The sequence below is a fragment of the Chenopodium quinoa genome, unplaced genomic scaffold (assembly GCF_001683475.1).
Source record: "Chenopodium quinoa cultivar QQ74 unplaced genomic scaffold, ASM168347v1, whole genome shotgun sequence".
Classification (NCBI taxonomy): domain Eukaryota; kingdom Viridiplantae; phylum Streptophyta; class Magnoliopsida; order Caryophyllales; family Amaranthaceae; genus Chenopodium; species Chenopodium quinoa.
In genome coordinates, this window is record NW_018744895.1 from 362,222 (window position 1) to 434,310 (window position 72,089).

At 38.2% G+C, this 72,089-nt stretch overlaps 1 protein-coding gene, 1 long non-coding RNA gene and 1 pseudogene across 3 annotated transcripts; 2 read left to right on the plus strand and 1 right to left on the minus strand.

The window, feature by feature from the left end:
• Nucleotides 1-1,676, plus strand: part of LOC110705977 — a 2,384-nt pseudogene extending 708 nt beyond the window's left edge.
• An 18,004-nt stretch (nucleotides 1,677-19,680) lies between these two features.
• Nucleotides 19,681-22,152, minus strand: LOC110705995. Its single transcript, XR_002508172.1, has 2 exons — nucleotides 21,447-22,152; nucleotides 19,681-21,173 (listed from the first exon to the last, which is right to left on the minus strand). It is a non-coding gene; the product is annotated as an uncharacterized LOC110705995 (long non-coding RNA).
• A 2,810-nt stretch (nucleotides 22,153-24,962) lies between these two features.
• Nucleotides 24,963-39,083, plus strand: LOC110705996 (DNA repair protein UVH3). Of its 2 annotated transcripts, XM_021883914.1 has the most exons (15): nucleotides 24,963-25,169; nucleotides 25,247-25,497; nucleotides 25,719-25,876; nucleotides 25,971-26,127; nucleotides 29,104-29,181; nucleotides 29,271-29,324; nucleotides 31,355-31,539; nucleotides 31,633-33,307; nucleotides 35,027-35,221; nucleotides 35,444-35,529; nucleotides 35,689-35,986; nucleotides 36,085-36,221; nucleotides 36,437-36,521; nucleotides 37,055-37,573; nucleotides 38,256-39,083. In XM_021883914.1, the coding sequence occupies exons 1-15, from the start codon at nucleotides 25,082-25,084 to the stop codon at nucleotides 38,904-38,906; spliced, it is 4,617 nt and encodes a 1,538-aa protein (XP_021739606.1). In that variant the 5' UTR covers nucleotides 24,963-25,081; the 3' UTR covers nucleotides 38,907-39,083. The 2 variants fall into 2 exon arrangements, with proteins under 2 accessions (XP_021739606.1, XP_021739607.1); XM_021883915.1 differs by lacking the exons at nucleotides 24,963-25,169; nucleotides 25,247-25,497 and having other exon boundaries at nucleotides 25,739-25,876; nucleotides 25,963-26,127.
• The last annotated feature ends 33,006 nt before the right edge of the window (nucleotides 39,084-72,089 follow it).

The window sequence follows — 72,089 nt, forward strand, 5'->3', positions numbered from 1 at the left end:
TCTGATGCTGTAAAGCATGTTAAAATAGGAAATACTAAACGTGTTGTCATAAAAATTGGTCCCGGTGAATACAGGGAGAAAGTAAAAGTTGAAAGATTTAAGTCATTTGTAACATTTTACGGGACAGATCCCAAGAATAGACCAACAATAACTTTTGCTGGCACGGCTGCTGAGTATGGGACTGTAGACAGTGCAACATTGATTGTGGAGTCTGATTACTTTGTTGCTAAAAACATTATTGTTTCGGTATGCAATTCTTATTCTTCATTCCTTTTATTTATTTATTTGTTTATTATATTTTATAATACTTTATTTGTTTGTTTATTTATTTAATATGTTTTATTGTTGTCTCTAACTAATAATCTAAAAATTAAAATTATATATAGAGATTTAATTTAATTTTGATTAAATTAAACATCCGTACATTACTCATAAAATAATACACTATATGGAATATATGGGAAGTAATTTATAATTATTTGACATATAAGTAAAATGCTATGTTATTCGAGGAAAACCAACTTATTGTTCACAAAATTTGTTATTGTAGAACTCTGCTCCAAGGCCGAATGGAAAGAAGAAGGGCGAGCAAGCTGTAGCGTTGAGAATATCTGGTGATAAAGCTGCATTTTATGATTGTAAATTTACAGGATTCCAAGATACGGTTTGTGATGATAAAGGCAAACATTTCTTCAAAGATTGTTATATTGAAGGAACTGTTGATTTTATCTTTGGTGCAGCCACATCTTTATATTTGGTATAATAAATTTTTTGCATGCTTTAAATGATAAGATATATTCAATTAAATAAGTTTATTATAATTTATTAATGTGCTTAATCACAAACTAATACAAAAATATCATGTACAGAATACTGAGTTGCATGTTCTATCTGGTGATAATGAGGCAATGATTGTAGCTCATGCAAGGAAAAATCCAAGTGAAGAGGGTGGATACTCATTTGTCCATTGTCCAGTTACCGGAACAGGTGGTCATGCAGTCTTAGGCAGAATATGGTTTGAAGCAGCTCGAGCTATATACTCTTTTTGTACCATTAGTGATGTTATTAAACCCGAGGGGTGGTCCGACAATAATATGCCACAAGCACAAAAGTAAATTAACCATTTCTCATTTTATTTATTTCTCAAATTATACTCTTTAAATTAGTTTGATAAATGATCTAATGATGGAGTACGTCTTTAATATTTTGTGTGTAGGACAATTTACTTCGGAGAGTATATGAACACGGGTCCAGGCGCATCACTTGCTAAAAGAGCTCCATTTACCAAGAAGTTGACAGCTGTAGAAGCTAAAACATTTATCAGTTTGGAATACATAGATGCAGGCAAATGGCTACTTCCACCTCCCAAATTGTGAAATTTGATAATTTCATAACAAAAAGTGTTAAATAAATTTGTATTAACAATGCTAGAGAAATCTATAAAAGCGTCTGTATAATTAATGATGCGTTATAATCAAGTAGATGTATAAGCTTTAATACAACTAAGTTTGTAATATAGCTACTACGTAGTTAATTAAAAGTGAGAGTGAGGGGTAGCTCAGTTGGTAAGAGCTTCCCTTCCGATTTCAGGTGATCGTGGGATCGATTTATCCCCGCCTTAGTAGCTCATATGAACCAAAAAAACATAGTTAATAAAAGTAGTTTTTTTTTGGAAATTGTTTAAATTTTCCTATTGAACAAAATTACGGGAAGATTTAAATTATGCATTACTTATACATTAAGATTATTATATTTATGATTTCCATTATTATAGTCTCGATTTTCTACTATGGGTGTTTCACATGGTCATATGCATTGATTTTTAGGGTGTTTTATTGTAACAATTTACTTCAAACTTAGCTAGTTCTTATTAAACGTGTGATTGTTTGATTTCTTGTGTGATGAGTAATTGTTAAAATATGATTAAATGGATATTAATGTTACATCTAGTTTTCGGTAATGAATTTACCTATAATAGTTTTTCAATGATGATAATATATTCCATATATAATGATATTTCATTATCAGTTAGTTTTATCACTCTATCTCATTTGGTGAGGAAATAATTTGACTTAAACTTACAATTTCAATTATTCCCTCCGTATTTTAATAAGGGGTCCATTTTTCATTGTCGGTCGTATTTTAAAAAGTGCTCAATTTCTATTTTTGAAAACTCATAACAATATTATGATTCTCCTCCTCACTAGTTGTCCCCTACATCTTGTTTTAATATTTTTAGGTTTTGTCTCCTCCCCACTATACCCACTATTGCTTTTTGAGATTTTTTTAATTGTTCGACCTATACCCCACTTTAATAATAAATTATTGTATTCTACTTTTCCTCCTGATTTTTGTGCTCATAGAAATGGAACACTTATTAAAATATGGAGGGAATAAAATAAAGTCTCAAAAGACTCATTTACAGGTAAATTTATCGTAGAATTCATAAGAAGAAAATCCATATAAAAATGTTGTCGATTGTTACTAAGTATGAAGGGATTCTTATGGAAATTGCACTATTGATAGTAATTTATCTTTCCCATAACGTTGGAAACAACTTCCTTCTAAAACTTTTATATTTTCAAAAAAAAAAAAAAAAAAAAAAAAAAAAAAAAAAAAAAAAAACCACACTAAAAAAATAGGTTCGAGTAGCATTACCCCACAAATGAATTTCATCAACTATTCTGTTTGTGAGCCTCACTTCTTGACTTCCTTTTATATGTCGTGGGAAAAATATTAATTATACATCTAATATGTAATACCAGTGTTTTTATACACTTTATTAATTAACTTACTTTTTTTTTTTGAGGAATATAAATTAATTTACTAATATATAAAGGTATTTTTGGATTGCTTTTATTAATTGTGTAATTATTGGAATGATTATATTTTATTAAAAGACTTTTAAGCTAAGTCAAGTCAATTTTCTCATTTAAATTTTAAAGCCAGCTATTCCTAATTTTAGTAGGAGAAGAAAGTCTTTTTTGCTACCTCCGTTACTTTTTAGATGCAACAATGTAGAAAACGTAGACTACTAGGTGAAAAATGTTAAGAGTTGATTAGTAAAATAAAGGGTATGTAATGATTAAGTGAGGAGAGGGATATTGGTGATTATTAATAATCCACCATATATCACCAGCAATAGCCACCCCACCACCACCAAAACCACCCCACCAGTCCACCACCACCTGAAAGCCCACCATTACCAACACCCACCCCCACCAGCTAACTACCACCAAACATGGAAGACCCCACTAACACCCACCCCACCAATCACGCCCAAAGCCCTACCAGCTCACCACCACACGAATCCTCCTTATCTCACAATTTGACTACCTAAGTCAAGGCGATATTGTTTATTTATTTTTTGTTCCTTTTACGAATTTTGAATAAAAAAGAATAATGACTTTCGTTGCAATGTAGACTTTTGTGATTCTTGCTTGTAAATAAAATCAACTAACTTAGTTTTAGGTATCATGTTGCATATATTGTTTGTGAAGAAATTGTGAAAATGGAATTGCTAGTAGAGGCTGCACTAGGGCTAGGGTTGCGATTCTTGTAAAAAAAAACGTTTTCCTAGTACCCTCGCTCCCGAACACATTTCTAGTACTAGTAGACCAATTTGGACATGTGTAAACTTATGATTCATACTAATTATCCCTTAAAGTCTACTTGGGAGAAATGTATGAACGAGGTTTATGAGTTATCCTAAAATTCATTGACAACTCATTATATATATATAAAAAAAATTAAAAAAAATAAAAAATAAAAAAAAAAAAGTAATGATAAACTCAAATCTAATTCAAGGTCTCCCAAAGAGTCAGGAATTCAATACACCCTAAAAAGTGTAAAATCCTAGACTTTTAAAGGGTCAAGGGCATAGAGAAAATGGGATTCCCAACGACGGGCTACCCTCCTCACAGGTAAAAATCCTCTTATAATATTATCTCAAAGACTTCGTACTTTCATATATATATATATATATATATATATATATATATATATATATATATATATATATATATATATATATATATATGTATGTATGTATGTATGTATGTATATATATATATATGTATATGAATATACATGTATATGTATATGTATATGTATATGTATATGTATATGTATATGTATATGTATATGTATATGTATATATATATATGTATATATATATATATATACACACACACACATATACATATATATACATATATATATACGAAATCCTCTTATAATTTTATCTCAAAGACTTCGTACTTTCATATGTATGTATATATATATGTATATATGTATATGTATGTATATATATGTACATATATACATATATATATACATATACATATACATATATATGTATACATGTATATATATATATACATATATATATTATACACATATATATACATACATATACATATACATATACATATATACATATACATATATATATACATACATATATATATTATACACATATATATACATACATATATATATATACACATATATATATACACACCCACACACATATAGGATCGGGATCCGGTGAGAACCACCCTTTATGTGAGAGCTCACACCTTATGTGAGAGCTCACACCTTATGTGAGGACAAATCTCAGGCGCTAGATTAGATCAAATCCAACAACTGAGATTTTCTCTCTCTTCTTTAGATTTTCTGTCTTTTCCTCCGGGTTCTCTGATTTTCTACGCTCTTCCATTTCTTTGCTCTTCAATTTATTTGCTTTTGCTCATCAATTTCTCGCGATACTCTGTTAAGGTATGTAAATTTCAGTTTAATTTTGAATTTGATCGATTTTGAAACATGCCCTTTATGTGAGAGCTCACACCTTATGTGAGGACAAATCTCAGGCACTAGATTAGATCAAATCCAACAGGTAAGATTTTCTCTCTCTTCTTTAGATTTTCTGTCTTTTCCTCCGGGTTCTCTGATTTTCTACGCTCTTCCATTTCTTCGCTCTTCAATATATTTGCTTTTGCTCATCAATTTCTCGCGATAATCTGTTAAGGTATGTAAATTTCAGTTTGATTTTGAATTTGATCGATTTTGAAACATGTTTTTGCGATTTTGATTTCGAAAATTAGGTTTTTTGTCAAAAGTCGACAACATTATGCTTGTTGCTGGTTTGAGGGATATCACTTGATGCGATTTTGTAGTTTGATCGAAGGAACCATTCGGGGGTTGATGTGGGCGTTCTGGCAAATCCCTTGCTTGAAGGCGTTTTGTGTACATCTTTTCAAGAAGTCTGGTTGAGTTAGTGTGACTATTTCGTTCGTCAGATTAGTAGGTTGTTGGTGGATTCAACCTTTTTCTGTAAGTAAAGTAGCTTTGATTTTGCGTTGTTAATAGAAATCAGAACCTGAATTTTGTTGTAAACAATTGATAATCCTGGTCTGTAGTTATTGTAATTTTGGATTGTTGTGTTGTATGGATTATGCTAAATTAATGAATTATTAATGTAATTAAACGTAATTGAACCCTATGTAATTGGATAAGTAATGCATGTTTTGGTATGTTGAATTGTTTATTGGTAGAAGCAGGAAGACTTATTTGTTGTGGCCTTCGGCGTTGTGTGAATGGTGTGGGCTATCTGTGGCTAGGGAGGATGGGTGTGATGCTGTGTCACTAGCTGTTGTTGAGTGCGTTAGGTAGTTGGGCATGTGGTGTATTGCAGAGTAGCTGAGGCTAGCATCAAGTGGGTGGTAAAATGAGCAACCATTAGTTTGCTCATTTGTCAAATAAGCAATAATTAGTTACTCATTTGTAAAATAAGCAAACATTTCTTTGATCATTTGGTAAATGAGTAATCGATTTTTTGCTCATTTAGCAAATGAGCAAATAGTTAGTTGCTAATTGAACAAATGAGCAAAAACTTAGTTGCTCATTTGTTAAATGAGCAAATGATTAGTTGCTCATTTGTCAAATGAGCAAACATTTCTTTAATCATTCATTAAATCAACAAGCATTTGTTTGCTCATTTGTGAAATGAGCAACCATTAGTTTGCTCATTTGTCAAATAAGCAAATAATTAGTTACTCATTTGTAAAATAAAAAAAAAACATTTTGTTGATCATTTGGGAAATGAGCAATCAATTTTTTGATCATTTGGGAAATGAGCAATCATTTTTTTACTCATTTAGCAAATGAGCAAATAATTAGTTGTTCATTTGTCAAATGAGCAAAATAATTAGTTGCTCATTTGTCAAATGAGAAAATACTTAGTTGCTAATTTAACAATGAGCAAAAAACTTAGTTGCTCATTTCTCAAATGAGCAAATAGTTAGTTGCTCATTTGTCAAATGAGCAAACATTTCTTTAATCATTCATTAAATCAGATCAACAAGTATTTCTTTGCTCATTTGTAAAATGAGCAATCAATTATTTGCTCACTTGACAAATGAGCAAATATTTCCTTACTCATTAAATTAGAATGGCAATCGAAGTATTGTGTCTTCTGTTGGTTGGCTATAAAGGAAAGGTGATATCAGAGATGCTATAACAGATGAAGCTAGATAGGCACTAAATCTGAACCATGTCAATATATTTTTGCTTATGTAATTTACTTTTGAGTTTATGTCATTTACTTCAGAGTTGATGGAAGTGGTTGAGTATTATTTGGTTGTGTGGTTTTTGTTTCGGGATTTTTTGGATGTCCTGCAGGAGAGTTACAACACCAAAACTGGATCCACGCGCCTGTACCTGCAAAACAACGGAGACTCCCAGGGGGAGTTCCGCCTCCGACGATCAAGTTAGGATGTGTTCGGATGTAAAAAGTGTGGAATGTAAAGGGGATCAGGCTCCTCTTAGGAGAGGAGTGATCATTCGGCTGTCTCAAACAGCCTCAATATCCGAGTGTTTCACTCTCTTTCTCTGAGTTGTATGTGTATAATGTTATTCCCCGTCGTAACTGATGTAAATGATCGGTATTTATAGACAGGTGCCTTTTTAGGTTATTTAAGCTAAGTACATAGGCTACCCACCGTTTTACGGTTTCTAGGATTATGGGCTTGAAGCCCGTTTTTCCTTTTGAATGACACGTGTCATGCTCTAATTGGCTCATTGAGCGCTGAGCTTAGGGACACGTGTCGCAGTAGCATTGGTCCACATGTCAAGGGTATTTTTACCCTAAACAGTTTTGATTTTAATGGTTGCGTGAAGAGTTGCTGTGTGGAGGCTTATGTTTGGTAGAAGCAGCAAGACTTATTTGTTGTGGCCTTAGGCGTTGTGTGAATGGTGTGGGCTATCTGTGGCCAGGGAGGATGGGTGTTGTTTGGGGGTCTTTTATGTCCTTCGGGAGAGTTACAATTTCCTAGCAGACTTCCTTCTTACGCCTGTACCTGCACCTAGCAGACTTCCTTCTTACGCCTGTACCTGCACAAGTAACGGAGACTCCGGATGGGGGTGGGAGTTCCGCCTCCGAAGATTAAGTTAGTATCTTTTCGAAGTGGAATAAGAACAGTAAAAGCTTCTCGGTTCGAGAGCGTTTCAGTAGGTTTGGGCTTTGTTTGTTTTTTGTGTGGTTGCAATTAATGTATGTGTGTCATAAATGAGGTCTACCCTTACTATTTATAGTAAGGGAGAACTGTACCTCAATTAGGGTATAAGGGACACGTGTCTGCAAAGGGATTGGGCCTTTGCAGACCGTTGAAAGATTGACACGTGTCAAGCCTTTATTGGGCCACGTGTCTTAGGGTATTTTCACCCTAAACATCTGCCCCTCACAGGTGAGATGTGGCAAACTCACGTGTCATCTGTGACAGACGTAGGGTGCATGGGGTAAGTGACGGTTCGTCTGCTTCCCCCCCTTTTTTTTTTTTTTTTTTTCTTTGAATTTCAAATTTTTGTGCAGAAGGTGACTGTTCGCCTTCTGCCTCTTTCTATAAGTAGGGTGGCTACCTCTTTCCTCCGCATTTTTTATTTTCAAAAATTTCCTGAGAAGAAGCTCTGATACCGGCTGCTTCTTTCAAGACTTTCGAGCATCCGGTTTTCGCAAGAACTTGACATCTGCCTTCCGGCTGAGTGCGGATTTAGTAAGGTACCGTCTGCTTTCTCCCTCTTTGCCCCTAGATTAAGGACCTCACTCGGCATTTTGCCGCCTGGGTATATTTTGTCCAAAATTTCTGAATTACCCCTACCTCATCCGGGATTTCCCGTGAGGTTTTTGAAATATTTCCCTAGTTGTAAAATGCCCTCATCCGTCATTTTGCCGCATGGGGCTGGCTTGGGACAAGTCCAAAAATCCCCCTCATCCGGCGTTTTGCCGTCTGGGATGTTTATAATACTCCCATCCGGCATTGTGCCGCATGGGACCCCTTTGAGCCAACTTTGTTTTTATTCAGACTAGTTATAAGTAACCCCATCCGGCCTTTAGCCGTATGGGGGTGGTTTGATCAACCTTTGCTTTCAAACATCTTTCAAATTGCCCCCATCCGGCATTTAACCGTATGGGGGTAGTTTGAGCAGCCTTGGATTTTTCTCAAACATCATTCAAATTGCCCCCATCCGGCATTTAACCGTATGGGGGTAGTTTGAGCAGCCTTGGCTTTTTCTCAAACATCATTCAAATTGCCCCTCATCCGGCATTTAACCGTATGGGGGTCGTATGAGCAGCCCTGGCTTTTTCTCAAACATACAAATAGCCCCCATCCGGCTTTTACCCGTATGGGGGTCGTTTGAGCTTCCTTGGCTCACTTTGTTTCAAATTGCCCCCATCCGGCTTTTAACCGTATGGGGGTCGTTTGAGCAGCCTCGGCTTTTACTCAAACGTTGTTTAAATTGCCCCCATCCGGCGTCTAACCGTATGGGGGTTGTTTGAGCAGCCTTTAGCTTTTTCTCAAACATACAAATAGCCCCCATCCGGCTTTTACCCGTATGGGGGTCGTTTGAGCTTCCTTGGCTCAAACTTTGTTTCAAATTGCCCCCATCCGGCTTTTAACCGTATGGGGGTCGTTTGAGCAGCCTCGGCTTTTTCTCAAACGTTGTTGTTTAAATTGCCCCCATCCGGCGTCTAACCGTATGGGGGTTGTTTGAGCAGCCTTTAGCTTTTTCTCAAACATACAAATAGCCCCCATCCGGCTTTTAACCGTATGGGGGTCGTTTGAGCAGCCTTGGCTCAAAACTGTTTCAAATTGCCCCCATCCGGCTTTTAACCGTATGGGGGTCGTTTGAGCAGCCTTGGCTTTTTCTCAAACGTTGTTTGAAATTGCCCCCATCCGGCTTTCAACCGTATGGGGGTCGCTTGAGCAATTTCCAGCCCATCTCTGCTAACCCTCATCCGGGACTCCACCGCTTGGGGGGCTTTTAAATGAGCTTCCAATTAAACATGTCTGATCTATTTTTCTTCATCAGCTTCAAACACATTCGGAGATTTCCGCCTGTGTAGGTTTCAAGCCACCATCTCAGCAAATTCCAACCTCCAAAGGTACCGTCTGCACCCTTTTTCAATTCTTTTTGTTAATTTTCCGGTTGCATAGATAGGATATGGACCCTTCAATTATACACTCGGCACAGCCTACGGCTGCTGTCAGGCGGTCACCAGGCACGGCTGAGTCTAGGACTGGGACTACCGTCTGGGGGTATTTGGGCGAACCTTCACCTACCTCGAATCCGACCGTCTCTGTTCATGTGCAGGACAGAATGGCTCGGATAAGATGGACGGCAGTTGACCCGGAATACAAGTCCGACGACGCAGCCGAAGATCCGGCTGATCCCAGAAACGAGGACCAGACGGCAGGACCGTCTGGTGAAATTCCTTTGGAAGAAACCCTGGGGACTCGTCAAGATTCCCCGAGTGGTCCGAGCACACCGGGTGACAGCATATTAGAAGACTCTGATTCTAATGCCGAAGGATCCGGCGATGAATCTGCTGGAGAAGGGTCTGGGTCCGAATCTGAAGCCCCTGCACAGGAGGCTGAGCCTATTGTTGAGGAGGCCTACAAATGGCCGGCTAAGGGGGATCCGACTGACATGACCATGTCTGCAAGAGACGTGGTCACCCTTACTGCAACCCTTCCTGCCTTTCTTTTTAAAAGGAAACTAGTTGGGAAGGACTGGGAAATAAGAGTCCCGCCTGTTAATGCAGCCGTCGTATGGACGGACGACTTGGACCATGCCGATGATTTTTTCGGCTGTTATGAGGCGGCATTCAAAGCAGGCCTCCGGTTCCCCCTTCACCCCTGCATCAAGGACATATTGCTGGGGTATGACTTGGGCGTATGGCAATTGACTCCTAACTCTTGGGTCAATATTTTGGGGTACATTGCCGCATGTGAGCTGCAGGAGGTGAACCCCAGTTGGGAGGCTTTTGCACACATGCATTACCTCAGCCGGGCTCCGGGTGGGTGGAATGCCTGGTACACCCTTACCACAAACCAAGAATACATGATGACTTTGGAGAAGCCATCAAAGTGGACCAACTGGAAGAGCAAATTTTATGTCGTCTCTTCTCCTTCCACTTCCCTAAATCACCGGCTGCGGTGGTATAATAAGCACCCGGCATTACTGGGCAAAAAATGCGCGCTCCCGAAAGTGCCGTCTGAGGCCTGGGACCAAATAATGGAGACGGGTCTCTTCCTCAAAACGACCCATCTGATGGAGGACGGTAGTGAAATCATCGTCCCAAAGTTCTGGGTACCCCTCCCGGAATGGTTAAGGGACGAGTCCTTCTTGTCCCTTTGCAATCTAAGTTCAATGTTTAAAAAGAGTAGGTTCATTAACCCATCCGGTATTCTGACACCTGATTATGCTGCTATGCTATTTCTGCTCTACCGCCCGCTGCTGCTATGCTACTTTTGCTCTGCTGCTATGCTACTTTTGCTCTGCTGCCTGCTGCTATAAATGCTGCTCGAGAGTTCTTAAAGTTGAGCGAAACGGGAAGCTGTTGTGAGCAAGAGTGCAGCCTGTGCAGGAGGAGCAGCAAAAGCATGAGCAGAAGTAATATTATTTATTTACTTTAATGATGTTTTAATTTACTTTTTAGCCTTTTTTATTTACTTTTGAGTTGAGGTATTTTGAGTTCAACACTATCACCAAACAGTGACATGCCCCATCTCCAACTCCAACCCCTACCCAGATACGAAATAAAAGAACAAAACTATATTACCATAACCAAAGGCTTTATTGCAGTTACTTTATAGATTATTTTATTTACTTTTAAGATTATTTGGTTTACTTTATAGTAATTTTTTATCCCACGTAGGTTCATTTGTATTTACTTTAAGAAATATTTTATTTACTGTAACTTATTTTGTATCTACTTTTATTACTTAGAAACTCAAGCTCACTTATCCAAGGATTAAAGGTATGACAGAAGGTTTTATAATCTTGTACTACGTATTTAAGCATTCATAGCAATTAGAGACTGTCAATAAGCATTTCTTCATAGCAATTTCCTAATTTTAAAAGTAGAGAAGGTGAATTTCATTTCTATTTACTTTAATAAAAATTTTATTTACTTTAACTTATTTTGTATCACTTTTATTACTAGAAACTCAAGCTCACTTATCTAAGGATTAAAAATATGTTCGCCCTAAACTGAATGGATGTCGTTGTCCCAAGCTCTAATTTGACCCGTCTTTATAAGTTTACTAATTTGCTTTTGAGTAGATATAATTTACTTTTGAATAAATACTATTTACTTTTGTTAATATTATTTATTTACTTCTTTTTTACAGGATATTATTTATGTACTTGATGCTATTTTTATTTACTTTTTATCGCTTTTTATTTACTTTTAAGCTATTATGATTTACTTTTGAGATATAATTATTTACTTTTGAGATATATTTCTAACTAGCCAATACCTTTTTTTCTTTGTGATATTAGAGAAAGGTGAGATTGTTGAAAGTTGAAATAGAGCATAGTTTTTGACATGTAGCTTATTTACTAATACATATACTTATATTCTTTTGACATATACTATTTATTTATTTTGATTTACTTTTGAGGCATTTTAATTAGCTTTAAAGTGTTTTATATTTACTTTTAGAGATAACCTATGTAGGAATTGAACCTACACCTCTATGCATCCGCATAGTGCTCTACCACTTGAGCTAATAGGTTACACACCAATATGATACATAGAAGTATCAGCCACAATTAACTTTGGTCTCAGATAATCCAATAACATAGCAGGCAACAAAGAAGCAAAATACATAGTCTCAGATAATCCAATAATATCATTGAAGGCTTATAAGGAACCTAATTAACTTTGGTGCCTGTTTGTTCAACTAAAATAAACTATCAGCAATCACTTTTGTACTACTTTGTACTAAAGGCACCTGATGCTTAAACTAGGTAAACCAAACAACAAACACAAACACTAATGGGTCCTAAAGCCTTCTCATAACACAGGTTTTCATCATTGACTAACAAAAATTCAACCATATTATCCATATGAGATCAGGGTTGATGTTGAAAATAAGTAAAGGACTCAGGTGTCCGAAGCCATCATAGACATTGCAACTTTAAAAAGCCACTCAGATTCAAGAGCACTCATAAAAAAAGAAAATTTAGTCATGGACTGACTAGGAATGTTAAGGTATTCAAGAAAATTAGGCATTTAAAATTGATTGTCTCAGCTTATGTAAAAGGACTTGTTTAGGGTGAAAATACCCTAAGACACGTGGCCCAATAAAGGCTTGACACGTGTCAATCTTTCAACGGTCTGCAAAGGCCCAATCCCTTTGCAGACACGTGTCCCTTATACCCTAATTGAGGTACAGTTCTCCCTTACTATAAATAGTAAGGGTAGACCTCATTTATGACACACATACATTAATTGCAACCACACAAAACAAACAAAGCCCAAACCTACTGAAACGCTCTCGAACCGAGAAGCTTTTATTGTTCTTATTCCACTTCGAAAAGATACTAACTTAATCTTCGGAGGCGGAACTCCCACCCCCATCCGGAGTCTCCGTTACTTGTGCAGGTACAGGCGTAAGAAGGAAGTCTGCTAGGAAATTGTAACTCTCCCGAAGGACATAAAAGACCCCCAAACAGGACTCATCATTGTCAAAACGTTTAATACAAGTTATGTCGTTTCAATCGATGGGTTGTATGATTGAAGGTAACACCAATGGATACAATGAGCCACACACCCCAACTGTTGAAACAACATAGCAGGCAACAAAGAAGCAAAATACATAGTATCAGATAATCCAATAACATCATTGAAGGCTTATAAGGAACCCAATTAACTTTGGTACCTGTTTGTTAAACTAAAATAAACTATCAGCAATCACTTTTGTACTATTTTGTACTAAAGGCACCTGCTGGTTAAACTAGGTACACCAAATAGCAAACACAAACACTAATGGGTCCTAGAGCCTTCCCAGAACACAGGTTTTTATAATTGATTAACAAAAATTCAACCAAAAAATCAAAATTACTCGACCAAACCGCATCATATCCAACAATTTAAGAGGGAAGAATTCAGAATAAATCCCTGTTAACGGGTAAACAAAGATTGCTCAACACAAAAATGAAAGCCATCATAAACAAGATCATCACCAACAACCAAAGATAGAGAGAGGGGGTGAAGAACAAGAACACGATACCTAGCACCTACGAATTGCAGTAATTCACGAAATTAATTTAGGGCTTTGCTTCTAATCACCAATCACAGCACATATGATTATTGTTGGAAAAAAAAAAAAAACCTAAAAATCAATTTGTACCAAATTCACAATTCTTACCTCAATTATTGAGAAATTTTGCAACGAATCCAGCAAATTATCGAAACAATATGTAAATTGTAGCAAATTTCATAATATCGAGTTTTTAATTGAGGTAAGGGAGAACAAAAATGGTAAAGGAGAACGAAAATGGCACAAATCTGGGTTTTACCTAATTTGTATCGAAAAGTTGCACAAATTTGGGTTCAAATTGTAGATTTCAAGACGATGATGAGTTTCAGCAACATGAATTTCAAAAATTCGCGTTGAATTGATAAGATTTGAGCTTGAAAATGGTAGAGGAGAACGAAAATGGCGTTGGTGAGGAGAGAGAAAATCGCGGAGGAGAGAAGAGAGAAACTCATTCAATTCGTCTGATTTAATTTGGGCTGTTAGATCGCGCGCTGTTGGTGTTAGATCTGACGGTCCAGATTAGTTCCTAGTTTCTATTATAGGCTTGGTTCTCATTATAACCTGACCTTATATATATAGGATCATGTGAGAACCCCAACTTATGTGAATAAATCTAGACATTTGAATTTTTTTAAATCTAAGGGTTGTGATTATTCCCTTACAAATCAAAACCAAAAGAGTATTTTAAACCAACCCCCTTATTTCCCTCTTTCACCTCCACATTATTTTCTTTCTCTCTCCTCACCTTCTCTTTCTCTCTCCTCTCACCTATTGTTCAGTATACATCATCAAGTTCATGCCTCTAATTTCAAAAAAGCTAAGCTCAATTTTTAATCAATCATGGCGTCTATGTACTGTGCTCATATCACCATTGTCTTTGCGCCATTAAGCTCGAATTCAGGTCAATAATTGTGTCTTCGAGCTCCAATCGGCAACGATTATGTTCGCCGTCAATAACTTCGCCATTAACATCATTGTTATTAACTTTGCAACATCAATAACAAAGAAATCAAGCTCAAAATTCAGACCAATTATGTCATTTTCAAGCTCCACTCAACGACGATTATGGTCGCGCATTCCGGTGAAATTGAAAGATTTCGGCTATCGAAAATGAGTTTAATGAGTTTGTATTATGTGATGTTAGTATGGAGCAATTTTCTAAGATTCTAATATAAGTTTGTTCATTTTCATTTATGCATTTTTATTGTATGTATTTTTGCTCATTTTAATTTCAATTTGCTCATTTGTGAAGGATATGAGCATAACAACATGTATTAAATTAACCTTGTGAACTATCTACTTCAAAAATAGGTAGAAAATGAAGTGCATAATATAAACTAGTATACAGCTGGTCTCTTATGGTCCAACAATTGTTTACAATTATTTTAGAATTGTTGCTCATTTGATAAATGAACAAAGAATAGTTGCTTATTTGATAAATGAGCAAACAAAACAAAGAAATATTGTTTGCTCATTTAATAAATGAACATAGAATTATTGCTCATTTATCAAATGAGCAAATATTATTTGCTCATTTATCAAATGAACAAAAAGTATTTGATCATTTGATAAATGAACAAATAAATGTTGCTCATTTGATAAATGAGAAAAAAAATAAAAAAATAAAAGAATAAAAAAAAATAATTATTTTTTTTTTTTTGGCTCATTTGATAAATTATCAAAGAATTGTTGCTCATTTGATAAATGAGCAAATAATTGTTTGCTCATTTGATAAATGAGCAAATAATTGTTTGCTCATTTGATAAATGAACAAATAATTATAGCTCAAAATGAGCCAAACAAAAAAAATATAAATTACATTTTTGCCATTACTATATGAGTCATCTCAACAATTGGATCATGAGGTATCCAATGGATGAGATTTGTTCTCATATATAATAGGGTTCTCACATATAGACCTATTCTCACCGATATATATATATATATATATATATATATATATATATATATATATATATATACATATATATATATATATATATATATATATATATATATATATATATATACAAGATCATGTGAGAACCTAGGTCTATAATAGGAACTATGAACTCATTTGGACTATTGATCGCGCTCAATCTAACGGCTCACATTCCACCCGCCTCATTAAGGGCATTTTTGTAATTTCACACGTTGAATGACATTCGTCCTAACTCATGCGCCGCTTTATTTTCTTTCTCTCTCTTCTTTGGACTTTCTCTCTCCTCCTTCCAATTCTTTGAAGGGCGATATTTTCCTTCGAATTTGCTCATTGATTTTTTGACTTCGCAAATTGATTTCCTCAAGTTATTCGATTTTTTCATCAACTTTCTTCGATTTTCTGTTATTTATCGTTTCAGAAGAGGTAATAATTTTGATTTTGTGCATTTTTTTTATTCTGTTGTATTTTATTCAATTAGGGGTTTTTTTTTTTTTGTTTTAGGAATAATTAAATTCTGCGAAATTGTAGTTCTTTTTTGTTTTCTTGAATCAGTTTAATTTATTAATTTGAGTTACAAGTTTGCTTTCGATTTTGTTACGATTAATTCGAGTGTGAATTTAGGGTTTTTTGCTATATATTGTTTGATTAATCTATGTTTTTTGCTGCATCTTATCTTTACACCTTGCTGATCTCTTCGTCAAGTAAGTTATTTGTTTGATTTCTTTAAATTTGATTGATTTTAGAGGTTTTATTTGATGTTCTAAAACTAGGGTTTTTATCGAATTTTGTGCTTAATTTGGTTTTCAATTGTATTTGTCTCTAATCATTCTTATTTATTGTTGAGTTTTTATTGATTTTGATTCTATTCCTAGATGTTTGAGTGGTTATATGCATATTGCAGCTTGTAATAAGCTAAAACTAGATGGTGGGGATGGGATATTAGCTAATTTTGCAGAATTTGGGGGAATTACTGTTTATTTTTCAATGTATGATAAGTAACAAATATTCTAGAAATTGGGATGTTCATTCTCGCTTTTTGTCTCATTAATTTTTGTAAGACAAATAAATTATAGCGATTTCCCAGAGTTGAGTCGTGGATGGAGGTTCGGGTAGTTTCATCTGAATTAATGCCATGGCATTGCTTTGTGGCAACAATGAGTTGTTATCAGATGTTAGGTCAGTTTAACTAAGATGGTTTATGGTTTAAGTCCATATACTTCGAACGACCCAATGAATACTTATGTCATGTTGTTGGTTAATGGGCTGATGTAAAGTTGTTGTGTGGGGCTACTGTCTAGTAGAAGCAGCAAATGTATTGCATATGTTGATATTTGTTGATTGATTACTGAGAATTGGATGAGTGTTTCATTGCAGCTATATAGGACTATGGGTTAGATTGTCATATTGATGGCTTTATTATTGTTGTTGCACACACTAATGTCACTCAAGATTTCAAAAAGGCCTTGTAACTAGCAGAATATCTGATGTTCTGATTGCAACCAACATTACTGGTGAAGTTACTTTGAGGCTTGTGATGCTTAGGAAGAAGGTATGATCTTGTCTTTGCTCATTTTATTATTGTTAACTTCAATTAAAAAATCAATCATGTCTTGTTTATGACTTTATTTTTCCATGGCCTTGAGTCTTTGATTTGTGTGGGTTTTATGAGAGGAAGCTGTGTTTCCGGTAGCACGTGCTTAGATGCTTCAGTAATAATGCATAAAAACAAGGTATGCCTAAACTGTAAGACTTTGGCTCCTATTCTCTCTTGCAGGACTACAATATCTCCTTATGTTCATTACTTAGTTATGATTGCTACTGAGAAAGTTGTACAATTCTCATTTTCGGCTATTGATATACGAGGCAGCAATAAGAGGTCTGCGTCCAATTGAAGGTCTATACCATGTCCAGTTTCCATTTGTAGATTCTCATGAAACATGGATCACTCACTTGTCTCTCTGGAACCTCCAAGGCTTCTAAACTGGAAATTTCATCTGGTCTTAGCAACTGTTTGTGAAGTTGCTAATGTTGTCTTTTGCTCATTTATTATTGTCAACTTTATATACACTAGCCTACTAGCACAAAAGGTAGAGTATTGTGCAAATGCACAAAAGATGTGGGTTCGAATCCCACGCAGGTTCATTTGTATTTACTTTAAGAGATATTTTACTTTAACTTATTTTGTATCTACTTTTATTACTAGAAACTCAAGGTCACTTATATAAGGATTAAAAATATGAACATGTTGGTAAACTAATATGAACAGTTGTCGTTGCCCCATGCTCTAATTTGACCAGTGTTTTTAAGTTTACTAATTTACTTTTGAGTAGATGTAATTTACTTTTGAGTGAATACTATTTACTTTTGAGTTAATATTATTTACTTCTGAGTTAATATTATTAATTTACTTTGATGTTATTTTAAGGGCTATGTTAAACATCACCCTCGTTTTACATACTAATGCCCGCATTTTGTCTTGAACAGACTATTATGCCCCTTTCCTTCTCACTCTCATCCATCCCCCTCTCCTTCTCACTATCATCCATTGAGGCACATACTCTTAATTCTCCTGGCTAACTAGCTAAACACCTTTCTCCTCCATTGCAGGAGCTTCTGTGCTTTCTCCACCATTAATGCACCACCATCTCTCCCACTAACCACTAATACCACCGCCATCACCATCTCATCACTAGCCACCACCACAAACACCACCAGCCACAAGGTCACCACCACCAGTAGCAGCTTTTAGAATTTTATTTTTTAAAAAAAAATAGAGAAGCCACCCAAATATTTCATAACCTGTAGGTGGAAACGTCTGAATTTTTCGTTCCCACCTACGGGTTACGAAATCTTTACGTGTTTCCAACAAAATGCCTATAGATTTTGTAGTCCACATATGGGAACGAAATTTTTGGCTTTTCCAATTGTGGGTTTCGACATTTTGAGGCATTTCCTGACCACTTTTCTTCCCTGAACTGTTGATTTTGCTACCCACTAATGCCTCGTGAAGACTTAGCTTGTAATTCTAATCCCCCAATTTAATTGTTTGTTAATTTTGTTGTGATTAAGGACTTCTTTATAATTACATTTATGTATAGTATGTGAAAAAGATCAGCAATTTAAGTTTTTTGCAGATATCAATCATATAATACGGAGTATAAATTTGGTATTAGTGTATTGGACTGATTGTGTGTTTGATTTTAGGATTTGCAATGTATTGTGTGTTAGTTTTAGAAAATAATAAAGGATGCTTTAATGGAGGAGAAAGCCCATAAGCTAATTCTAATGAAGAGTTCAGAGTAGGTGCTTCAATGGATGAAAGTTAGGAGAGGGGCAAAATGGTATATTTGAGTTGTGGGCGTTAGTATGTAAAATACGGGCGACGTTTAGCATTCCACTAGTTTTTTAAATTTACTTTTAAGCGCTTCTGATTTACTTTTAAGCTATTATGATTTACTTTTAAGCGCTTCTGATTTACTTTTAAGCTATTATGATTTACTTTTGAGATATAATTATTTACTTTTGATTTCTTTTCGAGCTATTTTAAATTACTTTAGAGATGTTTTTTGAATTAATTTTTAATTTCTCTGTTTACTTTTAAGTTTGATTTACATTATGGATTTTTTTATTTACTTTTGAATGTTATGTAGACAATATTTCTAACTAGACAATACCTTTTTAATGCATCATTTATTTATGATATTACAGAAAGGTGAGATTGTTGGAAGTTGAAATAGAGCTTAGTTTTTGACATGTAGCTTATTTACTAGTACATATACTTCTATTCTTTTGATATTTACTTTTGACTTATTTTGAATAACTTTAGAGTGTCTAGAAGTACATAAATATTTATTAAAGTAGATTTACTAGAGTGTTTTGAAGTATATGAAGTTATTCAAAATAAGTATATGTACTTTTAATAAAGCTTGATTTACTTTTAAAGGCAATAACCTATGTAGGAATCGAACCTACAACTCTATACATTTGCATAGTGCTCTACCACTTGATCTAATAGGTTTACTTTAAAGTCTTTTTCATTCAATTTATCTACCACCTATCTAACCTCACTAGAAAACCGATAAACCTAGCATATGCTTGAGTGATTACATGGATAGAAACGCAACATAGTTTTTTTTTTTTTTTTTTTTTTTTTTTTTTTTTTTTTTTTTTTTTGCATAGATTGGCTACCGAATGACTGGAAGTCTAAGCTTTATTAAATCAAGATATCAATGTAAGAGCACATCCAGGGCAATGCGTACACTCCAACGATTACATTTAGCGACTGTAAGTTTCAATAGAATACCTTGGAAAAGTTCTCTGCAACTTCTTTTTGTTTCAGGCTAGCCACTGAAGTATCACACTAACAAGATTGGCCATTTGTGCATATAAAACTAGCTGCCTCTCATCAATCTCAGACATATCTTCAAGGAAATATGGTTAAGAAAAACATCAAAGGTTAGAATAAGATTGTGTTAAGAGGTTGGGTTGATAAAACTAAAGTACCCATGAATTCCAGCACATTTTCTTAGTCAATAATTACTTTACTTCCCAAATCACACAATCCCACCCACAAACATAGTCTCTCCTTTCCCAGTCACAAGAAGCCATTATGACTTACCTAAGATCAACTAACATACAAAACAAAACTACCTCTTGTTTACTGTGATCGCGCTATACGTCCCACGTCAAAAACAAGACAAAAACAACTCAAAATAAAAAAGATAAATAAAACTCAAATGATCAACATGAATTAGCATTCGGATGAACAAAATTGCCTCAAAATCATCTTCTTAAAGGCTGTAGCTATTCAAAAATGGATGATCAAGACCAACAAGACCAACATTTAATTCTACCTTAGCTAATTTAATTGCCACCAAAGCTAGACTAGATTGATCACAACCATATCCAGTAAAATAGATTGCACACCAGACTTATTGCTTATTTTGTATCAATTTTTTTCCAATAATAAAACATCCGCTACAATAAAGCAAAAGGAAGCACATTGTTGAGGAGTAGATGCATTGTTGTAATAGTGCAATATTAATCTTAAGGGAGTGGACAATCGATATGCGTTGTAAAATTCAGGATTTAACCCACTCCCTACCAATGAATTAATTTACTTTTAAAGTGATTTAATTTACATTAGCATAGTTGAAGTATACTTTAACACATTTAGTCACCAAATTATACAAGTAGCATCCAAAATTTACAAAGAACATAAACACCAAGAACAAGAACAAGATACTAGAAAATTCTCACAAGTTCAAACTCCACCATTCATTATTATACAAGTAGCATCCAAAATTTACAAAGAACATAAACACCAAGAACAAGAACAAGATACTAGAAAATTCTCACAAGTTCAAACTCCACCATTCATTAAAATAAAAAAATAAATAAATAAATAAAAACCCAACAAAATTTACCAATTAATACCTGATTTTGAGCTCGAATTTACAGATTGAGTGAGAACTAAGCTTTGTGAAAGAAATCTTTCAGCAAATCCCCAAATTTAAAAATTAAAATGTAGTCTTCGAATCTCCAATAAAATCGCCCCAAAACCCCCAAATTTAAAATGTAGTCTTCGAATCTCAATTTTTCATTTGCACATTTGACAGAATCTATCACATAAATAGAACAAAATTTATTACTTAATTGCAACGTTCATCTTCACATAAATAAATCAGAATTTATATTGAACAACAAAAAAAGGGGGGGTCGATATTTGAATTGTATCACAACACTTATTTTTTTTCAGTTTTAATCAAATTTTCATCAAAATTTTATACATTACGAAAATTGAACCAAAAACCAGTTAAAGAAAGCAAAAAAAACCTTACATAATTGTAATTATACTTGCGTTCAAAAATAAATTAAGATAAAAAATGTTTTACCTAATTTGTATCGAAAAATTACACAAATCTGGGTTCAAATTGTAGATTTCAAGACGATGATGAGTTTCAGCAACATGAATTTCAAAAATTCGCGTTGAATTGATAAGATTTGAGCTTCAACGATCAAATGTGAAGAGTTCAAATGTTGTTATTGAGAGAGGAGAGAGAAAATGGGCTTATTTGAATGTAGAGAGAGAAATGACGCTCTCAATTTTTGGGAAGGAATTAATATTTTTGATTTAATCTTAGCAGTCCATTTTATTATAATTTGATGGCTGATATTAGTTCCTAGCTCTTATTACAGGAGAGGTTCTCATTATAACTTGGTCCTATTTATATAGGAAATTTTGTCAACAACTACCAATTTAAGTCTCTGTTTTGAAAACAATTACCTTTTTAAAAAAAATTTAAAAACAACTACCACAAACTAGTAAAAAGTTAGAGTAGCACTACTACTCTTAAATTTCCGGCAAGAATCTCCGGTGAGTGGGTCCCACTTTCTCCCTTTCCCTCCAATTTGACCATCCGAAATTACCTAATTACCCCTGACCCAACTACCTTCCCTTCTCTTCATTGAATTCCCGCTTAACTCCCCTATACTCTCCCTCATCTCCATTTTCAACAACCTCTGAAATTCACAGAGAATATTCTCACCTCACACTTTAATCTAGCTTAGGTCATTGAATTTGCCCCACTGTTCCTCACGTTTTCTCTCTCTGTCGCGATGGTTCAAACTTTCAACCAAATTGGAGTTGTCGATTCTACTTTGGGAAAGCTGGAGCTTTAATGGAGAAGGGGAAGATGGTGACAGCTGCTTGAAGGACAAATCCCACTTAAAATCCATTCAATTTACCCAAAATGCAAAAAATTGTGAAACCCTAATTTTTCCAATTTTGAGTCATTAAGAACCCTAATTAGCATATAAAATTCTCAAATTACCTGATGTAATGTTCCAGAAATTATCCCTCTTGCTCAATTGTTGAAAAAGGAAGAAATTTGGAGGAAAAAATTAGGAAATTTTGTTCAATTGGAAAACGAACATTAGCTGTTATATAGAGAGGAGAGAGAAACAAAAATTGGAGGGAAAGGGAGAAAGTGGGACCCACGCACCAGAGATTCTTGCCAGAAATTTAAGAGTGGTAGTGCTACTCTAACTTTTTACAAGTTTGTGGTAGTTGTTTTTAAAAAAAAAATTAAAAGGTAGTTGTTTTCAAAACAAAGACTTAAATGGTAGTTGTTGACAAAATTTCCATATATATATAAAATAAAATAATTAGTGATACATTTACTCCTCACATAAAGTACTAATTAACAATTAAATTTAACAACATTCCAATAAATATTAACGATGCAATTAAACAATAACATACATTAGTGACACATATACTAATTAATTATAAAATGTGTAAAATAAGAAATGATAATTTAAGTATTTTGCAAATATTGAAATTTCAACATTTTTTTTAGGTTAAACTACTCACATTCAAACTCATATAAGAATATTGCGTAGTAAAAAAAAAACACATAAGAAAAAAAAAACAAAAAAAAAAACATGCGTAGTATTATCTACACGGGAGAAAAGGTAAAATTGGTAAGAGTTGGCGAGGAGATTCAAAACCACATTCTTTGTGTCATTAGTTCTCCTTGGTTTGCATACTTAACCATCTCTGCTAGCTTGTACTTGGATGTAACTTAAGAAAATTTTATGCTTTTAATTAACTATATTCTGATTTTGGGGCACAAAAAAAATGAGGCCCTATGCTATTAGGCTGTTTGTACAACCTAATAGTCCCTGTCAAGCTGCATAAAATCTGTACCATGCCCAAACTTACATAGCCAAGCGATGACTCAACTTATATTCAAGTGCCAAGCCGCCTATGGTCGAGCATTCAAGTGATGAAATGTCTATAGTTCACCGGTCGTAGGAAAAAGGAGGCGTAAAAGCCTAGTTTAATTTAGCGGCATTCTTGCCGAGCTGCCTAATGCATGTACAGTATCAAGGCTGAAATAAAGGGGCATGGACAAGCCGCTCAAGGAAAAAGGGAGAACCTTGTTGTTTGGAAACCTCCCCCTAATGGTTATATCAAATTAAATTGTGATGCTTCTCTTTATGTGGATGGCTCGGAGGGTCTACGGATCATGGCTATTTAGTTCGTAGGCACTAGAAGATCAGAGGGTGAATGGTCTCCCGAAATCGTAAAGTAGAAGGCATTACTCTCTGCTGCTCATCTAGCTTGCAAGTTTGGGCTCAAGGATGTCAACTTTGAATCAAATTGCAATTGCATCATCTCAAGACTATCCAAGCCTTCTTTCTTCCTCTCTAGACTCCTTGCTTGAAGATGTTATGCAAGTGTGCTCTTCTTTCTCCTTTGTTTCTTGGTCTCATGTAAAGCAGGAAGACAACTATGTTGCTCATCATTTAATCCATTTAGTTCCCATTGGTTTTGAGCAAGTGTGGCCTAACCATTGTCCTAATAAATGTAGCCCTGTATGTAGTTATGGACAATTTGTAAGCAGATCAATGATGGCTCTCTTGCTTGTCCTTAAAAAAAAGGAAATTTTGTTCAGAAAAACCTTTTAAAGAGAACTTTTTGTTCAGAAAAACCTTTTTAAAATTTTTTGGCCTGGAGAAACCTGTTCATAAATTATTTTTGGTGAGGACAACCAAGTGACACTTTCCGACGTTGACTCGCCTTTTTCCTACATGTGTGTCACGTGTCTCCTATTTTTCTAATCACACACCCTTTTCCTAATTCCACTCTATTTTCCCTCCAATTAAACACTCTCTCACCCCTCCTCTCTCTCCTCTCTGTGAACCAACCATTGTTGGAGTTCAGTCAATTCGAAGCAATTGAAGGCTTTCTCAACAAATTTCGACAAGAGGTAAGTGCTTAATTTATCAATCTCTCATGTTTTCGATAGTTGATAAAAAATTAGGGGTTTCCCCTCCCCCCTTTTTAAAATTTCTCAATTATGCAGCAATTATGGTTCGAGGTGGTGATTTGAGGTGTGGGTGTGGCCATCCTATGGCGAAGAGGACTTCATGGACACAACAGAGCAGAAGAGTAAAGTATCAATGCTTAGTTTACAGAAAGAAAAGAAAGAATCGATTTTTAAATTATTCTAAATTTACTGTTTTTGGGTGGGTGTAAATTGAATGCAGGTTCACATCATCACTGATGATGTAGTAGTCATGTTAGAGAAGAGATTAATTGCCTCGATGCTTGTTCATAGAGAGGAGAGAGAGTGTTTAATTAGAGGGAAAATAGAGTGAAATTAGGAAAAGGGAGGGGGGTGTGATTAGAAAATAGGAGGCACATGACATGCACACGTGGGAAAAAGGCGAGTCAACGCCGAAAAAAGGCGAGTCAATATCGGAATGTCCCACTTGGTTATCCTCAACAAAAAAATTTTAAAAACATGTTTCTCCTAGCCAAAAAAAATTTAAAAGGTTTTTGAACAAAAAATTTTCTTTAAAAGATTTTTCTGAACAAATTTTCCAAAAAAAAATTCCATGTCTTCACACTTGCTTCCCGTTGTTGCAATATTAGGCGAACCAAGGAAGTAATAAAACAATACTCTCGAGTTGAGTTAGACTCCTTGGAAGTTTTTTTTTGTTTGGCATTTCAAAGATCATGGGAGTGCACGGTCTATGGGATCTCCTCGCTCCGGTGGGCCGCCGTGTTTCCGTCGAAACTCTCACCGGGAAACGCCTTGCAATCGGTACTTTCTCTCTCCTATTTCATCCTTTTCCCTCTTTCATTTCTCCAAACCCTAATTTTCTGAAAAATTCAATTCAGATGCTAGCATATGGATGATACAATTCATGAAAGCGATGCGCGATGAACGAGGTGAAATGGTGAGAAATGCTCATATTCTAGGGTTTTTCCGCCGCATTTGCAAGCTTCTCTTTCTTCGTACGAAGCCGGTGTTCGTGTTTGATGGCGGAACACCGGCTTTGAAGCGGAGGACTGTTATTGCGAGGCGGAGACAAAGGGAGAATGCTCAGGCGAAGATTCGAAAGACTGCTGAAAAGTTGCTTTTGAATCATGTATGTTTTGCTGCATTGGTTTGTTTGAATTCCTTGAATTTCAGTTTTTATGTTGTTAATTTATTTGAATTATTTGGAATTTTGTAGTTATAATTGTCAATTTTAGTAATTGTATTATCGGAAATCGAATATTATCCTAAATTTTACTTTCAAATGATTATGTATTGAATAATTTATTGTGTTTTTGTTATTGATGTTAAGCCATTGTTGTTGCCTTGCAGGTTAAAGCAATGAGACTGAAACAATCGGCTGATAATCTCCAGAATCAGAAAGAAATGGACAGTGCTAAGGGTAAAGAGGTTGTGTCGGAAAAATCTGACGCGTCGAATAAAGACGAGGCAGCATTGGAAGGTCACAATCAGGAAATGATAGATGAAATGTGAGCGCTTTATTGATGTTTAGTTGTTTCTCCATGAATTATTTAAACTTAGATATGATAAGGATTTTGTAAAGTGTTTCGATTAGTTAAACAGGTTGGCTGCATCAATACTAGCAGAGGAGTCTGGTGAGCTTGGCACTGCATCAAACTGTGCTGCTGAGATTGGTAGCTCTAGTGGCAATGCATCTACTTCTGCTGCAGCGTTTCCCAAAGAAGACGAGGAAGATGAATCGGATGAGGAGATGATGCTAGTGCGTTCTTCTTAACCTTTATATTATTGACAAATAAAAGTTTCCCTCTATTTTATGGTGAATGAGAATGTGTATGTGTGTGTTACTCCCTCTATTTTCTAATAGTTATTCCAGAAAACTTGAAATGTTACCAGGACTTTGACCATTAATATCTTTAAATGACTTTTCATTAAATTTAATAAAAGGTTGATATTTTGAATATCTACATTAAGACAATTTTATAAGATTTTACATATGTTGGTTAAAAAAGTTGGTCCAACTAATCGTTTTATCTTAGTAATTTCTTTGGATTCTTTCCCTAAACAGTTCATCATACAATGTGATTTATGGATTATGATATCTAGCAAATCAGAGGAAGATTATATTGCTGTGGCCTGTGGTACACATCTATGAGTTTCAACCTTACTAAATAACTTTCAGCTATCAACTTAGATTCATATTATGTTTTGATCAAGGATTACTCTTTGAGGTACAAAGTTATGTGTTCCTTATTGTAGTCTTGTCAGTTACTGACAACTGTCAAGTCAATAACTAGGCTTGGCCCTGTCTTGATTTAGTATTAACTTGTTATGATGATTGCTGACTTTTGCATATATTTATATTTTAGAGTGATGGCTTTGGCTAACAGCTTGTTTATCCAGGGTCACTTGCCAAGGTCTTTGCCTCGAACAAATCTTGTTTGGAAATGTCAAGTCTCACATAGGGTGAAACTTTTGGTTCGACTGCAGCATAACAGCATTGAATAAAATAAAAAATCAATACTAAATTGCTAATTAGAAGGATAATTTGGTTCTTTCTGATAGTATGCCTATGTTTAACGATAACAAAATTAGAATCTATCTGAATCTGCATGATGCTGTGGTCTATCTGTTCCTATGTAAGTTTTAGAAGATGCAAGCAGGAGAATAAATTTGCTTAGCTGGGACATTCAAGATTCTACTCGTGTTATTTTGGACTGTGTTGCAAAATGAGTGAAAGACTTTTTATGAGGTGCTTTTATGGATTTTGAGGTTGGTAACCATTTGGTTTTTGTTAAGATCAAGGTACTTTAAACAGAAGCATAACAATTTCTGGGTTAAGTGGGTTTGTAATAATTTGGTAAGCACCAGATCTAGAAAGATTATTAGGCTCCAGCAAGTGGATATAGAAGTGTTTGTTAGGTGAAATCTGAGTGGCCGCATATTTGCAGGTTAGTCAGTGGATAAGTGCTCAGTATTATTATGTAATTAAGAATGTTTACCAACCATTAATTGCTTTTTGGAGAAGCATTGGTTCAAGGGATTGTGGAATAGAATGATATGCCAAAGCACAGGTTCATCACATGATTGCTGTGCAGGAGAGGCTTCAAACATTGGATAGGCTGCAAAGGATGAGTATCGGTATACAGGAACTTTCTTAATCTATGTAAATTTGTGGAGACCCATTCACACCTGTTGTTTGGATTTGTGTATATTAAGGGGTTTATTTTTGGCGTCAAGCATTAGTGAGGGATTAAAACCATTAATAACCAGTTCTGAATTGGATCAAAAGAAATTATTAGGGATTCAGGGTACCAAATTCAGAAGTTAAGTATGTTTTGCTGCTCTGGCTACTACTTCATGCCAAGTATGGAGGAATATGAATGATTCCTGGAGTGTTAGAGCCGTACAGATAGATGGGTGGGTCCATTACTGATATCAAATGTAGTGTAAGATTAGGTAATTTGATATGCCAGAAAGTTGTGTTTGGTGTAGATTGTACAGTTGTAAATGCTGTTTTGGGGAGTCTGGTTATTTTGGGCCTTGTTGAGGCCTGCTTAAGTTGTTTTGGAGATAGTGAGTTTTTTATTTTATTTTTTTTATTTTTTTTTTTTTGGTGGGTGGGGGGTGGTGGTGTCCTTTTTTGGAAGGTTTATTCTGCTCACCAATGACCAATACCCCTTTGGTTGTAATTGAGTTATGCCGCAGTTTTAAAAAAACTCTTTACTTTTGATTTTGAGTCATTACTAGGCTTTACATTGGATTGTTGTATTCTATTTGTTTTTGTAAGATTTTTTTTTAATAGTTTATTAACATGTGATACAGCTCTTGGAATCCTTAAAATTTAGATACCAACAAGAAGTAGTTTACATGGTGTCATTTGGATGACCACTGGTTTTTTTAATGTTGTATGGTATCTAATGTCCAATGTTTAATGAATATCATCAGGTGGGTGCTACCTTTGCTTAACTTTCTTTTATTAAATATCATGCTTGTTGCAATTTGGCAAAAAGGATATGGATGGGCATGTACTTCTTACATGTTTTTATGGTTTTCGTCTTTCATAAGCCATTAGATTAATTCAATCTTCTCATTTACCCTGCTGTGCATTCATGTCATTCATCACACCAATTTTCTTTAATTCGAAGTATTACTAAAGAGACTACCCATTAAAAATTATATACTCCCTCCATTCCTAAATAAAAGCCTCGTTTCTCCCAAATTCATGTTTTAAGTAAAAACTACATATTTCATATTGGTGAAGTGGGGCCCATCATCCCTATTTAGTTTATTTATTCACTTTTGATCAACAATATCCCTCTAACTGCACTATATTTTCTCTTTCGCAAAAAACAATATACTTTCCCTTGTACTTATTATTATTCAACTTTAATCAACTATACCCCATTACTTTCCTCTCCTAAAAATCCATGCCTAACCGAAGGGTTTCTATTGCGGGATGGAGGGAATAAGTAAAAGTTTAAGATTAAAACAGAAAACACTATAATGGAATCCCACTCAATTGACAATTATTGTAACGTGTTACTAGTTGTGAAGTTCTACTATGGAAACTTGGAGTATGATAAGAGCCCTAAAGAGGTACTGGTTTAATAGTATGCTCTCATATGATGCATTATCATTGCAGTTTAAGATCTCTAAATGTCACAATATATACTAGCAAACAGAGTAAACTTTGTGATCTTTTGCATTTTGTTGATTGTGAATTCATCTTTTGCAGCCAATAACTGACGGAAATGTGGATCCAGCTGTATTAGCAGCTTTGCCTCCATCTATGCAGCTTGATCTTCTTGTTCAGGTAAATCAGTCGTGTGGCTTTATTGTTTATTGCTGTGTATTTATTCCATGTCAACTGGGTCTTATGCTCTTTTGATTTTTGTTTTTTAGATGCGGGAAAGATTGATGGCAGAGAACAGACAAAAGTATCAAAAAGTGAAAAAGGTAGCTTGCTGAAGTTTTAAAGTATATGAAATGATAGTTAGGAGATCGGTTTATAATGTTTTTTCTTAAAAAAAAATTTGTTTCCGTTAGTTGTTTCTGTTAAGCCTTTGAATATTCAGTTGAACCTCAAAAGTTTCTTTTGCTAGTATGTTTGTCATTGAAAATTCTTCACTATACAACTTTCAATGACTTAAACTCACTGGTTACATACAGATATGAACTTGTGAATAACCCCATTATAATGAAGGCAGAAGAAATAGTGACCTACCATAAGTGCTTTTATTTCTCTGATTCGATGATACGTCCAGAACAATTAGGTAGAAGGAAAACTGCTGATTAAAAATTCTTGGTTAAAATCCAGGAGGCTTTCTTATGATTTAGGTTATATCTTCAATTTTTAGTGTCTGTGGAGGACATATATGTATTTTATGCTACAAGCTTACAATATTGATTATGTTGTCATGATGAAGGCTTGGAGTTTGAGGAATGAGATCTAAGGAGTGGTTTCTTTATTCCTGCTCATGTTATAGAATGCTTTAGTAGGCTACTTAGTTTTTTTTTCAGAAAGGTTTTGAAGAGGAAGGAGTAAATAAAAATTTTGGTGCTATTCCTAGGACAGGTAATTGTTAGAGAGTCAAGTGAAATCAATGCTGTCACAAGGAAGAAGCTTCATTTTAGAATTACAAGAAAAATGCTTATCCAGGAAGGCAAGCCTAGCAGTGCCAGGAGGTCAAGGAAGAGTTGCTTAAGTGAAGTCTAAAATAAAATTTTTCTTTTTGAGTGTTGGTGAAAGAGGGACTTTTAAAGGTAGGCTTACTTCTGTAAGGGTTGGAGGTGCTCTATGTTCTTTTTTCTTCTCTAATTGTTTATTTGTATATATGTTTTGACAGTATTTGATGGGAAGGGAATTTCTAATAATTGAGGGGTTAGTAGAGAGTGCTCTCTAGTTCTCTTTAGTAATATTTTGTGAGGGCATTAGCATAGTGAAGACTGGAGAAAAAGTGGAGCTACAGGTGCTTCCTGTTTCTATGATTTTTTTATTCTGTCTAAAACTATTAGCTGGAAGGAACATTACAGATTAAATTTCTTGATGAGAGTCCAGGAGGCTTTCTTGAGATTTATGTCATATCTTCTATTCTTAGAATGCCTTTGTGGAGGTCAAACATATATTCTAAGCAACAATAACTAATTATGTGGTCATGCAGAAGGTTTGGAGAAGGTTTTGAGTTTGAGAAATGAGATCTAATGAGTGATTTTCTCTTTGCTAGGGCTACTTAGCTTTTTCTCAGAAAGGTTTATGAGATAAAGAAATTTAGAATTTTTTTTTTTCCGGTGTTCTTACTTCTTAAGACAGTTATCAGAGAAGCAAGTGAAATCAATGCAGCCATCAGTAAGACCATTAACTTCAGAATCCAAAGGAAAATGCTCAGCTCGGGAAGGGGAGCCAAACAGTGTCATGTTGGTTATATTAGACATATGAATGTGATTCTTAAATGGGCTACCTCTTCAAGGGTTTGAGGTGCTCTATGGTCTTCAGTTTTGTTCTCTCTTATTGGTCATATTTTATGTCTATGTTATTCTTTCAACGACACTCAAAGAAATACGAGAATATATATTTTTTTCCTTAATTATGATAATATTCTGTCAAGCTTTAAGTTTGTAACTGGTTGATTTTAAGATATTAGTGCTTGTTGAACCTCTGAACTTTCACTTGATTTTTCCTTTTGGCTTTCATGCTAACTCTTTGATGCCCCTGTATTCAGTTTTGTTCCATTTCTTTTTGTTGTTCGGCTTGTTCCTGTTTGAAGTCTTTCCTTTTAAGATCTGCCTTTTACCTATATTACCCCCAAATGGCCCACAAAATAGGTCCACTAGTCTACTTACCCACTTTTTTTAAAATCATATTTTATACCCTAATGTCCTGCTTCCAGACAAACCGTGTTACAGACTTGCAGTTTTACAGAAATGCAGAATGCATTAAGCCCTTTTGCTTATGTGTTTATGTTTGTATATGTCTTGCATCTACCTAGGCTCCTCAGAAGTTTTCTGAACTCCAAATTGAAGCATATCTTAAAACAGTTGCATTCCGCCGTGAAATTGATCAAGTTCAAAAAGCTGCTGCCGGGAGGGGGGTAGCTGGTGTTCAGACTTCTCGCATTGCGTCTGAATCTAATAGAGAATTTATATTCTCATCATCCTTTTCTGGAGATAAACAGTAAGCCTCTTAATTTATCATTCCATGAAGCTGCCTTATTAACGTGATGCATATTAAAGAATGGTCCCTGACGTTTTGCATTGAATGCACCAGACTTCTTGCATCTGGTGGAGCTGAGAAAACACCTGAGATTCAACAAATGAAGGATAGGAAGGATTCTTCCTTTGATATTCTGAATGCCATGGCTTCTGCTTCCAAGTTTATGACAGAAGCTGAACCAGCTGTTGATGAAGCTGTCCAAACATTTGTCGATGAGAGAGGGCATAGGCGTGTCAGTAGCAGAAGAGCTATGGGCATTCGTATGACAAGAGATTTGCAGAGGAACATAGAATTGATAAAAGAACTTGAACAAGAGAGGACAACTGTGACTATTGAAGCAAACGCACAGAATAACCCTGATATGGAAGTTCATGAATTTCACTGTGATGGCAAATTTAATGAGGCTGTGAATGAGTTTAACTGTGACATTGAACAAAACAGCAATGTGAACTCGTCATTAGAGCCTGCAAACAATAAAGATGCACAAAATAGTGAAACTTGTATAAAGATAACTTTTGATGCTGATGCTGATGTGAAGCAAAGATCTTTGGATAGTGATGATGAATTATTTGCTCATCTCGTGACAGGAGATCAGGTTCCAATTTGTTCCATTGACAATACTACTTCAGATTGTGAATGGGAAGATGGTATGATTAGTGGAGAAAGTGGGATTTTAGTTGATGGGAATATATTGGCTATAAATTCTTTTCATGTGCAAGATGGAGATATGAAGGAGTCTGATGTGGAATGGGAGGACAGTACTAGTCTTATGAATGGTGAATCTGATATGAAGTCTTTTGACATGAAAGACATTAAAGGCAAAGAGATCGGAATGGAATGGCAGGAAGGGCTCACTACTACTGGCGTCCAGAAAAATGCTCGGTCACTTTCTTCTGATGACCTGAAGACTATCTCGAAAGGGTCAGCAGAAGAAGAAGCTGCTTTGCAGGAGGCTATAAGGAGGAGTCTTGTGGATTTAGCTGGTGAAAAGTCGAGTTGTGTATCATGTGATCTGAAGGCTGATGGCTGTGCATGCAATCAACAATTACAGTTGGAAAGCTGCAATCCTTTAACTAGCTCACATCTAGAGAGGCTTTTGGATGGTCATCAGCCATCTCAGTCATTTGTTAAAGAGAATGATCAATCAAATTTGTTGTCTAGAAAGGATATCTGTGCTTCTAGTAAACTTGGCATGCACTCAATATCACCAGCATTTGTTACTGCTGTACCAGCCCCTCACATAGATACTAAAAATGACCTGAATGAGCAACAACTGAGTACTAGCCCAGAAAATGCCCAGATTAGTAATCTGGCTGAGAGTGGTTCCAGTACCCCAATAGACATGGCTGCTGGTGTACCTGTTACACTCCTTGAAAATGATGTTGATGACATTACAAAAGAAAGAGCTGCTCCAGCATGTTATTCTGGTGTACTACCTGAAAATTTAGTTTGTCAGACAGCCTCCATTTTAGAGAAGCAGACGGTGCATTGTGATTTTAAAAAGACTCAGGGAGCAGATGATGCCCACCTTGTAAGCATGCAAGAAAGAAGCCATGATGCAGAGATTACTGCATCCAAAGATGAGGAAAGCACTCTTGAACCCCAGGAAGTTAATGTGGAAGATGAATTATTAGTGCTTGATCAAGAATATAAAAATCTTGGGGATGAGCAGAGAAGGCTTGAGCGCAATGCAGATTCTGTTAATGCTGAAATGTTTGTGGAATGTCAGGTAATTGCTAAAGCTCCGTTGTTGGTTTAATTGTATACTTTTCTAACAGTAATTCTATACTGTATACTATACTAAAATCTGGATTGATTATTAGTTCATCTGACGCACATATACTATTCTTTTTAATTCCTAACAGTAGTTCATCCACTTATACTATACTATATACTATAAGTGGATGACATGCAGACTCAAACTCACGACCTCAAGTTTATCACTAGGAACTTATCTAATGAGCTATATTATACTCCCTCTGTTCTTTTATGTTCTACTCACTTGCAATTTGTGTGGTCTCCTACGCACATGTTTGACCAATTATAACTTTAATTACGGGTTAAGATAAATTATGAAAATATGATATTTAGATACTAAACATTGAAACAATTCTAACAAGTATCTTAAATGATAGTTTTTGCTTTGTACATAAGCTGCAATAGATGGTCAAAGTTATTTTAGTTTGACCCAATGAATAGTAAGTGAGTAGAACAGAAAAGAAGCAAGGTAGTATTACTGGTTATTTTTGCTAAATTATTGTTGAATGTCAATACAATAAAGAAAAATATGTTTTGCTAACAAATTTAACTATAATTTTATGCATAATAGTATACTTCTCTCTGTTTTATTTTATTTTATTTTTTTTAATTGCATCATTTGGACTTTTACACTATTTGCACAATCTCCTCTGACCATCTCTAGTTAGATTCGTCTTGACATTTAATTTTCAAATATCAACTTTTTATAATTTTAACTAAAATATTGTTAAAGATATTAATGGCCAAAGTAATGCGTTGACAAGTGTGAAACCACAAATGGTGCAATTACAACAGCAGCAATAAAGCCTTAGTCCCAAAATGATTTGGGGTCGGCTAACATGAATCGTCATAAGGAAGTGTAAATATAAAGAAAGGCGCAATTAAAAATAATAATAATAAAAAAAATTGGAGGAAGGTTAAACCAGAGCATTGCTCGGGCTCAAATAATATTATCTTTAATATCACAATTTATATTTGATGAGAGAATGGAATTTTTTAAAATTCCATCTAAATGGCTAGGTTTACATTTACATGTGCCCTTTATTTGCCCCTCTACTGTCTGTGGGACATACATTAAGTCTCTTTTAATATTGTCAACCTATAGGAGTTGTTAATTAGATAGGTTTGTGACAGTGAAGCTATAAAATCCAATAGATAAGGTGATATCTATACTGGGGATTTAGTTTTTTGCATAGAACACACTACTTTCTGCCTGTAATTGATGGTGCTACATTAGCCAAACATGTATCTTAATATTGTAAAAGAAAGACGGACTGGAGAGTTACCTTCTTTCATAAGGTAGTGTTTATGAGATTGTCATTCAGCACCCTCCTGACTTAGTTGGGCGCCCTGGTGCTACTGTTTCATTGAATAAGGGTCCTGAAATTTGTAGTTATGCTATATGCTTTTCCATAGTGTTCATTTGTCAGGTCACAGATTTTCTTTCCACCATTTTATTCTCTTTGGAGCCATCAATTATCATCAAATTTCACAATGAATAATCACCAACAATGTTATTGGGAAATAAAGCTAAACAAATAAGAACAAAGCTTGTTGACATCGAGTGTGAAGCATATAATTCATTGTTTCCACTCTGGCTAGGTGATTTTTGACTGTGATCTTTACTTATCTGCTTTCTACACAACACTGAAGAAAACTGTTTGCTGACAAGTTTGTTTGCTTGGCTTAGGAATTGCTTCAAATGTTTGGCTTACCATATATTATTGCACCGATGGAAGCAGAAGCTCAATGTGCTTATATGGAGCTTGCAAACCTTGTAGATGGGGTTGTCACTGATGATTCTGATGTATTTCTCTTTGGAGCCAAAAGTGTTTACAAAAATATATTTGATGACCGGAAATATGTTGAGACCTACTTTATGAAGGTTGGCATCTGTTCTGATTATTTTGGTTCAACTTCAGATAACACCTAGCTTTTAAAAAAGATTAAATGTTATGTTTTCCTGGTCTTGTTTGATTCATTTTTCATATTTCTGCCTAAGTTGCAATTTACCGGATTTTGGCATGAGATTATTTACATTTCCCCTCTTTCAAATAACATACAAGTAAAAAAATAAAAAATTTGCTGATGCATATGGCTTTGCCAGGATATTGAAAATGAATTAGGTTTGAACAGAGAGAAGTTAATTCGCATGGCTTTGCTGCTTGGGAGTGACTATACTGAAGGTATTAGGTATGATGGAGGTTTTGGTGCCTAATGACAATTGCCTGCTTTCCATTATAAACTCTCCCCTTTGTTTGTGTTCTTAGATATCAATTTCTCTTTTTAGTCTGTGCTTTTCACTTTGTGAAGCTTTTTCAAATTGTCCTCCTTTCTTTTACTATGTTTCAGTGGAATTGGCATTGTCAATGCTATTGAAGTTTTGAATGCATTTCCCACGGAAGATGGATTTCATAAATTTCGTGAATGGATTGAGTCACCTGATCCAGCAATTCTTGGAAAAGTGGGAGTGCAGTCAGGCTTGAGCTCAAAGAAAAAAGGGTCAAAAGCTTCGAAGAATGGCACGAGTAATTCCAAAAGTGGTATGGAAGGAAACTCTGCAGCTGATTCTAACACTTTGCTGGATCATGAGGAGGAAGAGGCTAGGAATGACGTCCAAAATTTGAAGCAAACATTCATGAATAAGCATGTAATGCCTGTGTTCATTTATTTAGGCGGCACTCATTCTGTCATTTGCTACTATGGCTAAATTGCTTTCATATTTTTGCCTTATTTTGGTACATGCAGAGAAATGTGAGCAAGAATTGGCACATCCCTCCTTCTTTTCCTAGTGATGCAGTGATCTCTGCATATGCAGCTCCACAAGTAGATAAATCAACTGAACCTTTTGCGTGGGGAAAGCCTGATGTTTTTTCGCTACGCAGGCAAGTGTTATATTATTAGTTAGTATTATTTTCTGCTGTCATTGCAATTTTTTAGTGTTAAACTTTTAATATTTAACTTCTTATCCTGGGTAATTATTTGAAACCTGCTTCTTTTTTCAACATGAGCATTTATAGTATGTTATAAGGGAATATATTATTGCAGTTTATTTGAAAGTAGCAGAAGTGCATTAGTAACGTGTTATGTCTGACTGTAGATTGTGCTGGGAAAAGTTTGGATGGGCTAGCCAGAAGGCTGATGAGCTGCTTTCACCGGTCTTAAAGGAGTACAATAAGCACGAGGTCAGTACCTCTAGTAATCAGTTTGAGAACTCAAGCATTGTGCATTTTGGCAATCTTGTATCTAGTATTTAAAAAATTGGAGAGATTTCTCAAAGGTGTACATAGAGGAACATTAAGATTTTCTGTTCAGAGTTTACTTCTTAGTTGATAATCAAACCAGATTATAAATATGTCAAATTCAAGCCCAAATGGAAGCTTTACCATTCGTGTTGCTCTTGTTCATGGTTATGGACTTATGGTCTCGCTCATGGATAAACACTTAAGAGAGATTGTGTTGGTTAACAGCTTGTGCAAACTTTTAATTTTTAATAGAATTGTTTGCACATATTTCTACGCTTCAAGCTATATAGCCGAATTTGTGTCATGGTGCATCTTCGCACAGGCATTTGCTTTTGGTTTTTTGTCATTTTGGATCATCTTCTTATACCTTTGCTGCATTCTTTGCCATTCATAATTTTGTCCATTAGATGGACCTGAGGTCTCAAATCTCAATCACTGACTTTATGGCTTCTTTTGTCTTTTGGTTTTTGAAGACGCAATTGCGACTCGAAGCATTTTATACTTTCAATGAGCGATTCGCCAAAATCCGCAGCAAGAGAATTAAGCAAGCTGTGAAAGGCATAACCGGAAAACAGTCCACAGGCTTGGAAAAAGCTGATGATTTGCAAGAGAATCCTGCAAAGATGAAGAAAGCTGAAGCACGTGCCAGTGTTAACACAAGGAAAAAGTCTCTTTCAAAAAGAAAAGATTATGTTGTTGGATCACGAAACAAATCTGCTAAAAAGTATAGATCACTACAGCAGGAGAATAAAGAGGATGGGCTGTCAGCCACAGGAGTCTGTACCGAGGCTGAAAAACAGAGTATGAGGGATGCTGGAAGCAGTAGAGTCAGAGGTAGAGGAAAAAGAACAGCTGTTGGTAAAGGTAGGCGAAAGGAGAATTTTGATTCTGAGTGTGATGAGACCAGTATAGATGATCACAACAGCAACAGTGATGAGCATGAACATGAAGTGCTATCTGAAATCATTGAGTCTCCTGATAATGTTCGAAGGGTATGCTTTTTCCCCCCTCTGCCTTTTCATCTTTCCTTGCTGTTGGTTAGGTGCTAACTAATATGGATTAGCAGCAAATTACAGATTACATCTAGTCCTTGGTTGAAAATTGACACGGAATGTTCTTGACTAGACTGGCAACTGTATGGACCTGTTGATTTGCCAACTCCAACTAAATTTTATTGCATTAATATCTTTATCATGCAAATTTATTTTGAGGATGGTGGTGGGAAGAACTGCTTTTGAAATCCTTCTTTTTATTTTTGAACTCAACTTTTTTTATCAGCGCACTCTTAGTTATAGTGATCTAATGGTTTGACCAGCTTGTGCTGTTTTACCAAGTCTACTGACACATTAAATGGCACACTTTTCAATACTGAAATAGTTAAATCTCAAACCTTAATATTAAAACCAATAGGTTTTCCATGTTTGATTGAACTGGGGATCATGAAGCAAGTTTATGTTGAAGTCAAGTCGTCAAGATGTTTAAAGTGGTGACCACTATTCTCCAGTGCTGGACAGAAATGTCTTATTGTATATTTGAACTGTTAATTCTACAAAGTAGCCTCAAAAGATGATCGTTTTGTCCACGACTCCATTCCCAGGGACTGAAAATATCATTACTTGTCAAGTTGCACCATTCTTTTATTTTTCACAAAGGTTGGTTTCTTTGCATCTGCAGTCAAAGCGTGCCCGGAAAGCTGCCAACTATGTGGAAGAAGATGATGAAAGTGATGAGCTACTGACTTCTCTAAATGAGACGGACAAGAATAGTGAAGGAGCAGGTGGACGTGAAGCTGATACGGCTAATGTTAATGCAGAGAAAGACTTCATGTCTGGAGATCTTTCTGGTCCTGGCTTCCCTGGAGACTACTTAGTAATGGGTGGTGGATTCTGTCCTGAAGAAGACGAGGCAGAAATAGATAGTAATCTGTTAGGTTCTATCCAGATGGACACTGCTATTGTTGATGTAGATGGTGAATATTTGCAAATGGGCGGTGGGTTTTGTGTAGATGATGAAGATGATCCGAATTTCCAAGAACGTGATGGAGGTGGAGCATCCACTGTAACTGATGCTCATGTTTCCACTGTAACTGAAACTGAAGAACATGGCCTAACAATTGATCCTTGTGAAAATTCCTCAGCTCCAGTGAGTGTTCTCGATACAGCCGAGGGCTTGCAAAAAGGCTTCTCGTGTGATGTTAATCTAAATCTTGATAAACTCCGAACCTTTGATGACAATTTGCCTAATGTAGCCAACATTGCTGCTCCAACTTCTGTGAACCCATTTAGTGCTCTTCCATATTTGAAAAAAAAGAAAAAGAAACCTTGATACCCGGAATCTCTGCTATATTTTAGGTTTTGCTGTTGTAAATAGTATATACCACAAGATTTTAGGAAGAAGCTCAATCCTAAAATTATTTGGTTAGTCCTTTCACCATGGTTGTACCAGGCCCACCACTACTATTAATAGTTGTTTATTGGCCTCTTTTTGTTATTCTCCCATAAATTTGTTGGCTGCATTTTTTTCCCCTGTATTTTATATTCAGTTTTGTTTTAGAATTTTCTCTGTCAAATTTCCTACAATATTTTAAATAAATAATTAAATCACCACCTTTTGCCTCTTTTCAGTCATTTTTTCAGCCCATTTTTTTTAATTCCCCTTCTTTTTCTTTTCTTCTATTCTATCGATTTTCCTCTCTTACTATTCTATCCTTACTCTACTCTAGTCTTCCTTCATTTAATTTCTTCATCTTTCAATATTAATTCACTGTCAATTGTTCAACCTCCCCACCATTTAAGAAACCAAACCCTAATTTTTTTTCCTCACCAACATCATAATTGCACTACTGTACTTGCAATATCTTGAAAAGGGGAAAGAGGAAGGACAAGTTGTCATCTTTAGTAGTTGAGAGGGGACCAGAAGGTGGGTATCTTTGCTAATGCACTGCTGTACTTGCAATATTTGGAAAGGGGAAAGAGGAAGGACAAGTCGCCATCTTTGGTAGTTGAGAGGGGACTAGAAGGTATGTATCTTTGCTGATGACATTGCATTGAACATCAAAGCTGATTCCATAACAAAGAACTCCAATTTAATTTTACCAGGAACCCTAATTTTAGAAAACCCCCAATTTAACTGTACCAAGAAGCCTAATTTTAGAAAACCCTCAATTTAATTGTACCAAGAATCCTAATTTTACAAAGAACTGAACTTACGTGATTGTGACTTCAGTGTCTGCACTTGTGGGAGAATTCTTCAAATTAAAACTTGCAAAAATGTCTGAATTTGAAGGTAATTAATGATTTCGAAATTGTGGAGGAGTTTGAAGAGTAGTTTTATAGAACAAAATCGGGGGCAAAAAATTGAAATAGGGTTAAACTAGCCGTTAATAGCCGTTATGTGGGCCCCACAGCCGGAAAATTGACCAGGAAGAGGCAAATGTGGTGATATAATATTTATTTAATTTAATGGGTGGTAATTTAAAATAAATTTTATATAGGTGGTAATTTCAAAATGTGTATATTTAATGGGTGATAAAATACAAAATTTCCTTATTAAAGTGTATTTCCTTATAAATTTCCCGAGGAAAACACAACCTCATGTAACGAAATTCTCAATACAATGTGTGCTCCCACAATGGCACAAATGATTAAAAAACAATTTACCACTTCGTTCTATATTCCACCAAATTTGGAGCTTAACAATGAAAATAAATTAAAATAATGCAACATTCTATGCAACTCAATTTAAATTAGAAAAAAAAAAAAGAATAATCCCACCTTTGCACGACCTGCTCAAAACGAGCCAACTTTAACTTTTGTATAATGGAACGGGAAGGAAGGAGGTGGTTTTCAAGGTGGGAGAATGGGAAGGCAGCTATCTTTTATTTTTTATTTTTTTTTTAATTAATTCTTAAAAAAATAGGACCGATTAAAAGGTGACACATGACTATTCGCCTTCTAAAAACGGTTAAGGGACTGTTTTGAGAAAAATAAGGCTGTTGAAAGGTGGGCTAGTTCCTATAATACACAAAGGTTGGCTCGTTTCGAGCAAATTACGCAAAGGACGAATTTTTTATTTTTTTTCATTCATATATTTTCCTTTATATTATTTCCTTTATCAAACATGATTCTTGGAAATGTTTTTGCCTGGAATTAATCTGGTTTTTCCTCGAACTAAAAATATAACTATTACATTTGACTATTAAAATTTGTAAAAATTAGGAGTATAAGAAATAGGTAACAAGTACTCCCATAATTTTTAAATTATTTCCTTATTGTTTTTGGGTCTTTTTATTGCTTGATTGACATATACAAATTCTAAATTCATTGAGCAACTAAAAACAACTTGATAAATCATTGAAATTTGAAGCTATACAAATTATTAGTTCGTATATTCTTAAGAATTACATTTAGTCATTATAAGTCTTACACATGAACTTAATATTTTCTCTCATGTGCATTTTCTCTTGAGAATGTGTCTTCATGTCGAACTTAATTTCTCAAACTATTGATTAGGATAATATATTGTAGTAGAAATTTGCTGCTTTTTTTTTTATTTATTATTATTATTATTATTATTATTTTTTTAATTCACTCAACTTTTACTGGTTTCTAGAAACTTTACATGAAATAAAATGAAGAAAATGAAGATTTGAAGAAAAAGAAACTTGGTAGAAGAAGAGAGAAATGAAAGGAATATGAAATTATGCATCAATGATAGACTACTATATTTATTATTAGAGAAGGTATTGGGTGCGGACTGCCGTACGAAAAATTGCTTGCGGCAGGTTTGCTGATTGTAACACCTCCGATTTACTAGCTAATAATAAATAAGAAAAATAAACAACTTTTGAATAAAATTGCGGAAGCATACACCTACATCGGAGGTATTACCGCCACACTCAACAACTTGTCAAGTGTTAAGGCTTACAATATCCCAATAATTACAAGTCAATAATCTAGGTGAGCTATTTATACAACTTTACAAACTCGTTATAGCATACTAATCGAAACACTTGAGCTCCTTTAGCTACGATCACTTGATCAACCTACTTAGACAAACTTGACTGTTCACCATTATGGACAAATTCCAAAATAGATCGTCACAGGGCCATCATAAGAAAAAGACATGGCCCAAACACAAGTAGCACACACAAAAACAAAGTACGAATCAGCAAAAGCTTGAGTACATATACACCAATAAAAATAATCACACTAACATGAATATCCTAGCAATAAACACAAAAAAATAAATAAATAAAACATGTTTGCCACACAACACAAGTTAACTTACTTTTGACTCATGACTCTACTTTGATTTATTAATATATAGGTTTGGATAACGCATCGAACATGTTTCCTCCTTAAAAATAGTCCATTTAAATTATTAAATATTGAGCTTCTAATTAGGGAGCTACCCCAATTATCACCTACTATGTCACCTTGTGACGGAATTCCAGCGCATTAATAATAAAAGAAAGTACAGCGTCCGGTACCCCTGTAGATGCTATGATCAAATATAAAGTCACATAACTCCCCCCATGTGTTCATACTCAAGGTTTATAAGTTCCAAGAGTTTTGGTGCGTATCCTCTTACACTTTACCTGATTTACCAATTTAACTTGTGATGACTTCAACCAATCAATCAAGAACAAATATAATAACAACCAACACATACTTCCATTTCATTCTTGAAGTTATTAGTGAGCACATACTATTTATTTTAATTAAGGTTCCTTGCCTAGTTTTGTGCACAACATTGCACGATTACTACCTTGGTGCATAAAATGCACAACAAACTTCCTTGACTCAATCTCAACTTATGTAAGTGAGTAATAAACTAACTTTTCAATTCGACCTCAACTTATGTGCGTGAGTAAATAAATAAACCAACTTTCTTGACTCAACTCCAATAATAAATGGGTGAGAATAAAATCATGAATCATGCTCATTAAATATAACTTTAGCTCTTTTATACATATATAAGGCTTACTTAATAAATTCATGCCTTCTTGATAATGAATAATAAATAATATACATGATTCAATCTCTTTCAACTTGTATTAAGCTCATAATAATAATAATTTCAACATACTTACATGCTTACATGTAAGACATGAATAATCAATCAATCAATTCAAGTATCACAACACACTTAACATGATCCTAATCTCATACTTGATACCAAATTAACTTTCTAACATGGTATTATGCATAATTAATACATCCTACGCGGATACGTACCTCAAATCCTCTTTCCAACTAGCCACAATGCTAGAAATTACTCAACTTAAAGTCTCCTACAACACCAAATACATAAACTCAACTACTCTCTTGATTACACAAATTTCCAGCAACTTTTAAACACTTTAAAACCTCTCTAATAAGCTGAAATTTTAGTTAAAAACCTTTAAAACTCGTTCTTTAAGTGGGTAATTAAAACCCCTTAGTAAAAACTTATTCATGTTGTTTATATAAAAATTTAAGGGAAAAGTGCGTAATTCTACCGCACTCTACCCCCTTAAAGAAAAGAGTTACGCCCACGTAACTCCACTTAACTCAACTTTAGAATTGGGGTATTTCTTTCTCATTCTATCTTTGGTAAAATCATAATACTTCTTTATATTCATTCCTTGTTGCGAGTATCAATAATATTATCAATCCTTTACTCATCATGCTAAAAATAATTAACTTCCACTAAACCATCTTTTACCAATTCCTCAGTAAAAGTAATAAGCACTTTGCTATCCCTACCTTGAGTTGTTTAGCTTTCTCGTAGATAAACTTGGTTAAACTCAATAATTTCCTGTTATTTTTGTAAAAAGTAATAAGACGGAATATAAATCCGTCGGAATATATGTACATTCCGACGGATATTTTTGTCGGAAATTACTATTTCCGACGGATTTATATTCCGTCGAAAATTCCGACGGAATATATATATATATATATATATATATATATATATATATATATATATATATATATATAAAATCCTCATTTAAAATAAAAAAAACCCTAATGCATCCCTCTTTCTCAGTTTATCTTTCCGCCTCCTCCTTCTTTCTCTCTCCTGTTCTTTTTCCTCTTTGATCTTCTCTTTCTCTTTCCTCTTTTCTTTATCTTTCCTCTTCTCTTTCTGGCCTCTTCCTTCTCTCCTGTCTATTACTCTTCTTTCCCCTCCGATCTCAAACCACCACCACCATCGCATCTTTCTTCTTTCCCCTCCGATCTCAAACCACCACTGCCCACAACACCGGCACAACAATAACAATAATACCGGCACAACAACAGCAACAACATAGCCGCAACAACAACCACAACATAGCCGCAACAATAACGCACAAACAACAACAACGACTCAACAATATCCTGATCCAGTTTTTTTTTGTTTTTTTGTTTTTTTTTTTATTTTTTTAAAATTTTGAAACTAGTTAATTTTTGATGTCATTGTAATGTTAGTTTATAAATTTTGTTTAGTAATTGTATATTTATTTATTTCCTTAAATTGTTTTGGGTAATTTTGTTGTTTTGTTTTGGTAATTTTCGGCTTTTTTTTGGCTAATTAAAGTTGCTAATTTTTTCTGGTAATTTTCGTGCTTGTTTTGGTAAATTTAAATACTTCTGGTTAAATTTTGGTGGTGGTGGTTTCGGTTTAGTGTGGGTGGGGTTTGGTTGGGGTGGTTTTGGTTGTGGGTTAGGGTTATCAGTGGTGGTGGTTTCAGTTGTGGTGGGTTTAGGTTTCGGTTGTGGTGGTTTTGGTGGTGGATCTAGGTTGGTGGGGGTGGGTGAATTAAGGTGGTGGCCGGTTGGGTATGAATTGCGGTGGTGGTGGGGTGATTTTTGACGGTGGCTTAGGAGGAGAGGAGGTACGATTTAGGGGTGGGGCTGATTTTTTTTTTTTTAAAATTTTTTTTTATTGACTTTTCCGACGGAATTTTTTTATTGCGAGGTGGTGGGGAAATTTTCGACGGAAAACAATTTCGTTGGAATTTTTCGAAGGACTATTTCGAGTCGAAAAATCTCTTCCGAGACCTTGATTCCGTCGAAAAAGTGTTTTCGACGGAAATTTCGTCGAAAAAAGTCATTTTTCCTACAAACACTCTTACGACGATAGTTTCCGACGGAAACACATTTTCCGACAGATTTTAAAGTGTTTCCGACGGAAATTGTCTGTTTTCTAGTAGTGACATGTCGTGTACCTTACCAAGGTTCAATGATAAGGTTAAGTTATTCGTCACTTAACCAATTCTACGTAAACTCATATATTTCTATATATTTTGGCTCATCTTTTCTTTGTTACTAAAATCCATCCTTTGTTTCGTGGGTTACACTTTCAATAACATTTGTCCATTGTTTAACTTGCGCCACTTAAATCCATTCTTGGATACTTTTCACTTTCTTCTCTATAACTTTACTCGTTTAAGTCCTTAAAACGGTCATCTCACTTTTGTTCCTCGTCATAGTGAACCTTTATGATTTATTTATTTATTTATTTATTTTTTTTACAAAACCTCAAAATGTTGCCATGCCAATGTTGGCTTGTATGGTGACTTTGTCTTTGTTTTACTCCAAGCTATCTTTACATCCTTTTCAAAATTGAATACACATGCTCTCTACATGATCTCCAATGTCAAATATTTCTTTTTGTTTGTCCATTTACCACTTGGTGGACGTTGTAATCGTCCTCAATGTATTACCAAAGTTCTTCTATATGCCTTCCAGGTGGAAAGAAACTTGGAATATCTACCTAACATGATATTCTTAAAAACTTCATGTAATCTTACAACGAATTTGATGTAATCCTTCGCAAGTTGCTCCATCCTCCAAGTCTCCTTCGTTGGTTTTTAAACATTGTAGACTTAGACAATCTGTCCACCACAGCCCAAATGATATCAATAAACCTAACCCATCAACAACCTTTATCAAATCCTCATACAACTTGTCCTTTTCTGGATAGGGTGTTTTACACCTTTTATTCCATTAGTTTTCCTTTCAACCTTTTTGATCTAACTTTGCATTCTTTACTTGATTTTCCCTTCACCTTCTCGAATATTGTTGGTTACATACTCTAGTTGCACCACATGTTCTTTACTTATCCTTTTCCAACAATTTCGAGGAGGTTAACTTCCTTAATTCCCATTCACTTTGCTGAGTATCACCAATGTATCCATCCTCTACATTGCTTCCCTTTCAATATTGAAATCCTATCCATGGTCCTTATCAACTCTAATTATTTCTTTTGTTACATATTCAAATCTATATGTGTGAGCATATATTTCAAACTTTATCCTTCAGCAATATCATCGTGTTTTCATACGAAATTATTTCACATTTATTACTCCCCATGAACTTTCAATTATTCTCCGCCAAGGCATTCTGTTGTCAATAATCCTTGAAAATAATCCATCACAAACCTTCTACACCACCTTGTCCAACTTAAAAACCTCAAACGACAATTAAGTTATAACAATTCGTAGTTCACAATTTCTATCCTTGCTACACCAACTGTTTCGGGGTTTTCTGATGTCCTGCGGGAGAGTTACAATTCCGAGACTGGAACCGGACGCCTGTACCTGCAAAATAACGGAGACTCCTGAGAGCTCCGCCTCCAACGGTCAAGTTAGTACCTGATTAAGGAGTAATTAATACGGAAATTAAAGTAATAAGGTCTCTCTAGGTGAGAGTGTTTAATGTTGGTAATCTGCTTTGTTAGCGAGATCAGCCGGTTATTAGTGTGTTCCGTAACGTTTCTGTTCTGTTCCGTTCTTCAGGTGAGATTAATTGCTTGATTTTCTTTAATGAGGATTAATTAAGTATTTATAGTCTTGAGAAGCGTGCCACTCTCTAGGTTTAGGGTAAACCTAGGGCTGACCGGGCCTCTAAACAGGATTGGGCCTTGTTGGCCGGTTTTCCCATTTGGCATGGGTGGACACGTGGCGTGTCTCAATTGGTCCGTAGAGGACGTATCTGTGATTGACACGTGGCAGGCTCCTATTGGCCTACGTGAAGGACACGTGGCGGAACCTGGTTGGTCCACTTGTCAGACGGTGATTGGTGGATAAAAATCCCCTAATCATTTGCCCCTCACAGGTGGCACGTGACTGGTCACGTGTCACCTGTGACAGGTGCCGCACGGTGACAGGCGACGGCCTGCTACAGGTGTCACCTTGCAAATGGCCGAGAGATTTTCCCGCCCAAATTTTGAATTTGGAAGCGACCCTTCGCCTTCTCACTTTGCCTATATAAGGAAGTGCTGACTTCGGTCATTTTCACATTTGAGAACTTTGCGAGAACATTCGGACCCCTGAACTTGCTCTGACATTTTGGACCTTTTCTGCCTACCGCCTGTTCTGACAAGCCGACTGCACTGGATTTCCAGAACTTCATCAACCGTCACTCGTTCAGGTAACTCAGTTCTCTTACTCTTAATTTTCTTTTTATTTTTTGAAATGGCACCACGGAAGCACACGACACGACCTAAGTTAGTGATCAGCCGGTCACCGGGGACGGCTGAATCTAGGACTAGGAGTGCCGCCTGCCCTTTTCTGGACCCATCTTTGCCCTTTATACAAAGTCCGACTGTATCTGTGTCTATGCAGAACGTGATGGCCAGAACAAAAAAGACTGCTATGATCTCAAACTCGGACGGCTCCTCCCAAAGGGTGCTCATTAGTGAAACATCTGACCAGGCGCCAGATGTAGAAGTGAAACGAGGCGGCTGCCAAGCCGACAGTTCTGAGGGAGGGGTCAAGGTGGTCCCTTCCCATTTCACCGTTGATATGTCTAATTTTCCTCCTTCTTCTTCTAAGGGAGAGGAGGCGGGCCCCTCTGGGAGAGGGGAGGAGTCGTCCTCTTCGGACTCGTCAGAGGACGAGTCTGAGTCCAGCTCTTCTGGCCACGCTTCTCCAGGCTCAGAAGAAAGAAACAGCCGCCTACAAGAGGCGAGGCTTTCTCATGCAGTTGAGAAGGGGGACAATTGGGCGGAGCCGTCCGCCTCTTACAGAGAGGAAAACACCCCCTACTACTGCACGGTACCCCGGGGACGGATCGCAACCATGCAAGACAAAGTGGAGAGCTTTTATAGCTAACCACAGAATGGGCCCCGAATTTTTACTGTTCGTGCCGGATCCAGAAGACACTGTCGTCTGGCCGGATGGTACCAGCTATGATGACGGCTGCTTTGGCTGCTATGTGGCGGCCATCAAAGCTGGACTGCGCTTCCCATTACATCCGGCTGTTCAGCGGATTTTAGATGGGTATGATTTGGGGTTATGGCAGTTAGCCCCCAACTCTTGGGTGAACGTACTCGGCTATGTGGCCGGGTGCGAAATGTACGGGGTGGAGCCAAGCTTTGAGGCTTTCGCCCACATGAACTATCTCAGCCGGACCCCTAAGTCGGGAGGTACCGGCTGGTATCAATTAACAAGCCATAGGGGCTACCTCATGACGAGAGGTAAGGCGAACAAATGGAAGGATTGGCGGAACACCTTCCTTATCATCGAGGGTTCAGACACGGAGCTGAACAAACGCTTTAACAAGTGGAATAGGGATCCGCCTCTTCTCGCAGGCGGCCGCAGCATGCCACCTGTTCCCCCAAAGGCTAAAAAAGAGATCCTAGAAAAAGGACTCTTCAAAGTAGAGACTAGGGTGAACTCTACTTCAGGGGTACGAGAGCAAGTACCCCTAAACTGCGTCCCGAGCTTCAAGTGGCTCTACGACGAGTACTTTTTGGCCGCCTGTGGCCTCAGCAGTTGGTGCTCTAGAGGTAGCCGGCCTGACAAATACTCTGTTTTTTCACGCCTTGTTTACTTGGGATTTTTACTAACTTTGCTGTTTATTTTTTGCAGCTGACGCCATGAGTAAAATAACAGCATCCAAGACTGCGGCGGCCATGTTGCGGGCCTCTCTCATGCAACAGTCTTGTACCGACTCCCCCAACAAGGGGGCACCCTTGGTAGGCTTCGAAACTTCCTCTTTTAGGAGTTGTCTTATGCATATACTAACTCTTCCTCTTTTCAGTCGGGCACTCCAAGAGCTTCTTCCTCGCAACAGCCGGACCCCAAGGCCCGGAGGACGAGTGTTGCAAGCTCTCCTGGGTCTTCCAGGAAAACAGTGGCGGCTGAGAAGCAGCCGACCACTTCTTCTAAAACCCCGGCGGGGCCGCCTAGAAGTATGGACAATTACTTGTAAAAACTTTTACACTTGCTTCCTTCTTGACTAGGTCTAACTTGCTTTTTTTACGCTTGATGCAGCCGGCCCTCAGGGGCTTGACTTCGTAGAGGTAGCCAAGTCCATGATCAAAGTAGTTCCTCCATCTGAAAGGGAGGCGGTCAGGGGTGCCGGCACCCTTGACCTTGATGGGATTGCAGGGGTCCTTGCTGAGGTATACTTTTTGAGTATTTGAATTCCAGGACGCCTGTTATCTTTTTTGTTTGGAAACTGACGCCTGTTTTTTTTTTTTTTTTTGTACTTAGGCCCTGCTCCGAGTTAACGGCCTTCGCAAGCCGCTTGATCGGAAAAAACAAAGAGGTAAAGGCTGCAAAAGCTATGGCCGCCTCTAACTGTGATAAGGCAATGTTTCAAATTGCCCAAAATGAAGTACTGACCATTGATATTCTTTATTATCAGGCGCAGGCTACCGCCGCTGTTCGGGCTCAGTTAGAGGCGGCCCAGAAGAAGAATGACGAGCTGGAGGCGACCATCACAAATCTTAAGGCCGAGCTGAAACCTCTTCGCCAAAAAATGTACTCTTACGAAGCCATGGAGAAATCCTTGGCCAGCGTAAAAGAACGCCTGGTGAGCCAAGAGAAGAGTCTTACCCAAGAGCTCTCGGAAAAGGTCAAGCAAGAGAAGAAAGAGCTCGTCCGGGAGATGATGGAAGACTCCGCTCAAATCCAGCGCATGACCTGGGGCCGCCTCTTCCCCAATGCCGACTTTGCCTCTTGGGAAAAAACGTACCGCCAGTGTTCGGAAACATATAATCAAGAGATCCTGGCGGCTGCTGAAGAAGAGGCGTTGGGAGAAGCGGAGGAGGAGGAGGAGCCGGTTGTGGCGCTTGTGCCACTTGGGGGTAAGGCATCAAAAGAGGATGCAGCTGAAGCCGAGTCCAGCAAGAAGAGTGCTGACCAGGCGGCAGCTGCTAATACTGAACTGCCCCCTTCTTAAGCTTAATGTATTTAATCCACGGCCTGCGTGCCGTTTGCTTTGTATTTACCCGGCCAGGGGGCCGGGGCTTTGAATATTTTGCTGGTCTTTAATGACCGGCTTATTTTTAATGAATTTTTGTATTTGTCCAAGTATTCTATATCTAATATCCCATTGTTTACTAGACCGACTGTTGTACATGGCCCCGCCTATGCCCCTGGACGACTGGTTGTCTGTTTCCAGGATAGACGATCAGTCGGCCATTTATCCAATCGGTATTCGAACTATTTTAAAGACTGGATCCTTTCTAGGCAGACGGTCCTGTCTTTTGTAAATTTAACCAAGTAGGAAAGTGGTCTGACCAAGTAAATAGGGTATTACCTAGTCGCCAAGGAATTGAGTGGTAGAGATAACAAGCGGCGGGTACCGGTTGTTTCACTTTATTGCCAATGTTGGCTTTTAACTCATAATTTGTTAACCTAGCAAGAGTAGTGGTTGAGAGCCCCTGTTTTGTTAAAAACAGGCGGACGACCCATACCTTTTAGGCTCCATACTAAGTTTGAGTGACTATTAAGTTAACATAGGAGTTACTTAGTATTCGTCACAATATAGATTGAGTAGTAGAGGTACCAGGCGGCGGAGGCCGGCTGATCCTCTTGATTTGCCAATGTTGGCTATTAACCCAATAGGTTACCTATTAGGAATAGGGGTTTGAGTGCCCTTGTTTGTTAAAAACAGGGGACGACTCAAACCTTTTAGGTTCCATACCAAATTTGAGGGAGTGACTGTGAGTTAACGTTGGAGTTACTCAGTCGCCGTCACTTTTGTTTGAGAAGTAGAGGTACCAGGCGGCGTAGGTCGGCTGGACCCCTTGATTCTCCAATGTTTGTTGGCTATTAACTCAATAGGTACCTGATAGGCTTATCGCGTACCTAACAAAAATAACCTAACTATTCCTTCTAACTGTGTAGTAGGGCAAGTAAGGATCGAATCCCAAGAGACTATGGTTCATTCAATTAATCAGACTCAATTAATCACTAAGCACGTCACCAATCAATAATGGATGATAATAATCAACTAATATATTAAATAACACAATTAACTAGAGGAAATATTAATCAATAAACTAAAGCATCCAAGATCAAGCATTACCACGATTATGATTGATAAACTAATAAATCTACCCCCAATATATAAATCAATTGACAAGAAGAAAAGCAATCCCTAATAATAATACCAAAGGTCTCTTCCAAGTTATCAATGGCTTCCCAAATTAACTATCAAGCCTACTTCCGTGGAATCAAGCGAATAAGGGACATTAAACACCATGCCTAGATTCCTAATTATTCAATCATCTACTTCCGTGATGATCTTCAAAACCCTTAATTGGAATAACCTAATCCCGTTAATACCCAACTTCCGTTGCAATAAGAACAAAGGGATGATAACAATACTAATTATTCCTAATCTAGTATTGGCATAAAACACAATCAATTAAGCATGTCAATTGGGATTATTATTGGGGAATTTAAAGATCTACTTTATACATCAATCATAATCGAGCTTAGCAAGATCCCGGATTAAGGAAACTACTCACACATCATAATAAAATCAAAATCAAGTTCAAAAACAAGAAACAGTAAAGAAAACATATTTAGAGAACAGTGAATATCAGAAAAGAGTGAAGTAAGATAAATACCAATTACTCCAATTGAAAGAACTCAAATTGTTGATGAACAATTGATTAATCTGGGATTAAAAGATTGAAATTGCTTAAAGGAAATAAAACTAGGGTTCTTGAGAGTTTTCTAGGGCTTAAGGAGAAAAACTAATGAAAAACTCTCTTTAAAAGTTAATTACAAAAGGGTATTTATACCCCCAAAAGATAGAAATTCGGAAATAGCTGAAATCGCGCAATCTTGAACATCGCCCGGTCAGACCGGGCAGATCTCGCCCGATCGGGCGGAGGAAGGCTGCGTAAAATACGACAGTTTTCCTTCTTTGCCCGGTCAGACCGGGCGAACCTCGCCCGGTCGGGCGCGCGTAACACGTTTCCAGAATTGCATCTTCATAACTTGACTTCTTCATCGCCCGGTCTGACCGGGCGAAGCCTGCCCGATCGGGCGCGCGTTGCACCGTTCAGAATTGGGCTTCTTCCTGTGAACTCTTCATTGCCCGGTCTGCCCGGGCAAGCCATGCCCGGTCGGGCACTCCACATAAATTGCAGTTCTTGGCTATCAACTCTTCCGAATCTACTAAAAAACACGTCCAATTGCCTAGAAACGCTTCATATTCCTGAAAAGCTTACTAAAACAATCGAATACACTAAAGAAGAGATTGTTAGCAAGAAATGGCTCCGTAGAGCTCAAAACCATATAAAATTACTAAGTAAAACCGGGGAAAACCATTGTATAAAACACGTATATCAAATTCCCCCAAGCTAAACCTTTGCTTGTCCCTAAGCAAAGCAATGAATAAATAAATCAATACTTCACCCCAAAAGCAATTCAAATCAATAAATACGATTAAAGGTAAACTCGACAGTTATGCATCAAAGTCAACCAATCAAATCCATCTGACTACTCATCCTGTCTGACAATAGTCAAATAGAGCAAACCACAAGAGCATATAGAATTCAAGACTAGTGTTCACACACTCAACTCTCATTTATGTGGCGAGTAAAAGATATACTCGATCGCTCTCCATCCAACTCCTTTAAATGTGAACAATGCCCTCCCAAACTCACGCACTCGTGTGTTTTAAAGAAAACAAGCACTCAACCTAGCAGTCGACTCGAAATATATCAAATCATTCTTTGCATTGGAAAACAACTAATTTCACATTCACACAACTCTATGCACAAAGGTCAGAAGGTCTTCAAAGCTTGTAATGTAAGGCTAGGATAAAAGGTAGGAAATATTTGGGAAAATGTAAGAGTAAAGCTATGCTTAAGGGAGCCAAAATCCTAATAAATAAAACCAAGGTCAAAATGAATTAATGACCAAATCATCTCCAACACAACTCAACTCTACCAAAAATTCACCAAACATCCAATTATATTAAAAATTTCCAACACTTAAAATTTCACTCATATATACAAAATATAAAATTATAGAACTTGAGTGAACAAACAAACTTTGAACTCTCCTTTTTTTTTCTTGAGCAGCCTTCAATTAGAACACTTGAACATTGAAACAATTTTTTCTTTTGCTCTTTCTTTTCCCTTTTTTTTCATCTCACATTGGAATTTTTTCTTTGCACAATAAATTTTCAATTTTTTCAATCCACAACAATAAGAACAAATAAAAACTTCTCAAATCCACCCAAAATTGTGCAGATTACATGCACACTACAACTCCCTCACCTCACTCACTATTAGCTCCCCCAAGCCAAGCTTGGGACTAGTAACCAATGGGGCTTAAATAGGCTTGTAATGTGGCAAAATAAACAATAAAAGGGCACAAGCAACAACATGGGTAGCAAGAAGGGAACAAATGTATCTAATATCGTCTGAAAGCCACCTAGAGGAACAAATGCCTTCGTCCTCCTCAATGTGCATATTAATGAGTCATGCAAACATTACTCAAAGTTATAAACCAATACTCAACTTCATTGACATACCAGGAACTAACACACATTCCTAACCAAATCAACTAGTCAAGCACTATATTCACAAGTAGTTGGGCAAAATTGACTCATGTTAAGACATCCAAGTAATCAAACATCAAATCATGGCTAACCTATCCACAATACTCTTCATCATATACCAAGAATTAAAACAATTTTCATGAATGGGGTACAGGGAAGCATGATTTATTATTCATTGGATCGTATTTTTTTGTATGTTTTTTTTTTTTTTTTTTTTTTTTTTAAAAAACAACTAAAATAACTACACTAAAATAAAACAAGAAAGATAAGAGAGATAAGGAGAGAGAGAGTACCACATGTACGAAGCAACTGTCCCAAGCTAAATGCGGCAATGGCCTCATTGCAGCGTAAGGAGAGCATAGGAATCTCGACGGCTCCTCAAAAAGAATCGGGTTGCCTCCCGCAAGCGCTTGTTTAGAAGGTCATTAGCTTGACCGTATTCATCCTCATTGAGTTTGTGGTGAGGAAGAGAATGTGATATCTGACTTTTATTCAATAGGATCTCCCGCTCGATAGTGCTTCACCCTTTGTCCATTGACTTTGAAGGTGCCCCCGGTGTTGTTCCATAATTCAATGGTGCCATAAGGATATGCTTTGTAGACCGTGAAAGGGCCCGACCATCTTGACCTGAGTTTCCCTCTACTTTGGCTTTGTCCACCTCAATCCCTTTGTTTGAAACTACATGGCCTAAAACGATTCCCTGTTGTACCATAAAATGGCACTTCTCCCAGTTCAATATCAGATTGACATCCTGGCATCTATGGAGCACCTTTGTTAGATTATCAAGGCAAATATCGAAAGATGAACCATAAACAGAAAAATCATCCATAAAAACTTCCATAGAATTTTCTATGAGACCTGAGAAAATAGCCATCATACACCGTTGGAAACGTGGCTGGGGCATTACACAGTCCGAATGGCATTCTGCGATATGCGAAGGTGCCATATGGACATGTGAATGTAGTCTTTTCCTGATCACAAGGGCGGATGGGGATTTGAAAAAAACCGGAATATCCATCCAAGTAACAGAAAAAGGAATGGTTAGCCAATCGTTCGAGCATTTGATCAATGAAAGGCAAGGGGAAATGATCTTTACGGGTGGCTTTATTTAATTTTCTGTAATCAATGCACATCCGCCACCCTGTAACAGTTCTTGTGGCAACAGGCTCGCCTTTGTCATTCTTGACAACTGTCATACCTCCTTTCTTTGGTACTACTTGTACAGGACTAACCCATTTACTATCTGAGATAGGGTAGATTATTCCTGCAGCAAGCAATTTGAGAACCTCTTTCTTGACTACCTTCATCATAGTTGGATTTAGCCTTCTTTGAGGTTCTCTAGAGGAGGCATGATCGTCCTCAAGAATGATCTTATGCATACAAAAAGAGGGATTAATACCCTTGATATCATCAATGGTATACCCAATAACATTTCTATATTTTCTTAAAACAGCGAGAAGTTTCTCTAATTCAATGTTATTAAGCTCAGCATTAACAATAACAGGGTATGTATTTTTAGGACCAAGATATGCATATTTAAGATTAGATGGAAGGGGTTTCAACTCTACCTCGGGAGGCGTCGAACTCTCCCCAACACTCGATGTACTAAGGACTTCCTTGACTGGAGCGATGATTGGATTAGCTTTTGCGTCTTCTAGTAGCCTCGTGTACTCCCTTACTTCCCAATCTTCATCATGGATACTCCCTATCAACACCGTTTCAAGAGCATCTTCCTTTTTGATCAGGGGAAGTTGTTCTTGTTGTAGATCATCGAGGACATCCACTTGACAAATAGTCTCACCCATAGACGGATTTCCCATAGCATTCAGTAATGAATACTCCATTTTCTCATCCCCTACTTCAAATGTTATTTTCCCATTCTTCATGTCAATAATTGCACCTGCAGTAGCTAAGAATGGTCTACCAAGAATAATAGGGACATGGGCATCTTCTTCCATTTCCATAACAACAAAATCACATGGAATAAAGAATTTACCAACTCGCAATGGAACATCTTCAAGTATACCGAGGGGAAATTTAACTGACCTGTCTGCAAGTTGCAGAGATATCCTTGTAGGCTTTAGCTCACCCATTTGAAGCTTTTCGCAGATGGAGAGCGGCATAAGGCTTACACTTGCACCAAGATTGCATAGCGCTCTATTGATCTCTATATCTCCGAGCTTCACTGGGATTGAATAGATGCCTGGATCACCTAGTTTCTTAGGAAGAGTGTTTTGCAGAATGGCACTACATTCTGCAGTTAGAGAAACAGTAGCATTCTCTGCAAGCTTCTTCTTGTTAGATAGCATGTCTTTCAAAAACTTTGCATAAGAAGGCTTTCAGAAATTGCATCCAAGAACGGTATATTAATGTGAAGTTTCTTAAGGATGTCTAGAAATTTACCGTACTTTTTCTCTAACTTAGCCTGGGCTAACCTCTGTGGGAAAGGGACTCTTGGCATGTATGGGGCGAGAGGTGGGATCGGTTCCCGTGGCTTTTCTTGAACATCATTCCTTGGAATTAGGCTGTCTGGATCTCCCGCCCGGTCGGGCAGTGATTGCCCGGTCTGACCGGGCGAAGAAGAGGTGCTTATGTTCTTCTGTTTGTCTGGAATTTCTTCTTGCGCCCGATCGGGCGGACCTTGCCCGGTCTGACCGGGCGAAGAAGAAATTCGCACAGTCCCCTGTTTTTCGTCGACTGCTTCTCGCGCCCGATCGGGCGGACATTGCCCGGTCTGACCGGGCGAAGAAGAATTTTGCAAAATCCCCTGTTTTTCACTCATTCCCTCAATATCTATCGTTGATGGTTCCCTTACGGGAAGGTCTTCCAACTGTTTTCCACTCCTTAAAATTACAGCATTCATGTGCCCCTTTTGTGGTTGCTCTGTTTGGCCAGGAAACGTACCTGGTGTTTTTGAAGATTGGCCGACTTGATGAGCAAGTTGGCTTATTTGATTTTCCATGAGCTTATTCTGGGCTTGTAACTGTTGGATGGAATTATTTGTGGTGTTGATGAAGTTCTCCATCATTAGTTCGAGATTGGATTTTTGAGGGAGTGGTTGCATAGGTTGCATGGGTTGTTGTACTAGGGGTGGTCTTGGTTGAAAACCAGGTGGATTATAATTGTTGTTTCGAGGTGGGGGCGGAGGTGGATTTTGCTGAGCCTGGGTGTTTTTGTATGAGAAATTTGGGTGATTCTTCCAACCTTCATTATAAGTATTAGAATGGGGATCGTATGGTCTTTTAGGGTTGGAATTGTAGAAGGCATTGGCTTCCTCAATTGATACCTCATTCGAATTTCGTGGGCAATTAGGTGCGATGTGACCTTGAGTATTACACATTTGACAAGTTTCTAGCACATTATTAGAAGATCCAGTTTGTAATCTATCGAACTTGCTTGAAAGTGCCTGCACAGAACTAGTTAAAAAGAGTTAGAGCATCAACATCTAATTTACCTCCTTTCTTGACACTATTTTCGGCCGCCTGGGTGATAGTTGTCATTGGCTGACATCTTCTCAACCAGCTCCTTTGCTTCGGTTGGATTTTTAGTTAAAAGGGAGCCTCCAGATGCGGCGTCGATATAGATCCGGAATTCATGGGTTAGACCGTTATAAAAGGTTTGGATTAACATCCATTCAGGTATGCCATGATGAGGGCACTGTCTCTGTAATCTCTTGAATCTCCTCCATGCGTCATATAAGGATTCTTCATCTGATTGCCTGAAAGTGGATAGCTCGTTCCTTAATCTTGCAGTCTTTTCTTGTCCCAAGAACTTGACCAGAAAAGCTTTTACTAGTTTATCCCATGTATCAAAGGAACCAGAACCCTCATCTCTTAACCATTCCTTCGCCCTATCCCGTAATGAGAATGGAAAAAGGCGAAGTCTAAGAGCATCATCTGTAACACCATTCAGCTTCATAGTGTCACACTTTTCCAAGAAACCATCTATATGATTTCACTGGGCAATCAAGAGGTGTGCCAGCAAATGAATCATTGGATATGAATTGAATAAACTGCGGTTTCAATTCAAAATTCTGAGCGGTGATAGGTGGTCTAACAATGCTAGAAAGGAGTCCGGTTGTTGTGTCAGGGATACCGTACTCCAAAAGAGACTTTGTTGCTTGGTCTTCCATATTTCTGTTACCTGCTCTTCTTCTACTTCTTCGTCTTCTTGCAGTCGCTTCAATTTCTGAATCGAGAGGCACTAAGTCGTCTGACCCTGAGCGACGTGTTTGCATACAACAAAGAACTAGGCAAAGAACATCAAAAACACAGGAGGCAATAGCCGAAGCAACAAACAACGCTTAGTAAAAACGAATCACGGAAAATCAATATGAAACCGTTAGTCCCCGGCAACGGCGCCAAAATTTGATAGGCTTATCGCGTACCTAACAAAAATAACCTAACTATTCTTCTAACTGTGTAGTAGGGCAAGTAAGGATCGAATCCCAAGAGACTATGGTTCATTCAATTAATCAGACTCAATTAATCACTAAGCACGTCACCAAATCAATAATGGATGATAATAATCAACTAATATATTAAATAACACAATTAACTAGAGGAAATATTAATCAATAAACTAAAGCATCCAAGATCAAGCATTACCACGATTATGATTGATAAACTAATAAATCTACCCCCAATATATAAATCAATTGACAAGAAGAAAAGCAATCCCTAATAATAATACCAAAAGGTCTCTTCCAAGTTATCAATGGCTTCCCAAATTAACTATCAAGCCTACTTCCGTGGAATCAAGCGAATAAGGGACATTAAACACCATGCCTAGATTCCTAATTATTCAATCATCTACTTCCGTGATGATCTTCAAACCCTTAATTGGAATAACCTAATCCCGTTAATACCCAACTTCCGTTGCAATAAGAACAAAGGGATGATAACAATACTAATTATTCCTAATCTAGTATTGGCATAAACACAATCAATTAAGCATGTCAATTGGGATTATTATTGGGGAATTTAAAGATCTACTTTATACATCAATCATAATCGAGCTTAGCAAGATCCCGGATTAAGGAAACTACTCACACATCATAATAAAATCAAAAATCAAGTTCAAAAACAAGAAACAGTAAAGAAAAACATATTTAGAGAACAGTGAATATCAGAAAAGAGTGAAGTAAGATAAATACCAATTACTCCAATTGAAAGAACTCAAATTGTTGATGAAACAATTGATTAATCTGGGATTAAAAGATTGAAATTGCTTAAAGGAAATAAAACTAGGGTTCTTGAGAGTTTTCTAGGGCTTAAGGAGAAAAACTAATGAAAAACTCTCTTTAAAAGTTAATTACAAAAGGGTATTTATACCCCCAAAAGATAGAAATTCGGAAATAGCTGAAATCGCGCAATCTTGAACATCGCCCGGTCAGACCGGGCAGATCTCGCCCGATCGGGCGGAGGAAGGCTGCGTAAAATACGACAGTTTTCCTTCTTTGCCCGGTCAGACCGGGCGAACCTCGCCCGGTCGGGCGCGCGTAACACGTTTCCAGAATTGCATCTTCATAACTTGACTTCTTCATCGCCCGGTCTGACCGGGCGAAGCCTGCCCGATCGGGCGCGCGTTGCACCGTTCAGAATTGGGCTTCTTCCTGTGAACTCTTCATTGCCCGGTCTGCCCGGGCAAGCCATGCCCGGTCGGGCACTCCACATAAATTGCAGTTCTTGGCTATCAACTCTTCCGAATCTACTAAAAACACGTCCAATTGCCTAGAAACGCTTCATATTCCTGAAAAGCTTACTAAAACAATCGAATACACTAAAGAAGAGATTGTTAGCAAGAAAATGGCTCCGTAGAGCTCAAAACCATATAAAATTACTAAGTAAAACCGGGGAAAACCATTGTATAAAACACGTATATCAGTACCCCCTGCATTTATCCAAGTAATACAGGCGGTCATCTGACTCAGATGTCAACTGCTACCACTGGTTTGGTTAGTGATAGAGTTATCCTTGTCTCAAAAACGGCTACGTGGTTGCCCTTGGGGACAGTCGTATAGGTGCCGTGTAATTAGTTTATAGAACAATGTTCCACCCAAAAGGGAGCTGCTCTCTGCGACAAATTTCATCCGGAGGGATGCCGTCGGACGCCTGCTATGATGTTGGGACAGGTCGTATTAGTTTTGTTAGATTTGATCAGTTGGCTTGGCGCCTGGTCTGATCATTCGGCCTGTGGCCTTGGTAAGTTTTTGGTGAACGTAGGTGCTAAATAAAAGAAGGGTAGCCGCCTGTTAGGCACAGGGTCGGCCAGGCCCTAATCTTTTTAGCTAAGTATTGTGAGTAAAATACTCAATGGAGAGTAGCCGACTGTAAAGGTACAGACGGCATGCCCTCTGAAGATAGAGTGAAACTCAATGGAGAGTAGCCGACTGTAAAGGTACAGACGGCATGCCCTCGTAATACAAAATTGAATTATCTACATTCCAAGTTCGAGGCAACGGTTGTCCGTCTGGTGTTTCCAGACGGTAGGTACCGTCCCTAACTTCCTCATAGATTCGGTAGGGTCCTTCCCAGTTGGGAGTTAGTTTGCCAGACTCCTTAGCCCTACCAACTGCTTCCATTTTTCTAATTACAAAGTCCCCTACTTTGAGTGGACGCCTGTGTACTTTTTTGTTGTATGATCTAGTCATTCTCAGGCGATAGATCTCATGGCGCAAGACAGCATTGCCCCTCTTTTCAGGAAGTGAGTCTAATGCCAGGCGCATGGCTTCCCAGTTTGCCTCTTCGTCATATAGCATTACTCGAAGAGTCGGCTCGTAGTGTTCTATTGGAAGAACAGCTTCCGCACCGTAAGTTAGGAGGAATGGAGTTTCTCCAGTCGCCCCTTTTTCAGTCGTCCTAATGGCCCAGAGAACATGTGGTAGTTCATCCGCCCATAGGCCGCCTGCTCGTTCAATCTTTTTCTTGAGACCGTCTGAGATGATTTTATTAAAGGCTTCTACCTGGCCGTTTTCTTGTGGACGGCCGACAGATGCAAAGTAGTGTGCAATTCCTTGGTCTCCCAACCAGCTTTTGAGAACAGGCGTCTCAAATTGGGGACCATTATCAAAAACCATAGACATGGGAAACCCGAACCAAGTGATGACATTTTTCCAAATGAATGAAATTACATCTTTCGTCTTGATTCCCTTTACAGCCTCCGCTTCTACCCATTTAGTGAAGTAGTCAACGACAACAAGTATGTACCTTCTGCCGCCTGTAGCAGGCGTATATGGACCCAGAATGTCCATGCCCCACTTAGCAAACGGTAGTGGGCTGTGAATGGTAGTGAGGTCAGTAGCCGGACGGTGAATTAGTTTGCCAAACCTTTGACACTTGTCACATTTTTTCACCATCTCCATTGCATCTGCTTCCAAAGTAGGCCAAAAGTAGCCCTGCAGCCTTGCCCTTTGAGCAAGCATCCTACCACCTATATGCGAAGCACAGTAACCAGAGTGAAGATCATCTAGTATCTCTCGTCCCTTTTCTGGAGTAACACACTTTAAGAAAGGTTGAAGGTACCCCCTCTTGTGAAGTTCTCCCTTAATCATTTCAAAACAAGTGGCTCGTTTTTTCAGTGCTGCCGCCTGTTGAGGATCATCCGGCAGTGTACCGTTTGTCAGATATGCCCTTATTGAATCCATCCAGGTTGAGCTTCTGTCTAGGATTCCAATAGGGTCTTCCTCGATGCTTCTCTTCTCCATTACTTCCCAAAAAAACAGTTCGAGGAGTATCGGAGGAGGCGGATGATGCTAATTTTGACAGTGCATCCGCCTGGTTGTTTTCTGATCTCGACACTTGGATCAGATGGAAATCCTCAAGGGAGCCGACTGCTTGTCGGACCGCCTGTAAATACTTGATCATGGCCGGATGGGTTGCTTCGTATTCGCCATTGTACTGACTCACTATCAATTGTGAATCGGAACAGGCGTCTATTTTTCTTGCCCCTGCCGCCTTGGACATGCGGATCCCGGCTAGTAAAGCTTCATATTCTGCCTCATTGTTTGAAGCCTGAAAACTGAAGCGTAGAGCATACTCGAACCTGTCGCCCTCTGGCGACTGACATATGACGCCTGCTCCACAACCATTTGAAGTAGAGCTTCCGTCCACATATACCTTCCATACTTGGTCTGGAACTTGAGAGTCAGGAGGACGAGTCATCTCTACCATAAAGTCAGCAAAGGCTTGCCCCTTCACTGCTTTTCTAGGCTCGAAAGTAACTTCGAGGCTCTGTATTTCTATGGCCCATTTGATCATTCGGCCTGACGACTCCATGATGGTCAGCGGCCGCTTGATAGGTTGGTCTGTATACACGACGACTGTATGTGCCAAAAAGTAGGGCTTCAATTTTTTAACAGCCATGAAGAGTGCAAGACCAAATTTCTCCACTAGGGGATACCTCAACTCGGCATTTTTCAGTACGTGACTGACAAAGTAGACCGGGAGCTGACAGCCGTCCCTTTCAGCAAGGAGAACAGCGCTTAACGCATGATCAGAGACGACCAGGTACATGTAGAGAACCTCTTTGGGCAAAGGGCTGACCAGCCTCGGCAAGGAATGCAAGTGAACTTTTAATTTCTGGAAGGCGGCCTCAGCATCCGGCCCCCATTCAAACCTTGCCTTTTTCTTAATTGCCTGGAAAAAGTATAGGCATTTGTCGCCTGATCGGCTTAGAAATCTTCCTAAGGCCGCCAGACAACCTGTTAACTTCTGAACCTCTCGGATGGTACGAGGCGACTGCATGTCAATTACCGCCTGCACCTTCTCAGGGTTTGCTTCTATTCCTCTCTGATTGATAAGGAATCCGAGAAATTTCCCAGACTCAACTCCAAATACACATTTCTTGGGATTGAGCATGACATGGTGCCGCCTGAGTGTGGCGAAAGTTTCTCGGAGGTCCGTCAGATGATCTTTCTGAAGTTTAGTCTTGACAATCATATCATCAATATATGCCTCGACGTTTCTCCCAATCTGATCAAAGAACACAGTGTTTATCATTCGTTGGAAGGTAGCCGGGGCATTCTTAAGACCAAACGGCATGACCGTGTAACAGTATAACCCCTGATCAGTGACGAAGGCCGTCTTCTCCTGATCTTTCTTCCATAAGGGAATTTGATGGAAACCAGAATAGGCGTCCATGAAACTCATCAAGGCATGGCCGGCTGTTGAGTCGACCAGGTTATCAATTTTAGGCAGAGGGTAACTGTCTTTGGGGCACGCCTTGTTTAAGTCTGTGTAGTCTACACACATTCGCCAGGTGCCATTCGGCTTTTTAACAAGCACCACATTTGCAACCCAGTCTGGGAAGTAACATTGCCGAATGAACCCTGCATCAAGTAATTTTTTAACTTCGGCGGCTGCCGCCTGACTTCTTTCTTCGCCATGGTTCCGCTTCTTTTGCCGTACCAGCTTCTTTTTCGGATCCACAACGAGTTTATGTACCGCCAGATCAGGACTAATGCCTGGCATTTCATGGACTTCAAATGCAAAGATGTCCTTGTATTCTTTTAATAGGTTGTGGAAGTCGTCACCAAGGTTTCTCAGAGCAGTCGTCCCAACTTTGACTGTTCGGTCAGGACGTGAGTCGTCTAAGATCAGGTCCGCATGCTCACCAGCCGGCTGAGGGCGGAACTCATCCGGCCGCTCCTCTGCCAATGATTGCTATTTTCTCGCTTTTCTTGCGGACTCTGTCTGTGACGCCTTTCTCTTTTTGCCGCCTGCTTCTTGAACAGGCGCACTCTCCCTGACATTGTCAAGGTCTGTTTTTTCTCCACTTGACCCAGTGGCCATAACAGTGGGCTTGACATCCGAGAGATAACACTCTCGGGCCATCCTCTGATCTCCCCTTAGGGAGCCGACTGTTCCATTATCCCTCTCAAACTTAAGCAACATAAGAGACGGGATTATAACAGCCTTGGAATTATTCAGGGTTGGTCGACCCAGAATCATGTTGTAGGCCGAGAGTTCCTCTACTACTAGGAACCGGACTACCATGTGTCGTCCTTCCCCTTTTTCGCCCAGGCGAATGGGTAAATCTACTCGTCCCAGTGGGTGGACGACTCCTCCTCCAAACCCTATTAGAGGGTGGGAGGCCGGATGTATGCAGTCAGTCTGATATTTCAGTTTCGACAGACATTTGCTGCTGATGAGATCTGAGGAGCTCCCGGTATCTATGAGGATTCGGCCAACTCTCTGGTTGGCCATTTTACATTCAATAACGAGAGGGTCGTCATGCGGCCCCCTTACCTCTCCTAGATCCTCTTCAGTGATGACAATCTCAGGAAATGTATATTTGGACGACCGTTCTTGGTGAACGGAATTTACATCTAACCGCCTTATATTATTTTTGTTGCCCCTAATAGTGGGGCCGCCTCCTGAGAAGCCGCATGCAATGGTGTAGACGACTGCATCATCTGTATCGGAGCTGTCGGCCTGTTGATTCTTTTTGGCCGACAACTTTCTTGAGGAAGTGTTCCCCGTAGATTTTTTGACATAAGTGTCAAGATCACCTTGCTCAGCCAGGCGGTCTAGGTACCGCATGAGACTGATGCAGTCATTGGTGTGATGACCAACGTCATCATGATAAGCACAGATTTTATCTTGGTTCCGGTTGTTTGCAGAACCCTTCATGGGGACCGGCTTCTCAATTGAGATCCGTCCCTTTATTTCTTTTAGGATAAACTGGTTATCCTTGTTAAACGCATACTTTGGGGAGTATGGTTTGAATTCTTTTTTCTTTTTCTGGGCCGGCTATTTAGAGGAATCAGCCGCCCAGACCTCTTTTCTTTTCTCATCTTTGTTTGACGACTGTTCCTGTCGTCCTTCTCTTTTGTCGAACCTTTTCCCGTCCGACTGTTTTATCGTACACAGATCAGTCGCCTGTATATAGGCTTCTGCTTCAATCAAGGCCTCTTGAAGAGTCGCCACCCTTTTTCGAACCAAATCAAATTTGAAGGTAGACCCGTCTTTGAGACCTCTAAAAAAGTCGGTATAAGCTACCTCATCCGGTAACCCTTGAATCTGTATTCTCATCAGGTTGAACCGCCTGATGTAAGAACGAAGCCCCTCCTTCTCGCCCTGCTGAATTGTTCCCAAATCAAGGGTCGTTTTCTTCGCAGGGATGTTCATGGCGAAGTTGGAGGCAAATAAGTAAGCAAGCGTCCTGAAGCTATTTACACAACCAGTCGGCAGGTTTCCGAACCATTGCTGTGCGATTCCTTTGAGAGTCGCTGGGAAACACTTGCACCAAGTGGGATCATCCAACCCTTGAAGGTACATCAGGTTGGTGAATGCCATCAGATGGTCTTCTGGGTTAGTAGTGCCGTCATAGGCGCCTACTAGTATATTTTTCACTTTGGCCGGCTGAGCGGCTTCAGTAATTTCCTTGGAGAAGGCCGATGGCTATTCACCAAGTCTTAGCAACCGTAGCTGCCAGTCCATAGGTTGGACGTTTTTTGCTGTAGGTCCACCAAAGGGAGGTGGCTGCATAAAATACTGTTGTTGCGGCACAAATGGTAAGTTTGGTACCGCCTGGGCACTATGAAAGCCGGACTGACGGGAGGTGCCGCCTGACTGACTCTCATGGTACGACTGAGTATGCCTCATCGAGAAATTTCGCAAACTGTCTTGAAAGTCTGAAGTAGAAGCCGACTCGGACAATCGGTCACTCTTCTTCTGCTCTAGCAGTAGCCGAGCATCTGTGAATGTTTGCTTTGACCCGTCCGCCTGAATATGATGAACCGGTTTCCTATTTCCTGTAGGATAACGGAATTTTGTGAAATCAAGGGCAGGTGGCTCCCGCTTCCTAGATTTAGGATGAGGAGTCGCCTCTCGCCCTTGGACTGACCTCCTCTTCAGTGAAGTGGAAGGTTTCTTGGCCGACTGCTCCTTGACCGAAGCAGGCGGCTTCTTGTTGATCAACTCTTGAATCTCTCCCTTGAAGTCCCTCATGAAGGTCATGAGTTCGTTCCTTGTGATGGGAGCAGACCCATCAGTCGGCTGTTGCCGAGCAGGCGGTGCGCCTGCTGGCTCGCTTCCTGTTTGAAGATGCTCCCGTTCCCTCCTTTCGGTATGACGGGTACGTCGGGCCCTTAGGGTCCCGTCTGGAGCTGTATGAGTTTCAACTTCAAATTCACTTTCGGTGTCATGGTCCGACTGAACTTGAGGGTCGTTTAGGGGACGCCTCTCTTCAGGAGTCGGTACAGACTTGGATGCCATCTCTGAAGTACTCTCCCCACAGACGGCGCCAAATGTTTCGGGGTTTTCTGATGTCCTGCGGGAGAGTTACAATTCCGAGACTGGAACCGGACGCCTGTACCTGCAAAATAACGGAGACTCCTGAGAGCTCCGCCTCCAACGGTCAAGTTAGTACCTGATTAAGGAGTAATTAATACGGAAATTAAAGTAATAAGGTCTCTCTAGGTGAGAGTGTTTAATGTTGGTAATCTGCTTTGTTAGCGAGATCAGCCGGTTATTAGTGTGTTCCGTAACGTTTCTGTTCTGTTCCGTTCTTCAGGTGAGATTAATTGCTTGATTTTCTTTAATGAGGATTAATTAAGTATTTATAGTCTTGAGAAGCGTGCCACTCTCTAGGTTTAGGGTAAACCTAGGGCTGACCGGGCCTCTAAACAGGATTGGGCCTTGTTGGCCGGTTTTCCCATTTGGCATGGGTGGACACGTGGCGTGTCTCAATTGGTCCGTAGAGGACGTATCTGTGATTGACACGTGGCAGGCTCCTATTGGCCTACGTGAAGGACACGTGGCGGAACCTGGTTGGTCCACTTGTCAGACGGTGATTGGTGGATAAAAATCCCCTAATCACCAACAATTACGTCTATTCTCTGCCACAAGGTGTCGTGAAATGATTATCCCTGAAACCACAACTCACTCTTAGAACTTGCATATTATCGCTTCCCTCATATATATCATCAACAAGCTTTTTCTGCGTGGTCTTTTCTTTCTCATTCTTAGAATTCACCAAATATCTTCAATGAAAACACTCAACTCCTTGTGTTCATAGAAAACATAGGTGTTTCATTATCCCAAAAGGCAAATATAAAACTTAAAACGTCCAAATTTTGTCATACATGCCAATTTTGAAATGCCCCTTTCGAATATTCTTACTTAATAGTTCTTATCCTCAAATCTAACCTCGAAAATAATGTTGTTCCTTTCGTTTGATCAAACAAATCGAAGATAGTTACTCATTCATTGTCACCTTGATCAATCCCCATAGGCACTTTACAAACAATTTTATCCTTCCTCTTTAACCATTACATGCGCTTCCCAAGGCGATGTAACCTTCCTTTAATGACTTTGCAATTGTATCTTCCAATTCCTTTAAGCAATACAACCTTAGTTCTTTCTTCACACACAATAGTGTCATCCTGTTCCTACCTCAAACTTCTTTTAATCCTTTAATCCTTCACTTACATTTCTCCTCCTACAACCCATCACTAATCTTTTTGTTACTCGCAATTAACCTCAACTTCAATTACCTCAACAATCCAAGCATATTGCAAATTATTTCAAGATTTCTCAGTCAACTTCACAAAGTTTGTTATAAATTCCACTTCTTTATGACATTTCCATATCCATAGCTCAATAATCTCAATACCTTTAAGTATACTATTTCTTCGTAGTTCAAAATCTTTGACTTTCAAGAGCTACTCAAGCCATCTTCATGCTTCTCTTACTTTAAAATCTTCCCTTAAAACTCCCTCAGCCATAATGTTGGCCTTTTTACCTGCCTTCTTTCTTGTTTTGACACTTTATCTTTAATCTTTTTCACACTTTTGTTTCAACGAATACATGAATTGATTGCTCTTTCATACAAATCAATCAAACTCCCAAAGACATTATGTCTTGAAAACTACCATTGAAACTCATAGTTCGTTATCTTTTAACTTATTCCCTTAACCTTTAAGCAACAACATTTCTTTGAGAACCTAGAGCTTAACAAGTTGGAGTATTACTCCAAAGCAGTCAATTCTTCCATTTCAACTCTATAAACTCCATAACCTTTTTCTTCTATATGCATGAAAGACTGGTAAAACTTATCTCGGGGATGTTATCTCAAATGTCTCTTAAATAAGATTGGGTGTATTCACAACTTATTCGTTCCCCTTGACATGGTAAAATCAACTTCTTCTTTTACTTACCATACAAAATTTTATTCACTCTCAAATTCTCAAAATACAAATTGCCTTTAAACAACTTGCATAGCTCTTTAACTCAACCCTCGAAAATTTTGGGAATCGGTCTCCCTTTGGTATATAAGTGGTTTTCACTTCTCTACACTATCTTGTTACACTTTTCCACTTTGGGATTACTGGTGGTTATATCATACTTGGCAAGCTATCAAGCCTACCTTACTATCTTACTTATCATATTTCCAGTACTGAAATTATTTCTTGTCACCATACTTGCCTTGTTGATAAAATTGGTTGCTATATATAGGTTGGGTAAAAACACTTAGTTTCTTCTTATTCTACTCAACTAACACCAACCAATAAACTCAATCTAGAAGCAATCAACAATTAGTTCGAATTAAGGTTTGAGGTAAGAATATTTATGTCCTCATTCTCAATAATTCGAGTGCATAAAATCTTGATTGATACATTAAGCGAAAAATGGTAATCAACACCGGTTCAAACCCCCCCATTTAGCACCGGTTTCAAACCGGTCCAGATTTGAGGGATGCTAAAAACCTGAAGATTTCGCACCGGTTCAAAATCGGTGCCAATTTTAAGATTTAGCACCTAACCGGTGCGAATTACACTCTTTGGCACCGGTTAACTGGTGCTAAAAGTACCTGACGCGCTTTTTTTTTTATACATATAATTGGCACCGGTTTCAAGCCTTAACCGATGCCTTTAAGTGGTTTTTTTTTATATTTTCTTTTTGTTTTTCGGCAATAAATAATAATATTAATACTAATAATAATAATAAAAAAACCTGTACATCCTGCATTAATTCTACCATCATTATAATATATTATAATAACAATCATAATTATAATTATTATTATTATTATTATTATTATTATTATTATATTAAAAACAATAATAATAATAATAATAATAATTTCTAAATTGAAATAATAACAACAATACATAGATATTAATTAATAATCCCAAATACAATACAATGAAAGGTAATATTTACAATTCCTAAAAAAAAAAAAAAAAAAAAAGAAGTGACATATTTAGAAACAATACTAATTAATAATGTAGTTAAAAAGTTAACAAAATACAAATTCCAATAGAAATGACATTTACAAATTAAAGGCGATGAAAGACACCAACATGTCTCAAACTTCATTAAGTTCCTTGCTTGTCAACGGACCTCCTTTTTGTACCTTGCAAAACTTGGAATAAACAAAAATTATGTTAGTATTAATTACTTATGTTATGTGATTAGGGGATTTCTCCCGTCACGTGGACCAATCAGAGCCCGCTACGTGTCACCTCGTGAGAGGTCCAAGGTGGACCAATCAGGCCACGACACGTGGCAGACAGAATGCCAACTAGGAAAGTGGTCTTTAAGGGCCCAAATACCTAGGCGAGCCTAGTCAGTCCTAGGTTTTCAAAAACCTAGTATTGGGCACATATTTCAAAGACCCTATAAAAGGAGATGTTCCCTCTGAGGAACATCGTTCAGAAATCATTAAACACACGGGTACATTACTTGCTGAGCACTAACTCCAGCTTTAATTGCGCTACTGGAGAGCTAAGGCTCGGATTCCGAGACTGTCTTAGACGATCGGATGATCACTCCCCTTCCGGGAGGAGCCTAATCCCGTTTACTTTCCGCATCTTTACTTCCGAACACGTTCTAACTTGATCGTCGAAGGCAGAACTCCCTCCCACAAGAGTCTTCGTTGTTTTGCAGGTACATGCGTCCAGAGGTCAGTCTTGGTATTGTAACTCTCCCGCAAGACATCCGAAAAACCCCGAAACATTTGGCGCCATCTGTGGGGAGAGTACCTCTAAGATGACTTCACAAGAACCTGTACTGCCTCTTAATGAGAAACGGCCTATGGCCGATGTCCAGGTCTGTACGGACCAGGATACAGATGACGACTGTGAGGTCGACACACACACGGCCCCTGACGGATCCCTAAGAACTCGGCGCGTCCGTCCCCTCGAAAGGAAGGAACGGACAGTCGAACAGGCGGGCCCTAGAGAACCAGCCGGCCAGCTGGTCGGTCAACCTCAGGCGGTCGAACGCTCCGTCCCCATCACCAGAAACGAGCTCATGACTTTTATGACAAGTTTCAAAGGGCAGATTAAGGACCTGATCGATAAACGGATGGCTGTCCCTACCAAGGAACAGTCGGTCAAAAAGCCCTTTCATTCTGGGAGGAATAAGCCGGTCAAAGACCGAGATGCCACTCCTTACCCTAAACCTAGGGAGGGGCAGAGGCCCTTGTTAAATTTGGCCAAATTCCGGTTCCTTGAGCCAGGGAAGAGGAAGGCTATCCAGCATGTACAACCAGATGGATCGAAGAGAACTTGTTCTAATGCCCGGATGTTAATCCAGTAGAAGAAGAACATGCAACTGTCAGAATTGGCTTCCACGTCAAACTTACAAGATAGCTTTCAGAATACCTAAATGAGGTATTCACAATCAAATCAAGAAAACCAGACAGGCGGCATGTTTGCCCACTCTAGTCCTCAGATGCTCCATGCGGCCCCGTGTGTGCCTCAACAACCATACATGCCGTATGGACAACATTAAATGCAGTCGACCCTCTTTGGGGGGTAGGCGGCATGTAATGTCCAGTCTTTGGACTGGCAGCTCCGACTGCTAAGGCTGGGGGAACAACCCTCTGCTTTTTCCAAGGAAATAACAGAGGCTGCCTAGTCGGCCAAGGTGAAAAATGTGTTGGTAGGTGCCTATGACGGTACCACCAACCCAGAAGACCACCTGATGGCATACACCAACCTTATGTATCTTCAAGGGTTGGATGATGCCACATGGTGTAGATGCTTCCCGGCCACATTAAAGGGAGTCGCCCAACAATGGTTCGGCAACCTGCCAGCCGGATGCATCAATAATTTCAAGACGCTTGCATACTTGTTTGCGTCAAACTTCTCAATGAATATTCCTGCAAAGAAAACAAGTCTTGACTTGGGAGCTATACAACAGGGTGAGAAGGAAGGGCTACGCTCATATATCAGGCGGTTCAATATGATGAAAATTCAGATTCAAGGACTGTCTGATGAGGTGGACTATACAGACTTTTTCAAAGGTCTGAAGGACGGGTTGGCCTTCAAGTTCGATCTTGTCAAGAAGAGGGTTGCTACCCTCCAAGAAGCACAGATGGAGGTGGACACCTATATACAGGCAACCGAACTCTGTAGCATCAGTAAACAGTTGGAGTCAAAGAGGTCTGACAAAAAAGAGAGTCGGCCATTACAGCCGGCTAAGAAAGAAAAGAAGAGAAAAGAAGTCTGGGTGGCTGATACTTTTGAACAACCGTCCCAGAAGAAAAAGAGAGAAACAAAAACGTACTATCCAAAGTACGAATTCAATAAAGGCAGTCACTCCATCCTCATGGAAATTAAGGATCGGGTCTCCATTGACAAGCTGGCTGCTATGAAAGGTTCCGAAAAAAACGGAACAAAAATAAATATTGCCACTACCATGGGGATATTGGCTATGACACCAACGAATGCTTTAGTCTGAAGCGGTCTGGCTGATAAAGGAGTTCTCAAGTCTTATATTTTGAGGTCCAAGGTTACCCTACAAACTAACCATGGGCAATCGTCTAAGAAGAGGCCTCACTCTGCTAATAGTTCGGACACTGATGAAACTCCAATCTATACAATAGCACGCGGCTTTGCTGGAGGCGGCCCAACGATCCGGGGTAACAAGGACTACATTAGACGGCTCGACGTCAACTCGGTCGACGAGGGGCAGACGTCTAAGGACTCCTTCCCCAAAGTAGTAGTTATCGAGGATGACAGGGGCAAAGTCAAGAGGCCGCATGATGACCCTATTGTCATCGAATGCAAAGTGGCCAACTAAAGCGTTGGCTGAATCCTCATTGAAACTGGGAGCTCGTCTAATCTCATCAGTCACAAGTGCCTAGCCAAGCTCAGGTACAAGCCCGAGAACATGCACCAGGTCTCTCATCCCTTAGTGGGATTTGGAGGTGGTGTGGTACATCCGGTAGGTCAAATAGACTTACCCATTCGTCTGGGCGAAAAAGGGGAGGGACGCCACATGGTGGTCCGGTTCTTAGTTGTTGAAGAGCTGACGACCTATAACATGATGTTGGGGCGTCCCACCCTGAATGAATCCAAGGCTGTTATCATTCCTTCTCTTATGCCCTCAAGTTTGATAGGGATGATGGAACAGTCGGCTCCCTAAGGGGAGACCAAAAGATGGCCAGGGAGTGTGATCTCTCTGATGTCAAACCCACTGTGGTCGCAGCCGGCCCTAGTGGAGAAACTACTGACCTTGAGCAAAGCAAGGAAGCTGCGCTTGCTATCACAGCAGCCGTCAAGAAGAGAAAGGCCAATCAAATGGTGGCTGAGAGAAAAGACAAGCAATAGCAATCATTGACTGGTGAAAGGCCGGATGAACTCCGTCCCCAACCGGCTGGTGAGCACATGAACATCGTTCTGGATGACTCTCGTCCTGAACGAACTGTCAAGATTGGGACGACTGCTTTTGCTAAACTTGGTGCAAACTTGCATAACTTGTGT

What these genes read in the sequence shown, in the direction of transcription:
- LOC110705996 (XM_021883914.1), top strand. Translation starts at nt 25,082, where the DNA reads ATGGGAGTGCACGGTCTATGGGATCTCCTCGCTCCGGTGGGCCGCCGT. An exon ending in AAATGTTTGTGGAATGTCAG is followed by an intron (nt 33,308 to 35,026) that starts GTAATTGCTAAA and finishes TGCTTGGCTTAG; the next exon opens with GAATTGCTTCAAATGTTTGG. An exon ending in GACTATACTGAAGGTATTAG is followed by an intron (nt 35,530 to 35,688) that starts GTATGATGGAGG and finishes ACTATGTTTCAG; the next exon opens with TGGAATTGGCATTGTCAATG.